Below are 72,089 nucleotides of genomic sequence, written 5' to 3'. Positions count from 1 at the left end.
GGACAGATGATGTCTGAATCCCAATGCCTTATAGATGAAAAAAAAAGGTGGGGGGGTTGGAGACGGGGCAGGCTCAGGAATGTTTGTCAGGGCTATACTAGAAAGCATCATAGGAGTAAATGAGAACATGCATGTACATACATATATATGAAAAGAATATACACTTATATAGTATCTACTATGTAGCAGTATACTAAATGCTTTTTACAAATATCTTATTTGATTCTTGCAACAACCCTTCTAGGTAGGTGCTATTGCTATTCCTATTTTAGTTGAGGAAACTGAGGCAAAGAGAAGTCAAGTGACTTGTCCAGGGTCATACAGCTAAATATGTGTGTGAGGCTGGATTTGAACTAAGGATTTCCTGACTTCAGGTCCAGCACTCTAACCACTGCACCACCAACTCTAGTGTGCATAACATACATACATACACACATACACATACATATATACCATTATATTTATATGCACACATACATATAATGTAAATGAAAGCCTCCATCATTTTGGAGGGGGGAACTCACTCTGGGGAACTTATGGGAAAACAAGGACAAGAGTCTCACAGGAAGGGCGAGCATGGTTGGGTTAAGATCTGCTTCATGTGAGGGAACGTCCACATTGATGAGATCACAGCTCTATTTGAACATTTGACTACATAGAGTGCTTTGTAACACCAAATAAATGCCAGCTATTATAGTTATTTCTGTAAAGCCTCTGGTCATAGCCAAAATGGCTATGTACCATTGCTTCTTAGAGGGTGTCGAGATGATGCCAAAACAACTAAGTGAAAAGTGTTAAAATTAAGTCCAGTTACTTGGCATTATAAAGACCAAAAAAAGAGTTTATGGGCTGATTCCTCTATTTTGTTATTTTAAAATTTTAATTCAACCAAACTAATTTGAGTATCCAAAAATACTACCTTACACTCATATAATGCTGCAAACGACACTTTTATACATGGTATTATTATGTATGGTATTATTCTAAACTCAAAACTGCCCTGTGTGGTAAGCAGAAAAGATAGTTTTCATCTCTATTTTCCATATGAGGAAACAGGTTCACTGAGGTGTGGTGTACCTAATCACACACTCTGGGCCCTGGCTTCACGGTTACAGCTGATCAAGCTGCAGTGGTGGTGGGCTGGTACAACCCAGAGACACTAAGGTGCTATCTCTGGCTGATTTCTCACAGGAGATGAGCCCTCACTTGGTGATACTTCCTGCTTCCCCTCCTCCACACAGTATTTTCTTGACCTTTCTCTGTGTGGGGTTCCCCCTGGCTTTGGTCTTGCTTTTGGATTCTGTCCATGACTTTCTGCCTGGTCTCTAGACTATTGGCCTTTATGAACCCTTGGATTTGAACTCAGCTTGCTTTTCTGTTTGCCCTTTTGGATCTCAGTTTATACTAAGCCCTTCACTCCACTTCATCCCCGCCCCTGACCCCCAAGCATGTTCCTCCCTCTAGGCCTTGTAGAAGGAAACCTAAAACCCAGGTCTTTTCACTCACAATTTAGTTCTCTTTCTACTACAACATGGTTCCTGCCAAACTTAACATAGATGTTATGTATTAATACAGACTTAAATGATGTATAGATAGATGTATAGATGTGTAGATACAGACAAATGAAAATTCTTCTCCATACCTTTACCCCCCCAAAATCATCCCACTACTCTATCCTGGGCCAATCAATTGGCTGGTGGATGTGTTTTTCCCATAGACCACCGACTTTTGTGTATTCTTTTCTGAAAGAATGTATGTAGACAGCTTATAGAGTGACCATTGTGTGTATAACCCTATATTGGAAGCAATACTAAGAAATCTACATAGACTTATTCTTTAGAATGCTACTTGCTTTTCAATGAGTTTCACAAAATTTCCCCATGAGTATTTATGTGTTCTAGGAAGGCAAATATAATGATACTCTTCATAGGATTTAGAACAAAAAGGGACTTTAGAGGTCGTCTGGTCTAACACATCCTTTTATTGATGAAGAAGCTGAGGGAAAGAAAGATTAAGTGATGTGATACCTACATACATGCATACATTTAAATATATACACATGTTAAGTATAAGCACACATATATACCTGTATGTGTGCATGTAGATGGAGATTTGAGTCCAAATCCTCCAATTCTGCATTCAAGGCCCTCTTCATTGAATCAGGTGCTAGGACAAATAGCATCCACATTTTCAACCTGGGACTTCTAGTACCAATGCTTCAACACAAAGAAATGATTACCTAATGAGGGAGGTTGAATTCTGATTCTGCCTCTTTCTACCTGTGTGACCTTGGGCAAGTCACTTAGTCTCTCTAGGCCTCAGTTTTGGCATTTATAAAATGAGGAGATTGGTCTAAATGATCTATACAATACGGTCCAGCTCTAAATTTAGAATCTCATGATAATTGCAGCAATGTGAGAGGTGATTAGGAGCTTTTGCTGGTCAAGGAACCATCTTCCTGGGGAACCCTTCAAACCATGTCACTTCTGTGTCTAAGGCCGACCTTTGCTATGCCAAATAACTATAAACAATTCAAAAAATTTTATTCTCTCACTCAATTCAATTTCATCAGCTCACTCTTCACTTCTCCCAAGGTCTTATAGTAATAAAATAAATATAATGTCTATTTCCTAGTAGGTAAAGATTAGTAGTATCCAGGCTTTCAGGGAGCCATTACACATTTCTAACTTACCTATAGTGGGAGTGGCGGTGATGCAGATTGGGGGCAGAACATCAAATGCTAAATGAAGGAGTACTACTACCAGCTTTGCTACCTTCCCTGATGGCAATCCTAGGGCAAACTACAGATAATCTTAGGGTTGAGGCAGGAAGAGCTATTTCAACCAACAATCAGCTTGCAGGTCTACCAGATGAAGCTTGTGCATAGGATCAGCCTTAAGCACAGCTGTGATATAATTTGACTTATGGTGTTCTCATTTTTTTTGTTTAATTTAATGGAATTGAATTGAATTGATCTGGGACTTAAAGAGCTACTGGAATATGATGATTAACTGATTGGATCCAAAAAGTCAGCATTAATGGGTTGACGCCAACTTGCAAGGTGTCTAGTAGAATGCTAAGGAATCTGTGTTTGGCTTTGTATTGTTTAACATTTCTATCAATGGCTTAGGTAAAGGCATAGAAGGCAGGCTTATCAAATCTGCACGTGACAAAGCTGAAAGCAATAGCTAGCACATTGAATTACAGAATCAGTATCCCAAAAGATCTTAATATTGGGTTGAATCTAATAAGATGAAATTTAATAGAAACTAGAAACTTTAAAAGAAATAATAGAAATATACTTTGGATTCCCAAACTCAGCTTCCCGTGTCCACGATCAAAGAGGTGTGACTAAACAGCAGCTCATCTGAAAAAAAAGATCTGTTGGTTTTAGTGGACTGCAAACTCAACAATATGTGTCTTTCTTGTTTGTTTTTTGTCTTCACGTCCCCAGTGCCTAAAACAGAAGCAGGAACACAATAAATGCTTATTATTTGATTAATTTGCGAGTCTTCAATACTTTATTACATTCCCTTCCTGAGTGGTGGGAGAAGATTGTAGAAGAAAGAACATTAAAGACTTGAGCTGAATAAGAAGGAGATATTTACATAAGGGAGCTAGGTGGCCCTCTGGGCCTGAAGTCAGAAAAACCTGAATTCAAATGTGACCTTAGACATTAGCTGTGTGACCCTGGGCAAGTACCTTAACCCTGTTTGGTTCCATTTCCTTATCTGTAAAATTAGCTGGAAAAGGAAATGGCAATTCACTCCAGCATCTTTGCCAAGAAAACCCCAAATGGAGTCATGAAGGGTCAGACATGAATGAACAACAACAAATTTACATTAAACCCATGGGTTTGGACTAAAAAGAAAGGTCAGGGAATGTATTTGGAGAGAAGAAATTTGGTAAAATACAGAAAATTGTAGGAATAATCCCCGGTCCAAAAAATTTGTCGAGATTCTATTTCTGGGCTCAGATGAGAGAAAATTGAAAGAGGAATAAGATCAAGGAGGATTAAAGTGGATTAAGGCTCAAGGACAAGAAAATAAAGAGTCAAGAAAGTGGAAAAAGACAGTAAGACATGGGCAAGGTTAAGTATGAAAAAAATAAACAAAACAAAGGGTAAAGTCAACCAGAAGAGTAGATTAGTAGGTGGAACAAGTTGATGAAATACCTAAGAGATTGGTGTAAGGGGGAAAGATCTGGCTGGGGACTTGTTGAAACTAAGGAAGGGGAATTAAGTTTGATTGTTGAAGATATAAAGAAGTGATTTTGTTGTTATCGTGAAGTCATTTTTCAGTCCTATCAGACTCTCTGTGACTCCATTTGGGATTTTCTTGGCAAAGATACTGGAGTGAATTGCCATTTCCTTCTCCAGCTCATTTTACAGATGAGGAAACTGAGGCAGAGTTAAGTGACTTGCCCAGGGTCACACAGCTAGGAAGTGTCAGAGGCCAGATTTGAACTCAAGACAGACTCAAGTTTTTCTGACTCCAGACCCAGCACTCTATAGCCCTTGTGCTACCTATCTACTTTAGCCTCTAGAGTACCCACTGGAACTTGATTTAAAAAAAAAAAAAAGAATTGGGGGTAAGCATGACAAAGCAGAGCTAGGAATAAATGTTACTTCTGAATGTGTATTGTTATATGCATATATATATATATATATATATATGTATACATATAGCTAGGAAGTGTCTGAGGCCAGATTTGAACTCAGAAGATGAGTCTTTCGGACTCCAGGCCTAGCACTCTACCCACTGCAGCACCTAGAATCCTTAGAAATTTAAACCAGGCCTTAGAGGTTATGGGGGTAAAAACCTAGAAGTACTCTAAAAAGCAAGGGAAAATATCAACCAGTATGGATACTAAGGGAAATTTTGTAGTGATTTGTACATTGTATGCAATCTCTATACCACAGCCCTATAATTAAATATGTGTTCTAATTAGTTTGAGAAACAGATACCAAGTTTGGCATCATACCACAAATATAGAAGACTTAAATTATGCAGATAACAGATCTCAGTTGGATCTCTCTTCCCTTCCTCCCTGCCAAAATAAAAGTATGTGTGGTCAAATTTGAACTCAAGTCCTCCTGACTCCAGGGCCAGCGTTCTATCCACTGCTGCCCCTTTCAGAAGATTTTTAAAAGAGATGTACAGAAGATGAAAGGAAGGCCAGGTAATTGAATGCAACACCTCCTTCTAGGTTACTTCTCAACTGCCACTCAGACTGGCAAGTCAGGTTTTCAGAGGGTAGCTGGCTACTTTTCTCTTTAGGGTCCTAGGGATAACACTGAGTAGTTAAGTTTTTTCTCATAGCTACCATCTAGGGTGCTCTATTCAATAAAGATGATTGACAGGAAGCCAGCCAGAATTAACTAGTATTTAATAAGGTGGTATATAGTAAGAAGAGTTATTTTTAAAAAGAGTTGATACTAAACAACCCTCACAGCTCTGTGATACATTTTCTCCTTGCAACCACATATTTGCTTCCTGGGGAGAGGGAGCTCAAGCTTAAAAAATATATGTGACAAAGGGGTAACTCCAGCCCTTGGTTGCTGAAACTCCTTTTCTCTCTTCTCAGAGCCCTCATGAAATTCTTCTTAGCTCTCTGCTGGGTTCCAAGGACCAGTGCCCTTGTAGAGTGCTCCCGAAACTTCTTTTCATGTGTCTCCATGTGTCTAATTTGCCCTTGAACCACCGCTGCTCCTTGGATTTTGCTACTGACCCTAATGGGAAGTCTATATCTTCTGAGATTTCAAAGTTCACAGAGTCATTGTGTGGTCAGTGGAGGTTAAAGGGAGGAGACAGATTCTTTCCTTTTCCTTCTCACCCTCTCCTCCAAGTGATTCCCTCTCAGGGGCTTGGTGGGAGCCAAGCCAGCAGGCTGCTACTGGAATGCTGCATTCTGAACCTGTTTGCTATTTGTTTCAAAGAGACACAAGGTGTAACTGTTTTTCTTCAACCAACCTCAAGACATTTCTTAAGTGGTATCATCTGTTTTCATTCAATTCATACCTAGTTTTCAAATTTAATTGTTTCAATAAAATTACCTAGGAAATGTTCACATCTAACGATTACCTTTGATTGACTAGCTTTATAACTTAATTCAAGAAGTGTTCTCATCTGATAGAAACATTAAGTCTAGAGCATCTTGTTATATTCATTGGTGTTCAGGGGTTTGTGACACCCCTCTTACAAGAGAATAAATGTTAGCATATGGCATAGTCCTGGAAAAAATAGTATCAATAGTCCTAAAACTCAGAATAACCAGAGACAGTTGAGGGAAATGAATCACAAAAAAATAGGGTGTATTAGCTGTATTTGTGAAAAAGGAGGCTCAGAGAAGGCATAGGACTTCCACTTAGTGTGAATCAGAACTGTTCAATTTGTATTTTGTTTATCAAGAAAAAATGATCTTTGCACTGGAAATGACAATACAAATGACTTTTGTTCATCCTTCACTTTTGAAGAGGACCAATGACATCATAGGAGTCATTTTGGAATTTGAGTGAGGCAAAGTTGCACAAAGCCATCAGCCTCATTCTCTCATCCAGAGTCATGAAGTCTAGTGGCAAGACAAAAGTCAGGATGACTGGCGAGGGCCTGGGATGAAGCGGATGACCTTGGCATCTTCAATATCTGACCAAGCTCTAAGTGTTCCAATGGCCGTTGGAACAAATTGTTCTCATTAGTCTATTCTACCAGGGGAAGTCTTCACAAATGGCTAATAGGGAGTTGATACCTGAGATAGATAAGGACAATCTAGATGATAAATTGATAAATTATAACCTGGCACAAATGAACTACATCCTGAGGTAGTGAAAGAACTGACACATATGGTGGCAGCACCACTCTCAGTAATATTTTAAAAATCATGGAAAATAATAAAGGTACTTACTACATGATTGAAGAAGGACAAATGCTATTTTTTGTTTATTGATTTGTTTTTTAAGAAAAAGCAGAAAACTATAGACCAGCATGCTTGACCTTGATTACTGTGAAAATAATAGGATGGATCATTAAAGGGATGGTTAGCAAACATTTAGAAAAGGTAGCAGTGATTAAAAAGAACAAGTCATGCCAGACTACCCTTATTTCTTTTTTTTTTAAACAGGGTTATTAAACTGGTAGATGAGAGGTATGCTATAGATACAGTATACCAAGGTTTTAGCCCAGATTTTATAAAGTATTTTATGCCATTTTCATGGAAAATATGGAGAGATGTAGATTTGACCAGTGCTTTCAAATTCAAGTGGAAATGAGGGCCGCTAATTTGTTCCTAAGGATCCCTTTTCAGGCCACATATCAACTTAGGTTTATAGTGAAATATTATCTATGCTTATCATATTATGATTTATTTTGTTAAACATTTCCCCATATATTTTATTCGGATTTGCTGCATGCAGCCAGAGGGCCATAGTGAAGAGGGTCACCCCTGGACTAGATAAATATTGGTTGAATGATACGACTCAAAAGAGTTGTTAATGGTTCAATGTCACCATGGCAGGAAGTTTCTAATGGAGTACCCCAGGGGTCTATTCTTGGCTATGTACTACTTTACATTTTTATCAATGACTTGAATAAAGACACAGATGGAACATTTATCAAATCTGCTGAAGAAACCCAACTGGAAAGTAGAGTTAATGCAATGGATGACAAATCAGGATCCAAAAAAGATCTTGATGAGGCTAGATCACTGGGATGAATTTAAAAAGATAAAATTCAATAGGAACAAATATAATCTTATACTCAGGTTCAAAAAATCAATTTCACAATGACAGAACGTGGAAGGCAGAGTTAGACAACAATTTATTTTCTGAAAAAGATCTGGGGGTTTTAGTAGACTGTAAACTCTAAATGAGCCAGCAGCACAATATGGTAGCCAAAAAAAGCTACTACCATCTTAAACCATTAAAAATGGAATACTTTTCAATAGTCTGTCCTACTGTATGTATTTGGGGTATTGTATTTAGGTCTTGACATTATAGTGTAAGAAGGATATTGATAAGTAACCAGCTGGTTCAGTGAATAGAGTTTTAGGCTTGCAGTCTGGAAGAACTGAGTTCAAATTCAAAGCTAGAGACAAGTTGTATACTTTGAGCATGTCAAGCTGTTTGCCTCAGTTTCTTCAACTGTGAAATGGGGGTAATAATAGCACCTACATCCCAGAGTTGTTGTGACAATCAAATGAGAGAATATCTGTAAAGCACTTGGCATAGCCCCTGTCATATAGTAGCCACTACATAAACACTAGCTATTATTATTATCTAAAGAGTGTCTAGAGGAGGACAATCAGTATGGTGAAGAGCCTTGAGTCCTTGTTATATTAGGATAGTTTGATGAACTGGGACATATTTAGCCTGGAGAAAAGAAGAATGAGGGAGGCTATAACTGGCTCCTTCAATCATTTGAAGGATTTTCATATTGAATAGGGATTAGATTTGTTCTATTTGTCCCCAGAGGACAGAACTAGGAGCAATGGGGAGGGTTTGCAAAGAGGCAAATTTAGAATTATAGTTAGTTTTTTGTATTTTTTTTTGCATGGGGAAGGCAGGACAATTGGGGTTAAGTGACTTGCCCGAGGTCACACAGCTAGTAAGTGTGTCCAGTGTCTGAGGTTGGATTTGAACTCAGGTCCTCCTGACTCTACTCACTGTGTCACCTATCTGCCCCTAGAATTATAGTTAGAAAAAGCCTCCTAACAATGAGAGCTATGCAAAGATGGGGTGGGCTACCTTGGGAGGAGGCAGATTCTCTCTCTTCAGAGTTCTTCAGTCAGAGGCTGCTGGCCATTTGTCAGGTATATTATAGTGGGTATTTCTTCGGTGTATGGACCAGTTTAGATGGGTGCTCAGGTCTTTTCCAACTAACAGACTCTATGATACCATGCAAAGTGCATTTTGGGAAGTAAATTAACATTGAGTTGAGTCCACAAGTGAAGTGTTTAGATTGTAAAAATTCAATCATCAAGAATGGAATTCTGTCCTGGAGATAGTATGTGACCCCTCAAAGAATATTCAAAAAAAATCAAAGGCTTGTAGTTTATTAGTTTATTTTTAATTTGAGAAAAAAATGTCTTACCGATTCCACAGATGAGTTTTATTGTGCAGTTTTTAAAAGGGTACTGAATTCTCTTGTCCTGAAAAAGATAATAAGTGAGATGACCTCACTTTATCAATATGCTGTTTACACAACTGTGAAGTTGTAGTGGTTTGTGCCTGGGTTGGGCCTCCCTGGATCTGTGCCTAGTGCCTGCTTCATTTCACCATTTTTTTTCTTCTTGTCATCTTGAAATGGTGCCACACTACTATGAAGGGCAACTTTTCATTGGTCAAATAATCCATAAACAAATCTGTTATACATGCCACTCATTTTGTGGGAGGGACTACCAAACATCTAGAGAATCTCCCCTTTTATGTTAGAGAACAAATTTACACAGACCAGGGAGTCTTAACAAATAATTATATAAAAAAGCTAAATTCCTGTGTGTGCCAAGAAAGCATCCTTGGATAAGATCAGGCCCACTGTGGATCACAGTGGGGGCTGGGGAGGAGAGAGAGACAGAGAGACAGAGAGACAGAGAGAGACAGAGAGACAGACAGAGACAGAGAGACAGACAGAGACAGAGACAGAGAGACAGAGAGCGCTTTAGTCTTTTAGGCTCTAGTTACATCGGACCAATATATTAACAATTTTGACCTTTCCCTAGATCTCCTAGGGAAAGGAAAGACAATGTGGGGAGGGATGACGTGTGATAGTATTGAGTACTCAAACAGGAAATCATAGCTGATGAATGTATGATTTTTAGAAGGTTAATCTTATACTTCTCATGTAAGGAATGAAATATATGAAAGACCTATTATTTCATCAGTATGGGGTCTTCCTGACGTAGACATCCCCCCCACCACTGCCACCACCCTAGTGATGGCCCAAATCAACTCCTGCCTAGACTATTACAACAGCTTTCTGATTGGTCTCCCTCCATCAAGTCTCTCCCCACAACAATCCATCTTCCACTCAGCTGTCAAAGAGATCTTTCCAAAGTACAAGTCCGACCATGTCACCCCACTATTCAATAAGCTCCAGTGGCTCCCCATCACTGCAGGATCAAACATAAAATTCTCTCTTTGGCTTTTAAAGTCCTTCATAGCCTGGCCCCTTCCTACCTTTACAATCTTCTTAAAATTTTCTCCCCTCTATGTACTCTGTGATCCAGTGACAACGGCTTCCTTGCTGTTCCTCTGACTGTCTCCATGCTTAGAATTCTCTCCCTTCTCAACTATTGGCTTTTCTGACTTCCTTCAAGTGCCAGCTAAAATCCCACCTTCTACGGAAAGGCTTTCCCGATCTCCCTTAATGCTAGTGTTTTCCTTCTGTGATTATCTCCAGTCTATCCTGTATATATTTCAGTATACATAGTTGTTTGCATGTTGTCTCCCACACTGGACTGTGAGCTCCTTGAGAGCAGGGACTGGTGGGTTTTTTGGTTTTGTTTTGTTTTTTTTACTTTCTTTGTATCCCTAGCACTTAGCACAGTTGCCTAGTACATAGTAGGTGCTAAATAAACTCTTGTTGACTTGACTTCTAACTATTATTCTATGCCATCTGTTTCATTTGAGGAAAATATGAAGAGAAAGTCTCTGCTTATTTCAATACCTAAAGAAACTACCCTGGGCCAGGTAGGTGGCTTTGGAGTCAGGAGGACCTGAGTTCAAAACTAGCCTTAGACACTTGATACTTACTAGCTGTGTGACCCTGGCCAAGTCACTTAACCCTCATTGCCTCCCCCTCCCCACAAAAAAGAAACTACCCTTTGACCCAGTGATTCCATTACTAAGCATATATCCCTGAGGAGGTCAAGAAGAAAAGAAAATATTCATAGCAGAACTTTTTGTGGTGTCAAAACAACTCGCAATGAAGTGGGTGCCCATTGATTGAGGGACACCATATATGAATGCATTTTAGAGATGAAAAACCTGAGACCCAAAATTGCTTCATAATTTACTTTCTCTTACTCACAGGAATAAGAAGTAGCAAGTTGGGAGTCATACCCAGGTCCTCTGACTCCAAACCCCAGGCTCATTCTACCACTATTGCACTATAAGAAATGATGAAAATTAATTCAGAGATACATGGGAAGATTCATATAAATTGATGCAGAGTGAAGTAAGCAGAACCAGAGAACAATATGTACAATGAGTATAAAAGATGCAAATGAAAACAATGCTAAAAAGGCAGCTGATTTCTGATTAATTTACAATGACTATCCCTGGCCCTAGAGAAAAAATGGTAAAATATACCACCCTCCTTTTGGTAAAGAGCTGGAGGACTATGGGAGCAAAATAATATATAAGCTGTCAGATGTAACCACTTTGTCATCCAGTTTTGCTTAACTATTTTTCTTTTTATAGCAGAGGGGTCAGTACAGGGTGGGGTGGGGGTGGTAATCAGGAAATAATTATAGTATAAAAACAAAAGGCAATAATACAACTTGTTAAAATATTCCAAGGATCCATGTTTCATTAATAGGGTTACACCTGCCAGGAGTGAAAATATCTACCCTAGGATGGTCTTTGCAAGCTATTGTGTCAGAAAAATGTGTCAGCCGGTGACCAAACTTATCATGAGGTTATATGCACTAGCTAGGCTAGTTCTGGCATGACAGATCTACAGTCTGCCATGTTGAATCCATTCTACTTTGATTAGATCTGCTGGAGCATACACTCCACTGGCTTGGATTTCAAGGAATCTACACTATAGCAGAGTAAGGCTTTAGTGGAGCAAGATTTTAATACTGCAGTAGTTGAAAAGACATGATATAATGAAGGCATTCCCTCAACTGGCAGCCCCCTCTGTCTTAACTGATGATCTTCATGGGTTTCTGTGGCCCCTCACATTAATCCCAAACTTTGGGATGACCTCTGTGAACTTAGCTCAACTGGTCCTCTGACCACAGGTCCAATGCTGGGCCTTTACTTGAAGCCTTTCCAGATTGTTAGGAGTATCTAAGCACATGCTCCCTCAGCAGAGCCTTTGGCCCCAAGATTACCTTCTGACAGTAATGAATATCTTTCAAGAAAGAATGACTCTTTTTCCCTTCTGTTTTCTTTAAGGCAGAATTAGAAGGTTGTATCAATGCTTCTGAAATACCAAAGTAATCTTAGAGTTCTAGTTTAAGGAAAATCCAAAAAGCCACTTCTACTTAAGGCAAATCCCTAGCTATTATTGTTGGTCTCAGTACCTGTTCCTCCCTCTAGACGTGACCTTCTTTACCACTCATAAAGTTTCTAGATTCCTAGAGTCATAGTTCCAGGCAAGGTGAAGAGATTTCTAGCCCAGCAATAAGACTTTTCAGTCTAATTGCTAACCAGATTGTGTGACTAAGTCACTTAACCACTCAGGCCCTCAGTTTCCTCATCTATAGGTGGTTGAACCAAATCATCTTTCTAAGGTCCCTTCCAGCTCTATGATTCTATTATTTGACTCTACTTCTAAGGTCTCTCCTAAATTCTGGCATGCTAAGTCATAGCTAGACTATCTTTCCCTTAAGAGAAAAAGTATGGTCCAATGGTCAGTCTTTCAGATATAAAACCAAGGGTTCCTTAGTATTACATCAAGTTCTGGCATCAACTTTTCTCCCAGTGGGTTCATAAGCCCTGCCTCAGTTTGCCCATCCCATTTTAAAAGATTTCATCTATGCAATGAAGCCTCAGATTTGTCAACTGCACATAAAATGAGTTTTCTAGCCCTCAAAAAGAAAGTCAGGAGGGCCAATGGGTCAGCTTTTCTTTTTTTTTTTTTTTTTTTGCAGGGGGAAGGGATGGGCAGTTGGGGTTAAGTGACTTGCCCAAGGTCACACAGCTAGTGAATGTGTCAGGTGTCTGAGGCTGGATTTGAACTCAGGTCCTCCTGACTCCAGGGCTGGTGCTCTACTCACTGTGCCACCTAGCCGCCCCAGGTCAACTTTTCTTAAGGGGTTTGAAGGTGAGGCAGACAGGATTATTCCTGTGGTTTTCCTAAGCTATTTACCTCATTCAACATGAGCCACATGACGCTGTGTTTGAAATGGTACAGGTAATTCCTTTGAAAGAACAGGAAGCAAATGGCTTTGATAGGCACAGGCTCTGCTTTATACTTGGCCTAATTTTCATTATTGAAATTTTAATAGAGTACATGTCCTGGTCATACCTGGAGACAAGTTCATAGTACCCTTTGCGGGATGTCTGTACTCCCATAACTCTGGCCACCACTGAGGCAAAGACAAACACAGATCTGCTGCCTAAACTAGTGGTGTCAAACACAAATATTTTTATTTATTTTGTTAAATATTTCCCAATTACATTATAATGTGGTTCAGGAACAGGCACTATGTCTGACACGTCTTGTCCACACAATGCCAACACTGGAGGAATCCAAGAGAAGGCTACTCTATTTTCAAATACAATGCAATTCAGTTCAACAAACAACAACAATTTATTAATCACTTACTGTGGACGAGGCATTTTGCCAAGCACTGCAGATACAGAGACACAAATGAAACAATCCCTGCCCTCATGGAGCTTATATTCTACCATGGGAGGGGAGGCAGGATATAATATCTACACAAATAAGTATAGAAAGAGAAAAATTGAGAACAGAAAAACCACTAACAACTGGAGATAGAGGAAAACTTCATAGAAGAGGTAGCAGTCTTCCCCTCCCAGCTTGATATTTTTCTTTTTTCTAATTAAAGGGGCAATCCTATGACTTACTTCTTAAAGAGGCCTATTCACTGAGTAGGTGTTACCTCACTCTAAGGCCTTAGCCTAAAAGGGCCAGGGTCTCCCATTGCATCCTGGGTCATTTCCAATCTCCTGATGAATATCTGGTCACTGGAACCAGATGGCTCTGGAGGAGAAAGTTGGGCTATTGACCTTGCACAGCTCTCCCTCACTCCAAACAAAGTCAACTATCATTTCCCTGATGCCATGGTCCTCTTCAAAAACGAAGGACGAACACAACAACAACTCAAGCACTGGAGTTGAACCTTGAAGAAAGATAAAGATTTAAATAGACAGGGATGGAAAAAAGGAAGGAATTATAGGCATAGAGAGTGGCTTGTGGTAAGGGTTGTTAAAGTGGGGTCCATGAACTTGGATGGGAAAAAATGTATCTTTATTTTCATCAACTGAAATTTACTATTCCCTTCAATCATTTAAATTAGTCTGAGAAGGGATGGAAAGAGGAAATGACATTTAAAAAGTTTTAGACCCATGATCTTTGGGAATGCAAAGAGGTAAGAGATGGAGTGGTGAGTTTAAGGAATGGTTAATAACCCATTTTAGCTGGAATGGTAATCTGTGCATATATAACACATTATTTTAGATTTTGGGAATGTAAAAATAAAGCATTATACATCATACCTGCATTCAAGAAGTTTGCAATCTACTGGGCCAGTGTATACAATATGTACACAGACAAGTATAGTAAAAGGTGGGGTGTTCTAAGGGACAAACAAGATGCCTGTCCTTTAACTAAACTAAAAACTGATTACAAATTGACTTGACTGGCATGGCTTATGGGTCTCCTAGCTCCCTTCCCTCTTCATTCTCTCCTTTGCTTTTACCCTAAACTTGGAGGCCCATCCCAAAGCTTCTTTTTTTTTTAAATCTTATCTTACCCCCTTGAATTCCCTTCAATGCAAATTAAAACAACTCTAAGGCACCACCTCACCCCTATCAGATTGGCTAATATGATGAAAAAGGACAATGATAATTGGTAGAGAGGATGTGGGAATATTGGGACACTAATGTACTGTTGGTACAGCTGTAAACTGATCCAACCATTCTGGAGAACAATTTGGAACTATGCCCAAAGGGGAACCAAATTATGCATACCTTTTGATCCAGTAATACCACTACTAGGTCTGTATCCCAAACAGATCATTAAAAAGGGAAAAGGACCTACATGTTGTGCTGGCAATCAAAATGGGCTCTTAGCACTCAGTTCAACCAAGTGCCCTTGAAGAGTTTGGCCTTTGTTTCCTTGATTAGATTGGGAGTCCTTGGTGTCCTCCTTGCCTCAGGGGAGGGCCTAGTTTACATGGGTTTGAGTGGCATGTTTGGGACATCAGAGGCTTAAGTCACCTCTTTGTGACTATTTCAGGTCACATTGGTGAGTCGCATGTGTGACTTACCCTTGACCCTGAAAAATATATAAAACCAGGGGTTGGCTTTCTCTTTTTCGGAGCTCTTACCCACAGCCATGGTGGCGCACGTGACTCTGGGCCAGCCCTTGTTATGAGCTCCTGGGCTGAACCTAGATGTTGGTAACTATGAATTGTATTTGGTCTGTCTGTCGATGTTTGTAATTTGTTTGTATTTTGTTCTGAAGTTCAGGGTGCTGGTTTTTTCCCCTGTACTAAGTGAATGATGTCTGTATGCTGGATTAAAGTAAACTTGTCAACCCTTTAATGTTGCTATCCTTAGTAAAGCAGATCAAAAGAACCTGGGCTTTTGCAGCATGCTGGTAGCGTGCTTGTTGTTGGGCTTATGTTGGTCTTTCACCCCCACAACAGCTGCTAGCTGGATTGTTGAAACACATGTACAAAAATATTTTATAGCAGTCCTTTTCAGAGTGGCAAAATATTGGAAACTGAGGAGATGCCCATCAATTGAGGAATGGCTGAACAAGTTGTAGTATTTGGATTTAATGGAATATGGTTGTGCAATGAGAAATGATGAGCAGGCAGATTTCAGAAAAACCTAGAAAGACTTGTATAAACTGATGCAAAGTCAAATGAGCAGAACCAGGAAAACATTGTACACGGTATCAGCCACATTGTGTGATAATCAACTGTGAATGACTTAGCTCTTCTCAGCAACACAATGATCCAAGACAAATACAAAGGACCCATGATGGAAAAGGCTATCCACATCCAGATAAAGAACTGATGGACTCTGGATGTGGATCAAAGCATACTTTTTTTCAATTAATTTTTTGTGGGTTTTTTTCCTTTTGATTTGTTTCTTCTTCCACAACCGTGACTAATATGGTAATATGTTTTACATAATTGCACATATATAACCTATATCAAATTACCTACCATTTTAAGAAGAGGGGAGGGAAGGGAGGAAGGCAGAAAAATCTGGAACTCAAAATCTTGTAAAAATGAATGCTAAAAATTGTCTTGATATACAGTTAGGGAAAAATAAAATACTATTAGAAAAACAACACAAAGGACAACAACCAGTACCCCCAGACTATTCTCTAAGACTGTAAGTTGTAGAAAAGGTACTGGCTAACCTGCTTTGGTAGAGGGCATTTCTTTATCTTAGATTTCCCTATACCAGGGAAATCACAGGTCCAATCCATAGGTCTAATTCCTTAAAAAAGCTCATTTGGGGGGGGGGGGGGAACATACAACCAGCCCTGACTAAACTAAGAGGAAATAAGATATGTTCACACCTGTCTGGAGAGAAGAGGTTGGCACGTACTGAAGGAAAGAGCTGGTGGTATAAGCAGTAAATGGGACAACTGGCTTCCAGATCTTGGCAGAGTCAACAGAACTAGAGACAGAGTGGAAGGATAGAAGTCGGGGTCAGCTAGGACCAGTCCTTCATTCCCATCTGGACTATTCCAGCACACAGGGCTGGAATGATGCCAAACTTTAGAGCATCGGATTTGAAAGTGGAAAATAACAAAAACATGATCTGATCCAGAGGTGTCAAACATGCAACAGGCTTGTAACATCCTCAAGTGGTCCCAAACCAGATTAAAATTTAATGGGGAAATATTTAACAAAATAAGTATAAATATAATAAAATATGGATAATATAAGTGAAGAATACAGTCCACTAGGATTCATTTCTGTTTGAGTGTGATACCGCTGTTCTAATCCAAACAGCCTCTGCAGCTAGGCTAGCATGCTAGACCTGGAGTCAGGAAGACCTGAGTTCAAATTTAGCCTCAGATACTTATTAACTGCGTAACCCTAGTCAAGTCATTTAGCTTTGTATCCCTTAGTCTCCCCACCTGTAAAGTGAGAATAACTATAGTACCCACTTCCCAGGGCTATTGTGAGGATTAAATGAGATAATATTTTTAAAGTGCTTAGTACAGTGTGTGGTACACTTAACAAATGTTTGCTTCTTTCCTTCCCTCTTTCTTTGCTTCCTTCCTTCCTTTCTATGGATGAGAGAAAAGAGGCTCAGAGAAGGAAAATGATTCTTTTAAGGTCACCACCTTAGAGGTAGAATTTGAACCCAGCACTCACTATTTGCACCACACCACTTCACCAGTGTGTACAAAATATCCACATTTCTTCTGTCTTCACAATTTTGTCCCAACCTGGTCTCAAGTAAGAATCGGCTCTTCATAGTTTTGTGATGGCATCAAGCAAAAATAATTTCTCTGAGATCCTACAGATCCATTTAATTTTGTGTGGGGGTGGTAGAGGGGTGTCATAGAGAGATAGCAATTCAGGACCCCACTGTTTGGCAGAACAGGTCAGAATGTAATGAAACTATGCGGCTTGGTAAATAACTACTCAGATGAAATAATAAAAAGGAGTGTCAATAAAACGTATCCACAGTTTGACTGCTGATAAGTCTTTTTGGTATGTAAATAGAAAGAGGATAATTTATGCTTTTGTGTGATAAGGATCAGTGAAGATAATGGGGCCTACTTGGGATTGAATCTGTAACCTTGAGACAGAAGAGGAGAATGGCAAATAGCCTGAAAAATGAAGACCAAAGTTTAGTTTCAGTTTGGAAAACATTAAGCCATCAATGAACCAATATTGATCAGAGCAGTGAACATTGTAGGCACAGTAGAATATAAGTTGCTTGAGGGCATGGACTGTGCTGCTTTTTGTATGTGTCCCCCTATTGCCCATCATAGTCCCAGCCACATAGTGATGCTTTAAAAAATGTTTGTTTGTTGATTAATTTTTAACAGTTAGCAAATTATATTAAATGTTTCAATGTATAATTAATATAAATTACTTATTAGCATCTTAATAAAATATAAATTTGAAATATTCCTGAATTTATTTAAATAACATTTAATTGATGTTAAATACTGTTTATTAATTCAACAAGTAGTTATTAAGCATAAGTGCAGTGTTTGCGGATGGATTGCCTGAGGTCAGTATTTTGTACTATGAACACAAAACTGTTGGAATATTGATCATGAATCCTAGCTCTAGAGACTAGAGCCAGAAGGGACCTTAGAGGCTTCCTAGGACAACCCCCTCATCTTAAATATGAGGAAGCTGAGGCCCAAGGAGGGTAGGTGACTTCCTCAAGGTCACACAGGTAGCGTAAGTTGTCAGATTTGAAGGAAGGTTCAGTCTCCTTGTTACTATCACTAGAAATACACATTAGATATTAGAATATGTTCAATGCTCTGTGCTAGCAGCTTGGAATATGATAAGGAAATAAGGCCTGACCCCCCCATCCCAGGTAGCTTACTATTCAATTCTCAGTGTACTTATGCATGTCATGAAGACATCTTTAAAAAAAGAGAGAGAGGAAAGAAGAAGAAAGTGAGAAAGAACAAACTATGGATAAATACAAACTAAAAATTAAAGGTATAAGGTGTTTTTTTCCCCTTGAAAGAATTTTTATAAAAAAGAAAAAAAACAATAAAAGACTTTGAAGTTTGTAGGATTTCTTGAAAGAAAAAAAAATTCTACACAACAGGCTCATACAAAGCTTTCAGGAGCTGGCTTATTAAAAGTTCCCTTTGTAGGCCAGCAGCATCTTAGGTTCCCCCTAATTTAAAAGGGGAATAATGAAATCCTTTTTTTTTTCCTTTTGGTTGTTTTTGATCATAAGATTCAATAACCAAGTTGGAGTGCAGCAGAGTAGCCCAGTGCTGGCCTCTGGGGAATTTTCAATCTTGACCAGAGAAAATGAGAAACACACATTTATTTCACAATGCTTCTAATTTTTCACTTGAAAACAGTGCCCATGGTGTACAGGAAATTGCTAGCGGGCAAAGCCTGTTTTTCTTCTTGATAACTTCATATTACTGTATATATTCCTTTAAGGAGGATTATTGCAGCCCTTTCTCTAAATAAAGATCTTGCATTTTCTCTGACTACAAAGTGTACCCATGTGAAAATACTGATAGGTAGCCACAGGCGTATGATATAATTCCAACCTAATCCGAGATTATGCTTGCCATGTTTAGATTTCCAAGCTCTTTAAAATGAATATAATGGATGATGATATTTTAAAATGGAACAATAGAGAATGTATAACATTTTGTAAGACTACCACAATCTCTTGATTAAGAACCAGATGGAATTAGAACCAAATCAGGGGTGTTCCTGTGCATGCTCCAGTGTGCACATGTAGGTAGGAAAGAGCAGAGGTTATTTTGAGGACAGTCTTTATTTTCTTTTGTTATAGCATTTTTTGTAAAGGTAGACCTTTGTAGAATGCTAGAGCTGGCAGGGACTTGAGACCATTGAGTCCAACTCCTTCAGTTTACAGATGTGGAAACTGAGGCCTAAAGAGGTGAAATGACTTTTCTAAGATCGCACAAGCAGGTAATGGCAGAGTAAAGCAGGAGCCCAAATTCCCTGACTCCCAGTTCAATATGCTTTTTTAATACCACCCTAACAAATGATTTATCCTACCCACGAATAAATCAAAAAGCATTTATTAAATACCTACTATATACCTTTTGTTGTTGTTCAGTTGTTTTAGTCACGTCCAACTCTTTGTGATGCCATTTGGGGTTTTCTTGGCAAATAAACTGCCGTGGTTTCCCATTTCCTTTTCTAGCTCATTTTACAGATGAGGAAACTGAAGCAAGCAGGGTAAAGTGACTTGTCCAGGGTCACACAGCTAGTAAGTATCTGAGGACAGGTTCAAACCCACAAAGGTGAATCTTTCTGACTCCAGGTCCAGCACTCTATCCACTGCGCCACCTACCTGCCCTAAGCACTGGGAATATAAATGAGAAAAAGTATCCATCTTCAAAAAGTTTACAATCTATTGGGGAAAGACATTGAAAAGGAAGCTGAGAAGGGGCTGGGGTGTGCCATGGGATACCCTGAAGCGTGATGTTAATGCAGCGGAAATTAATCAGAACTTGTGATGCCCAATGAAGAGTTACCTGGGAAGTTCTCAGCCCTCTATAAAGGAAGGCTTTGGGAAGAATTTATTGCTCCATCCTCCAATCAGAAGACAGAGGCAGCTGATAGCAGTGAGAAGGAACTGAGTATCAAAGCTGAGTCAATATGAATAATAATGAGATTTTAGCTGACGAACCGTAATGTTTGTGGAGTCAACATCAGAACCAAGCAGAGCTATTGATGAAAAATGAAGTTACCTGTAAAGATGTGAAAGGTAGATCTGGGATCAGAGGATCTGAGCTTGAATCCTGAGAGCTCTGTCAGTCATCAAACTGAATCAAAGCATCTCTTCATTAAGCATCTCTCATGTGCCAGATACTGTACTACGTACTAGGGAAACAAAAGGGAGTATAAAACATAATAAGCCAGGAAATGTAGAAATCAAAAGAGTTTGTACTTTATCCTGGAGTCACTTAGACACCCACTGGAGTTTTATGAGAAAAGGAGTGACTGGTCAAACCTGAGCATCAACAAGTTATTTAACCTCTCTGGGTCTCAATTTCCTTGTCTGTAAAATGAAAGAGTTGGATTAGATGACTTCTAAGTTTCCCTTCAGATCTAAATGTATGATCTTATGACTCCATGATATCTGAAACCTGGTTCAGAAAACAGCAGAGACCAGCTTGCCTGGGTTTTGCTTAATGGAAGATGCACTTTGCCCAGTTACCAATTGACTGAGGCAAGGTTGCGTGCCTGCTCCCGTGCTTTTAGTATGATATTTACAGTGATGTCACATGGCTTCAACCAGGACAAAAATGGCACCAAGGTCAGTTGCCACACTAACAGTAAACTATAACTTGAAAAGGCAACACAGTCAAGACTGGAGAGGAGAGAAAGTTGGTGCATGGTGTTTTGTTGGCAGATGATTGTGCACTCAATGCAGCCTCTGAGGCTGAGATGCAGCACAGTACGGATCAATTCTTTCTACCACTTGTGTTAAATTTTGGCTTGACAATTAACACCAAGAAAACAGGTTCACCGCACCATCCATATGTGGAACCATTGATTACAACAAATGGAGAAACTTTGAATATTGTGGATAAGTTCACTTACCTTGGCAATATACTTCTCAAAGACGTCCACATAGATGGTGAAGTTGACACATGTATTACTAGAACTAACTCAATGTTTGGGAGGCTCCAAAGGAAAGTGGATGGAAGAGGACTGTGCTGGGGAGTCAGGTGGAAGAAGACTGGAAAGGGAGGAGAGGCCCAGGTTGGGAATGGCTTTGAAAGCCAAGCAGAGCATTTTGTATTTGCTCCTGGAGGCCCTAGGGAGCCACTGGGCTTTACTGAGGAGAGGGTGACATGGTCAGACTAGGAGAGAAGAAGTATTAGGCGACCTACCAAACTGAAGGTCTACAGAGCTGTGCTGACCTCATTGTGGCACCACTGTGAAACCTACCAGGGCCGTGTCAGGAAAGCAAATTGCTTCCATTTGAATTGCCTTAGGAAGATTCTGAAGATCACCTGGCAAGATAAGGTACCAGACACTGAGGTCCTTTCTGGGGCTGAACTGCCAACCATTCAAACTCCACTGCAAAGAGTGCAACTCTGATGGACCGGCCAAGTCATTTGAATGCCAAACATATGTTTGCCTAAAGGACTAGTATTGCACAGATACATTTTTCTTTAAGTTCTCACAGTCTTCACAGAACCTTGTTTCCTTATCTCTAAAATGAGGCAGTTGGACTAAACAGCCTCCAAGATTCTTTCCAGCTGTAATATTCTATAATTATTTGTTTGTTTAGGAATCAACCAGGGGAACCCGGTAGAGTTGTTCCCATGTTGTTCAGGGGAAATATGCTAGATTTGGAGTCTAAGAACCTGGATTCTATTCCCAGCTCCAACATTTACTACCTATATGACCTTAGGCAAGTTGCTTAATCTCTTTAAGGCCTCAGACTCCTCATCTATGGGGCAGCTAGGAGATGCAGTGGATAGAGCACTGGGCTTGGAATCCAGAAGACTTCTTCCTGAGTTCAAATCTGGCCTTAGACACTATGAGTCACTGTGTGACCCTGGGCAAGTCACTTAAGTTTGTTTGCCTCAATTTCCTCATCTGTAAAATGAGTTGGAGAAGGAAATGGCAAACCACTCCAGTATCTTTGCCAAGAAAACCCCAAATGGCGTCATGAAGAGTTGGACCCGACTGAAAAGACTAAAAAACAACTCCTTATCTACAAAATGAAAGGGTTGGGTTATGATCCCTATTGTTCTTTCCATATCCATGAGCAGCTTTAATGGTTGTGATACGGTGGGAATGAGCTCTAGACTTGGAGTCAGTAGCTATTTGGATTTGAACCCCGTCTCTCTGGCACAGAGTCACAGAGTGACTCTAGACAAGAAATTTTACATCCCTAGGCCCAAATTTCATGTGTAAAATGGGGCTAATAATTCACCCAACATTTATGGTATGATGGAAAGAGCATTGGCTCTATAGAAAGAGGATCTGATATCAAATCCTGACACTTAACTACCTGTGTGATATTGGGCAAGTCACTCAACCTCTCTGAGCCCCACTTGTAGGTGGCCTCTGAAGTTCTTTTCCAGCTCTAGTTCTACGATCCCAAGTGCTTACTGAGTGCAAGGCACTGTACAAAGATAAAAAGTTCAACAGTACCTGCCCACAAAGAGCTTGCAATCTATAGGGAATGGGGCAGTCATGGGAAAATACAACATTTACGCAAATAAGTAAAGTAGCAGGTAATATAAGGAAGGCTAATAATACCTGCAGTATTTTGTGAGGATAAAATGGAGCCATTTATGTGAAGCACTCTGCAATACTTGATACTATATGTCTGTTATTGTGATTATTACTATAATCAATCATTATACTCTTTATCACATGAAATCTATGTCTTTGCAATTCACTTACCCATCTTTGACTCATTTTTCCCTTTTGTAAATCACCAATCCCTCTATCCCATCCTATTCCCATTGACACTGATCTTCCCCTTCAGATTATGCACAAAATTTTGCTTTATACCCCACCTTTTTGATTTGTTTATGTAGTATATAATATGATAGTTACAAATATTTATGTCTCTTTATTTAATCTTTATATCTCTCCCAAGTTCCTAGTGTGACAAATGGAAAACCCAAGAGAAACAGCTTCTGGGTAATTAATAATCAATTTATTGCTTAGGCTAGCCAGCAATCAATAAATTTATGGTCAGTGGTCAGTAACCAAAGACAAAATCATGGAGAGCCTTAAAGCCTTTTGTAAAAGGGAATGTCAGGGCAAGTTAAAATCAATCCTGATTGGTGGATATTTAATGAGGATATTTAATGAGGCTAGAAGTCTTCAGCTCCTCCTGCCGAGAACAGTTGCTTACAGCAATCTGGACGAGGGAATCCATCTCCATCCAAACCAATCTGGTTGGTTATCTCCTTCATTAGCTGGGTCACCCTAAACTTTAAAATGGAGGGGTACAAGGAAAGGGGCTCCTTTCCCAGGATAAGAACTTGCCCCACTGTATTCTGTTTACACTCTAAACAGAAATTACCTCCTAGCCAGGTGTGGCCCCACTCAAGATTGAAGAGCATGTTCCTTCAATCAGTTATGTCTTTCAGAAACTGACTTTTTACAGGGACTCAGCCTTAGATGAGGAAATAAAGGAGAAAAGTCTGGATTCCAAATTAATAATTGGTTATTAATGTAATAGTAAAATAATTTTTCTCACTAGCACAGTGCTCTGAACACAGTAGGCACTTAATGTTTGCTGAATTGCCTGAAAGACAGTATGTGGTATAGTGGATAGAAGGCCAACCTTAAAATCAGAAAGGGAAATATGTTTACATCCTGCCTCACTCACATACCGGCTCCATGCAAGTCCCTTAGCCCTTCAGAGCCCTCAGCAACTCTAAATTATAGTTGCCAATCTGCAATGATGGCTGAAATTGATGTTTAAAAGCAGTGGCTAGATTTGAAAGGTAGAGAAGTCAGGAGCAGCTCTCCCCAATTCATCTCCCCTCCCAAAAATCCCAGCCTGTCATGAGTATCTCTTCAGTTGCTTACTGAATTATGTCATTAGTGATGGATTCCTTTAGAACGTAAGCTTGGTAAGGGTCAGGACTGTTTCATTTTTGTCTTTGCATTCCCAGGATTTAGCAAAGTGCTTTGAATGGATGTTTGTTGAATTGAATTCAACGGTGCTTAGCACAGGGCCTGGCACGTAGTAGGAGTTTAAAAAATGCTCACTGGAATGTTTATCAACTGAATTGAATATGTCCCATATTTGAATCTAAATACCACTGGAAGAAACAGCAGAGAATCATAGAAGATTTTTGAGATAAAAGGGACTTCAGAATATAGATTAACAGACCATAGAATATAAACTCTTAGACCAGATGGGGACCTTAAACATAATATGGTCCAGCCTCCTCCTTCTATAAATAAGTAAACTGAATTCCAGAAAGATTGGATTATTTGCCCAAGGTCATACTGCTAGTTAGGGCCAGAACCAGGACTAGATCCTTATCTTGTGCTTTTACCATGCTGGTACTGGTAAGAATACCTTATCGGTCACCAATATGTTTGTATGAATAAGTGTATCAGATCCTTTCTCCAAAGCAGGCTTTGATAAGAACACTAGAGGGAGAGCCCTTTCATGGAATAAATTATCCAACCTGTTTTGGTGATCTCCAACCTTTTGCAATGATTCCAAAAGGCAGCCAGAGGGTGAGGTTGACATATGTACAAACATCTTATTACCCTTCCCCTTATCTTTTCCACACACTTCTCTAAGGCTCCATGTTTTGGGGTATCTTTTCTCCTTCATGGTTGCCCTAGATTTTCATTTTAGCCTGAGTTCACTTGGCTACAACAGTATGGGAAGCGGAGTGAAGAGGTTGAAAGCATAATTGGTCCAAGAACGCCTATTCTGAAGTGACTAAAGAAAAGTAGAGGGGGTGGAACATGGCATGAGTGCTGTAAGTGGGGAGGGGGCACATAGGGGAGACTGCATTGATTATAAACTTCAACAGCTTTGCAAGTTTGCCTAGGAGCCATGTGCTATTCCTGAAGAAAAGACTTAACAAAGGCCCACTAGGTGGGCCTAGGCCTCTATGGAGTCAGTCAAAATACTGCAGGAGAATCTTGCTCTTTTACCTGTCCCAAGTTTATATTTTCTAAGTAGGAGAAAAAAACGTTTAAGATCAGCATAAAGTGCTCAAACGAGGAACCTGCAACCAAACTAAGAGATCAGCAAACTTTCCAGTCTGGAAGGGGAGGTGCTATCATGGAATCCTCCTAGAGGTAGGAGGAACTTTAGAGGTCAGCTAGTCCTGAACCCTTCATTTTGCAGATAAAGAAATTAAGCCCACACAATAGGCAAAACAAAGTCAAATATATGAGGAATGGTAGAACAGGAATTTGAACCCAGGTCTCATGATTCCCAGGCAATCCAACAAATTCAACAGATGTTCATTAAGTAACTTACCCCAAAGGGAGTGCCTGGCCAGGTACCTTGCTACTCATCAAACTGTCAGCTAGGAAGCAGGAAGAGTTCATTAGGATTGTTGAGAGCAAGATGCCAGGCACCACATAAAATACAAATTTTAAGAATGAATTCCAACCTTCGAATGGAGCCTTACAGTCTACAAGATTAAGTCCATTTATTAATCAGCATTTATTATGTGCCAAGCGCAGTACTAATCTCAGAGTATATATGGACAAAAATTAAAACATCCCTTCCTGCAAGGATCTTACAAACTAATGATGTCTAGTAAGAAGACAAGAGGGTAACTGTAATACAAAATTATACTTGGGAAGTTCGTACAAAGAGCAAGTAAACCAGTACGTGAGGTCGGAAGGGGAAAAGGACCTTGCCAACGGGGTGCTCTGGGAAGGCTTCCTAGAGGTGGTGGCATTTGAGTTGGGCTTTAAGGGATGGGCAGGAATTCAGTGAGGAGAGGGTGGTGGCAAGCAGAATCGAGTGATCTTTTCATGCTGCCCTCACAGCAGGCTGTCAGCAAACACAGAGTGGGGGTGCAAAGCCAGCTCCAAGTGGGGAGGAGGAGGCTCAGAGGAAGCGAGTTTAGATTGTTATAAGTTTGGAGCACGCTGGAGCGGGAAAGGCTTGGTGCTAAATTCTCTCGGGGAAAAAATGGAAAGGGGGTGGAGCAGAGGAGTTGTAAGAAGCTCAGCAAAAGTAAGTTGCACCTGCAAGGGAAGTGTGGCAGGACCGAGCCCTCGCTCCTCCAGCCACCCACGCAGAAGCAACCTTAGGTCCGCCGCACAGCGATCGACTTCAGCCTTTCATCAAGGGACTGAGGAGCAGAGTAGCAGAGAGAAGGAAAGGGAAGGGGGAAAAAGGAAGAGGGAAAGAATGATGGGAAGAGGTGGAGGAGAAGGAGAGGGAGGGGGGGAAATTGGGGAAACGGGAAAAACAAGAAGGGAGGAGGGGGAGAGTGGAAGGAGGGGAGAAGGGGGAAGAGAGGGCGGAAAGAGGGGGAAAGAAGAGGGAGGGTGGGGAGGAGTAAAGAAGGGGAGGAGAAAAGAAGGGGGGAGGTGAAGGAGGAGGAGCCGGTAGAGGGAAGCCGGCGGACGCTGAGCTACCCCCTGCCCAGTACACGCGAGCACACACATACACATACACACACATACACACACACGAGCGCGCGCGCGTCCTCACTGCCACTACCCGCCCGGAGGCGCAGAGATGGGAGCAGCCCACTCACTTCCAGTGCCCACACCTGTCTGAGCGCGCCCGGGCGCACGGAGCTGGGTCGGGGCTCAGGGATGCGAGGCACGGGGTGAGTATGCTTCTGGCCTTAGGGAGAGTGGAGGTAAGCTGCGGGCTGGCAAGGGGGCAGGCGGGCAGATCTGAACAACTTCTGGACTCTACTCCACTCTGCTCGACCCCCGGGCTCCCCAGCCCAAACCCGCGCTCTGCCCTCCCTCGTTCCCTGTCCGAGTGAAGGGGGACCTGCAGCAGGGATTGCGCTCCGCTTGGGAAAGGCCATTGCCCCAGACCTGCTCCCGGGCCAGGCGGGGCGGGGCAGCTCAAGGGAGCTAGGGGGCCCACCAGCTGTGAACTGCTGCTGGAAATCGGACAAAGGAAGGGAGTGAGTGCCGCTTGACTGACTGACAGGCAGGCCGACAGACAGACTGACGGACACACACACACACACACTGACAGACAGACAGTCTGGCGATAAACTGGGAATGCTTCCCCATCACTGCCTCTGTGCTCCCACTGGTCAGACCATGCTCCGGGAAGATTTAAAATGGAATATACAATATACCATTCTCACCATTTAGCCAAAAAGGGGGAATTTTGTGTGCTTACTTTTTTTGCTTTTGCTTTTTTAGTACGGGTGAAGTGGAAACTTGTCCTGAACAGAGGCAGAGTGGTCCAGTGGAAAGAGCCCTGGAAGGGGTGGCAGGAAGGATATCTGAGATCTAGGCTTCTCTGCCCCTGACTTGTTGTGTGACCTTGGACAAGGCATAGCGCGCACACGCACACAGCCTCAGTTTGCTCTTCTGTCAAATGGAGGGAGGAGTTTTGGAGTAGATCTTCTCTGAGGTCCCTTCCAGCTAAGTCTAGGATTCAATTAAATATGCTGCAGGATTTGAGAAATAATCCCGAGGATGATCGTTCTGCTTGCAAGCCGAAAAAGACAGCTGCCATTAAGGAACTCTGTTGAGGTCAGGGTGTAAGTGGGTGAATGCTTTCAAAAATACACTTTTCACTCTTTGATTTTGCTCCCTCTCCTGAGTTTGTGTGTGTGTGTGTGTGTGTGTATGTGTGTGTGTGTGTGTGTGCCTGTGTGCAAGTTATTTTTACGAAGTGCTTTGGGTCTATGAGTGGAAATTAATGTTTAACTCTCAGGCACAATATCGTGAACACACCCTAGTAGAAGAAGAAAAGTTGAGGTTTTGCTTTCCTTCCATCAAGAACTCCTGTCAACATATTATCAACAGTTGCTGGAAGCGAAGATTTTTTTTCTTTCAGCTGTAACCATTTCTCATGGGCTGTTAACTTTTAAATAGAAAGCAAGAGAGCAAAGGGGAAGCAATGGAGAGAGACTTTAAAAGAGCTGGACATCCCCCTAAAGTGCACTGTTCAGAAATACAAATAGGCTCTGCTCTATTATCTCCTGAGAAAGCAGCTGATAAAAATCATGTTTGTTTTATTTCCCATTGGGTGACACCCATGAGACTTTAGAAACAGCCACTGCAGCTGGTGAAAAGTTTGCCTGCTCATAAAGGAGCAATGTTGATGTATGGGATTGTTGTACCCTGAGGTCCTAGAGCTCAAAAGTACCTCTGAGCTTTTAAGGTCTTAAGAAGGAGATATGCCAATGTCAGAGTAACCTTTTTAAGTTGTAGGAAATAGCTACGAGGAAAGAAAAGAACTTGTATTTCTTTTACCGGGTCAGACTCAGCAGCCACCCAAAATCGTACACTGTTCGCATAGCTCTTATCAATCACATATTTTTTTTAGGGTAGCACTTGTGTACATTTGTCTGTAACAGTACTGACCTTCCCTTCACCTAGTATGTTTGAAGTGTGACTTTAAAATAGAGTGTATTTGGCAGGGGAGCAGGGCAGGCCACCTTACCAAATCATCTAGCAGGGTGAACATATTTTTAAAAACTTTGGTTTCCTGACTATAGATAGTTTTTGTAGTTTTGAAATTGTGTTGCACCTTCCATAAAGCCAAGTAACAGTAATAACTTGGTGCAGTCTTTCATGGCTTATGAAAACTTTTTTTTCCTTCCCCAAACTCAGAAGCAACAGGACAACTATATATCTCATTTTGGGAACATTCCACTGCTTATCCGGTTCAATTCAGAATATGAATGCATTTTGTCCTTCCTAGAGTATGTGCCAAAATGCCCATTAGTGTGTGTCCGAGAGCAAGCTGCTACTGCCGGAACCCAGTCGGCCACTAGTAGGTGTCAGGTTTTCTAGCTCATTGATTTTTGTATGCCCCAAGGATGAAAGGCTTCAGACTGAGTTCATGCAAAACTCCCTTTGACTCCTGGGAGACATTTTCATGGGGTCTTACCTGTGAATAAGTTTTATAATCTCTAGTTTTTTCATACCAGCTGGGTCCTCAGACTCAAGCCATCCATCGGGCCTCCTCTTTGGCACAGAGGAAGTAAGATCTTGTTTAACCATTCACTATCATCATCCATTAAAATTCTGTATTTCCCTGTGCAAGACTTTCTGCTATTCTTAAACCATTACATGGTTGGGTCAGCTTTCCTTTAACAGGTTCTCTGACTCAGAAAAATGAGAGTAAGACTCTCCCTGCTCTTGCTCATTTCAGGTATTTGTTTTTGGAACTAGTCTGCTTTTTAACTAACTGGTCTATGCCCCTGGCCCCAGACCCCATGGAAAAACTTTCTTCATCTTTCCAAACTATAACCGCAACATTTGTCTTCACAAAATTTTACACTGTTTCTTTCAGTAACTACTGTTTTACAGTGGTTACAGCACATTATAAGGTGCACAATTAGAAAACTCTTACAAAGCAGTAAATTTTCCCTCCAGTACTTGTTTGCCAGTGGAAGGAGGCTAATTCATTTCCCCAAGTATTTGGCACAGAAGAAGTCTGTGTTGTGGCATCTAGGTTTGCTCTCAAATGTTGCCATCGGGCTTGGACTTCCATGAATCTGTATTGTAGAATTGGTTATTGTTACTGGTTATCTGTATTGTATAACTAGCTATTGTATAATTTGGAGAAGTTGTTATTCCCAAAGAAACATTCTTTCTTTACTGTTTCAAGCAAGTAAACTGACTGGACTTAAAAAAAAAAGTTGCCATCAGAATACAGAGAGAGTGAGATTGTAGAGACAGGAGAGAATGGTCTCAGCTGATATTCTCCAAACATTCTTACGGTTACTATCCCAATTAATCTGCACTGTACAGTGGCTCTCTGTAAGGCCTGTGAGACCAAGGCAAGTCTCTTAACCTCTGTGTGCCTTAGGCAATCCTCTAAGATGTATTTATGACGTCATAGAGAATTGCAATAAGTGGAGGGAGTTTCCCAATCTGCAGAAATCCTTGATCCTCCTTGAATGCAAGAATTGCGTGGTACAGTAGAATGATTGCTGGCTCTGAAATTCAAGGCTATAGGTCCAAAGCCTGAACCTGTGTGACCTTGGACATTTATTCTCTCTAGATTTCAGTTTCCTCATCTACATAATGAGAGAATTGGACCATGTCTCTAAATCTATGGTTCTGTGATGCTGCCACAGTTACACATGTTAAATGAGTCAGATTTATAAAACTAGGAAGGTAAAATTTTCTGTAGTACAGGATGTTGCATTAAGAAAATATTTGCTTAGTTAAATTTTCCATTTTGCTTCTCCTTTGTCATCATAAAGTGCTGTATGAAAGAACTTAGTGAGAAACATTGGAGTATGTATGTATGTATATCAAGTAACTACTTCTGGCAAAACCTTGGACTTGGAAATGAAACCACACAGACCGCAGTTTTCTTCGTGAAAACTTACAGAGATTGGTCATAAGATTTGGAAATTGCCATTCTGTCTATAAAGCCTGCTTTCCTTTGCTATAAGATGATTCATTCAAAAGCATCTCTTTAGTCTCTTATTTTCTTTAACCCATGAGTGGCAGCTTTGATGCTGGAATTGGAAATATGGTTATTACAATCCTGTTTAATGTTTATTTTATATTAGTGTATACTTTTTTTGTTGTTGTTTTTTTTTTGAGGGGAGAAGGCAGGGCAATTGGGGTCAAGTGACTTGCCCAAGGTCACACAGCTAGTAAGTGTGTCAAGTGTCTGAGGCCAGATTTGAACTCAGGTCATCCTGACTCCAGGGCTGGTGCTCCACTCACTGCGCCACCTAGCCGCCCCAATTAGTGTATACTTTTATAAGTGGAAAAGTAGGTATACCTAGGGTTAATTAAAATGGAAATAATGGTCATTTGTCCCTTGGTGACTTATTCTAGGAGCCATGGGATTAGAATCCTTTTTTTTTAGGATTCTGACACTACTGACTGTGTTGACCATTAACCTTAACCTCTGTGCTAGGCAACTAAGATTCAAAATTGCAGAGAAGGTAGAGAGTTTCCTCACCTGGTGATCTCACTTTTATCTGTGAGATCACAGCTCTAGTCCACATTCTGGTCCCTTTTAGCTTTCTAATCAATCAACAGACTTTAAAAGTACCTGCTCTGTGCCAAGCCCAGGGAAACAAATGCAAAAGTGAGACAATTGTTGCCTTCCAAAAGTTTAGAGTTCATTGAGAAGATCCAACAGATCCTCCTAGATCCAGAAAGTAAATAGAGTATCAATACAAAGCGGATAAAAAGTTATGGGATGTTGGAGGAGACAACTAACTACTGGGGATGATTTGAGCCTTGGTTTCCTTATCTCTAGGATATTGGCAATACTTACTTGATAGGGTGCTGTGAGAAGAGAGCTTCGCAAAGTGGAAGGCAGCTTTTATGTGTGAGCTATTACTATTATAACAATGACTGATGCATGAGTACCTGAGGGAAAACAGATATATAGAGCCGGGAGGGAGTTTAGGAGCCACCAAAAACAACTTTCTCATTTTCCTCATAGGAAGAAACTAAGGCCCCAAACCAAGCTTCTGGTCATTCAAAGGTCATGCAAGATAGTAAGTGGCAAAGCTCCTCTTACTCCAAATTCAGCCCTCTTTGTACTGCATATCTGTAGTGAATGTGTGTGTTAGTCACAATGAGTATCAGTGTGTTACAAGGGGCTTTGAGGACAGGGGTGCATCAATTCGGGGAAATCCTAGAGTAGATAGATAAATTATTTTCCCTAAAATACATTTTCCTAGGCATATCTAAGCATAACCTCTCTTCACATTCCTGAAAGCTGCCCTCTGCTGGATGAAATCCGAAGGTTTTCTGGACAAATTGAGGAAGCCAGATCACCCGCAGTGTAGGATCAGTTAACAATGTAAACTTTCCTTTTTCCTGCTGCCTCCACCCTCCCATAACCCTGCTGAGTTAGTGCTGAGTAAACCGTCCGAGGCTGCAAAGAGCAAAATAGACTATGTTTGTAAACAAAGTGACTTTGTAACCAACCAGGAGCATGGAGATCAAGGACAAAGCCGACCCTTGGCATGTTCTAGGGTACTTGTGAGTGGTTTGTTGGGAGATGAAATTAAAAATCCAGAAAGAAGTTGAATGGCTATTAATACCAATTTTAATAAATCCCCTAGAACACCCAGATAACTTGTAGAGGGGAAAGGCTACTAAGAAAATTAATAGCGTAAATATTGAACCAAGAAAATATCCAACTTATTGGCCTTTGACCAAGTTAAAAATCCATGTTTGGGTCTAATAACATTCTGCCTTAGCTTTGAAGTACTGATTGGGTCATTTAAGAAGCAATATGAATACAGGTGGACTTTGGAATTAGAAAGGCTTTAGTTCCAGTCCTGATTCCTACTGGTACTAGCTGTGTGACTATGGACAAATGGCTTCACCTCTCTGTTGCCCTAGGCAACTCTGCAAAACTACAAATTATGGGAGGATTAGTCAGTCTGTATTGTGGAGGGAGTTTCCATATTAAAAGCTAGGGGGGAGAGGCAAAGTAACCAGAGAGAGACAGAGACAGAGAGAGAAGCCCCTCAAATTTTTAAGCAGCAAAGATTGTCAGAGTATCTACCAGGGTGGGGATCCTGCAGCCTTGAGACCACATGCAGCCTCTAGGTCCTCAAGTGTGGCCCTTTGACTGAACCCAAATTTCATAAAACACCACACTTGAGGACCTAGAGGGCCGCGTGTAGCCTCAAGGCAGCAGGATCCTCCCCCCTGAGTTCAACCCCAGTATTTCACAAATGACGAAATTAAGTCCCAAAGGTAAATCAATTTAGTCATAATCTCACAGACAGCTAATGGCAAAAACAGTACTAGAAACCAGATCATTGGGTAGAAGGGCAGTCTGAAATGAGGGAGAGTCTGAATTAAAGTCTATTCCTAAAGAAATTCAGTTTAATCATATTCAAATTCATATGGTAACTAGAACCAGTAAAAAAAAAGATGTTATCATGGTGTTTCAATAAGAAATCTATCCAGCCTGCTAGAGTGGACATATAAGAATGAGGTATAATAAATTTGTAGATTTCTAGTTGCAAATTTCTAAATTTCTAGTTAATTTCCTCTGTGTGTGTGTGTGTGTGTGTGTGTATGTGTGTGTGTGTGTGTGTGTGTGTAAACTGAGGCTTTTAAATGTATATGACCTTGGCCTTCAAATTGGCCTTCAAAAAGATTTGATGTTCCCTTTGTTCAATATCTGTCTATTAATTTGTTTAGCAGCCCATTCATTAGTAATACAAAGGTGAACATAGCTGAACTTCTGGTTAATTTAATAATGACATGTTTCAAATTAATTTCTTCTGTATTCATGAGGCTTACCTTGAGAAGCACCTATAATATCTGAATTATAGTTAATTATAGTTAACCAAAAGGCAATGGAAAGTTTCCTTGTGGGTATAAGTATACTACAGCATGTTATCAGTGATGGCTTACACACAAGAGAAGGTATAAAAGACATCTTCAGGGACTTGGGCAACTTGAAGGGGAGGTAAATTGGTCAGGTAGCAAGAGTCAGGATGAAGCCTGTGTACATGACAGCACCCATAGTAGAAGGCCCCCAGAATATTACAGAGATCCTCTTTTGAAGAATTTCCACATAGACACAGATAAACTGCTAGTTTTCTCCCTCCCAGGCAATCTCATTTAACTGCTTTGTATCTATTTGTATTTATTCTGTATGTACATGTAACATGTATACAAGTTGCATCAGCAGAACAAGCTTATGGGCCTGCACATTCATCAGGTGCCAGTTACATATGTAGACATATGCACACATACATACTTGACTCTCTATTGGAATGTAAGGTCATGGAAAGTAAGAATTATTTCATCTTCATATTTGTATCCCTATTGACTAGCACATAGTGGGTGCTTCATCAATGTTTTTGATTGAATGAATGGTTGAATAACATAGGATGAGATGTGATCAATTAATAGGCATTTACTAAGACTTAGAGATATTGGAGAATCATTTTGGTCCAGTGACAAGAGTGTTAGATTCCGGGTTGGGGATCTGGATTTGAATCCTGCATCTGCCACTTTTAAACTATGTGACTTTCAGCAAATCACTTCAGTTTCCTCATCCATAAAATGAGAAATTGTCACAGTGCTTCATGGGTCATGACCTCATAGGGGGTCATGAAAAATTTAGAAGCAGTAAAAGATTTCTGAACTCACAATGACCAAAAATTAATTCAAAATCAAACACATAATGAATCCAAGGTGTTTCTAGCAGCACTTGCCCGTGTTGCATCAGGCAACTTCACTGGAGCCTTGGTTCTGAACACAAAGCATGTGCACTTTGCACTGCCCATGCCCTCCGGCCATGCAATGCCAACAAACACTGCTGATGGAAACTTGAAAAGGGGTCTCAAGTGGCGAAAATTTAAGAAGCCCTGGACTAGATGACATAAGGTCCCTTCCAGCTCTAAAGCTATGATTCTAGGATCCTTTGTGATAGAAACTGAAGCTACAAACACAAAGGTGTGAAATCTTTGCCCTGAAGGAGCATATATGCTATATATTCCCAGAAAATTATTAGACAAATATAAAACAAATTAAGGGTGAGCGTAATCTACATGAATTTTGATCTCACACACATAAAAAGATCATAGATCCACTGAAGTATAATTAATTACATTATAATTAATACAATTATAATTAATCAGTGTGAGATTATATCCATTAACACCTGATAATGGAGTGTTAGCTAACTAAATAACTTTAATTAAAGGTGGCACAGTAGAAAGAACCCTGGATTTCTTAGAAGCCCAGAGTTGGAGTCTTATCTCTTCCACTTACTAGTTGTATGATATTGTACATGTCACTTGACTTCTCTTTTTCCTCAGTATCTTCACCTATAAAATGAGGATAATAATGGTTGTACTACCTGTATGACAGAGCTATCAGGGAAAGTGCTTTGTAATCTGGAAAGCACTCTATATACATAAAAGGATTTTTTATTATAAACTAATTTTTGGCAGCTGGAGCACTTGGGTGGTGCAGTGGATACAGCACCAGGTCTGGCCTCAGATATTGGCTATGTGACCCTGGGCAAGTCACTTAACCCTATTTGCCTCAGTTTCCTCATCTGTAAAATGAGCTGGAGCAGGAGATGGTAAACCACAGCAGTATCTTGGCCAAGAAAACACCAAGTGGGGTCATGAAGAGTCAGATGTGACTGAAGAGCAACAAAAACTTTTAGCACGGGTTTTTTCAAGCATCTTCCCAGTTCAGCCTTCCTTAGCACTTTTATTGGTGAATTTTTTTGACCTTTTAAAAAATTCCATGATAAACTGGATATGATAGGGGAATTCCCATACAACATAGACCTAACTCATTCTTTTCAGCCTTTGGTGGATTTTAGATTTATTTGCCAGATTATACCTCTGCTTCACTTAAATCCACTTGAAAGTCAAGACATCACCCTCGTGATATCATTGGTCCTCTTCAAGAATGAAGGATGAACAACAACAATCCCTTCTTGAATACTGGGTCATGTGTAAGGCATCCACTATGTATTGCACTAGATACTGAGAATACAAAGACAAAAATGAAACCCTTCTACCCTTAAGGAGTTTAAAATTTATCCAGGGAAGACAACATGTGTGTGTATGTTTGTGTGTATACAAGTATATATGCATGTATGTATACGTATATAAAGTAGATACAAAGTAATGGAATAGGGGAGAAAAATACCAGCTGGGGGCATCAATAAAGCTTTCTCCAAAAAGCAGCAGTTACGATGACCTTTGGAGGAAACTTGGGATTCTAAAAGGCAGAAGTGAGGAAGTAGGAAATTTTAGGAAATTCCACATGTAATAAGGCTGGGAAGTTAATTTGGGTCAAGGGAACCATTGGAGTTTAGTGAATAGGAGAGTGATATAGACAGACTTGTACTTTAGGATAATCACTTGGGTAATTTTGCAGAGCACGTATTAGATTAAAGAGAGACAGAGGCAGGGAGAACAATTAGGATATTTCAATAGTCCTGAGGACAATTAATTTGGGATAGTGGCTATATGAGAAGGGGACATATATGAGAGATGGTATAATTTATTAGCTAACATTTATGTAGCTATTACTAAGTGCCAGGTACTATGCTAAGTTATTATCCCCCTTTGACAAATATGGAAACTAAGGCAAACAGAGAGGTTAAATGACTTGCCCAGGATCACACAGCTAGAAAGTACTCAAGGACAGATTTGAACTCAAGGTTTCTTGATTTTAGACCTGGAGTTCAATCCACTCTGCTGCCTAACTGCCCTAAGTATAAGTAGAAATGACAAAATTTGTCAAATGATTGAATATGTAGTGAGTGATTTAAGGAGTCAAGGATGACAGTGAGGTTGAAAAATGAAGGACTGAAGAATGGTGATATCCCAAAGTAATAAAGGTGGTTGATAAACAGGTAGGTTTAAAGGGGAAGAGGGTGAGTTCGGCCTTGGACCTGTTGAATTTGAGATTCCCATTGCATATCTAGTTTGAAATAATCAGGAGGCAGTTGAAGTTGTACCCCCAGGTCTCAGAAAAGACTTGTTTAGTAAATGTAGATCTGAGACTCATAAGTACAGACATACTCAGTCAACCAAGAAAGAAAACCTGGAGAGAAGATCAGAGCCCTGCACAGTCTTGGTGCATATCCAGAATTAAAGGGTGATTATGGGTGATGATCCAGCAAAGGATATTGAAAAGGAGCAGTCACAAAGGTAGACGAACCAAGAGAGCAATGTCACAAAAAACCTAGAGAGGAGAGAGTATCCCAGAGGAGAAGGTGGTCATCCATGTCAAATGCTTTAGAGACATTGAGGAGGAGGAGGATGAGAAAGAGCCATCAGCTTGCCATTCATGAGATCATTGGTTATTGTAGCTGGCCAAGAATGAAGTTCCATGGGAAATGCTTGCTCCCACAATGCCTTGCTGATGAAATCTGAACAAATGGACCATTTACAATTCTCTTTCACTATAGCCTACCCTTAATCATTGAGGCATTTATTCTATGATAATTCTCCTTCCCCCAGAGAAGCAGATAACACCATCAAAATTGTTCCAAAATCCTAAGGCAAGGGTCCTTAACCAATGAGCGGCAAAGCTTAACCTAGTAGAACTATAGACCTGTTAATGACATCACAGGCTACTCTGTTACCATCCCTCTCGGCTACATCCCCTGTTCATAACGTTTCAGGAGTCCCAGCGAAAAGGAACTTCCAGGGGAAATGTCTGAGGAATGCTTCCACGGCAAGAGTCCATCTGAAGGGGTTTTATTGTCTTTGTAGCCCCATCTTACCTCCCACCCATCCTGACAACTTTTAATTTAACTGCCCAAACTCCACACCCTGGAGCCTTCTTCTTATCCCAATCTAAAGACTTCAGGGAAATGAGAAACGCTTTCTTAATCATTCAATTCAACAAGCATCTATGTAACACCTACTATGTGTGAGCATTCTTGGGTATCAGAAATACTGTAAGTGGTATAGGATCTAATGGGAGGGGAGGAGAGAAAACAGATAGGATATGCACCTAAATAAGAACAAGATAGAAAGAAATTGAGGCAAAGAAGAAATCCAGACATCGGGTGCTGAGAAAGTTGGACATGGGAAAGAGAGAATACTTTCAGCATGGAGGAGGTGGTATCCTGGTGGGGCCTCGAAAAGGAAGCCTCCAGGGCTCTCTAACTCACATATCCAGATTTACCTCAAAGCTCAACTTAAAAGTATTCCTAGCCTGTTGCTGCTCCCTGCAATAGCCCCATTCAATCAACTAGCATTTAATGATAATAATAGCTTACATTTCTATGGCACCTACTATGTGCCAGACGCTGTGCTAAGTGCTTTATAAATATTGTATCCTCACAACAACCCTGGAAGGCAGGAACTATATTATTATCCCATTTTACAGATAAGGAAACTGAAACAGAGATGACTTGACCTACTAAGTGTCTGAGGATGGATTTAAACTCAGGTCTTCCTGATTCCAGGCCCAGAGTTCTAGCCACCTAGGTGCCCTTATGAAGCCTCTACTCTGTACCAAGTACAATACTAGGCACTGGAGATACAAAGGTGAAGTAGTTCCTGCCCCAAGGAGCTTACAATCTAGGCAGAGAAGCCGCATGTATGTGTGTGTATATGTGTGTGTGTGTATATATATGTGTATGTGTGTATACATATACATACACACAATATGTATACATGCTATATATTGTATACATTTGTATGCAATCTAAGTGTGAGGGGAGGGGAGTTGGTGTCGGGGATAAGCGAAAGCTTCATGTAGAAAATGCTACTTGGGCTGAATCTTGAAGGAAATAAAGTATTCCCAGAGGAAAAAGGAGGGAGAGAGAATATTCCAGTCATAGAGAAATGGCCAGTTTAAAGGCATGGAGATGGAATTTCATCAGATTCCCAGAAGGGTTTCAACAGATTGAGATGAGGAGGAGAGGCATTTCAGGTACAGGCTCCTTACAATACAGTTGGGAATCCATTCTCTAGGCTAAGACAATAGACATTTATTTCATGAAGGGAGGAGGATGGACAGGAAAGAGAAACAAGATCTTAGGGTTTAGAGCTGATTGGGATATAAGAAGTAACATAGCACAACTACCTCATTCTACAGATAAGAAAACTGAGGCCCAGAGATGTTGCTACTGGTCTAAATTCACATAGTAGTAGAGCCTCAGGTCCAGGCCCTCTGGTAACCAAGCCAATGATATTTCCACCACGTCCGAACCTCAATTTTTTCTTGTTCCTTGCAGCTACTCTCTCCTCCATGATATTTTCCCTGAATAGCATGCTTCCCACCCCGCGAGGTAGAAATAATCTTGTTCTCAGAGTTTTCCTAGTACAATCACTGGATTTTTCCTGCATACCATCACTCTTCCTTGCATCCCAGTTATTTGTGTGCTTTTCCTTCACCTCAGTGCATTAAATTACAAGGTCTCTGAAGACAGAATCACTATGTATTGATTTTTATACCCCTAGTACCTGGTCCAGCACTGGAACATGGTAGATACTTTACGTGTTTGTCGAACGAATGAATTGCATTGCCTTGAAAATGGAGGGAAGATCTCACCTCCAGTACACTTAGAATTAATTATGTGAGAGTTGAGACAAGAGTCACATTTCAGTAAGGGCCTAAGGGTTGCTTTCAGGGAGCGCTGCTGCAGCATGTCATTAGCAGTGTCTGAAACATAGAAAGGAAGACGCTTCCATTTCAGCTTGGGCAACCAGCCCTATGCATGTTTCTGAGGTCAAGTCCTCACATTGTATTATCTAAAGCCTGCTCTCTGCACCCTGATTCCAGAGTAGGGATTTTATGTTGTCTGGTTCTTTAAGCAATGAATGAACTTGGAACCACTTGCCCTACTAACCTCCCTTCTTGTCTGTCTCCACAGAGCTGTGCGCAGCATGGCCATCATGCCAACACTCCTCCTCTGCCTCCTTTGTGCCATCAAGGAGGTAATCCCTTACAGTGCTCACTGGAAGCCTACTTGGCCCGCTTACCGAGTCCCCATCATCTTGCCCCAATCCACCCACAATTTAGACAAGCCAGAGTTTGTCGCTGAAGCCAAATTGGAAGTATCATCTTCCTGTGGGCCCCAATGCCACAAGGGTTCACCTCTGCCAACATATGAAGAAGTCAAGCAATACTTGTCTTATGAAACACTGTATGCCAATGGCAGCCGCACAGAGACGGAGGTTGGCATTTATGTCCAGCGAAGTGAGACAGAATCCAGGGGTCGTTCTCGAATGAAGCGGCAGATTTATGGTTATGACAGCAGGTTCAGCATCTTTGGCAAGGATTTCTTGCTGAACTATCCATTCTCAACATCTGTGAAGCTATCAACTGGCTGCACTGGCACCCTGGTAGCTGAGAAACATGTCCTCACTGCTGCCCACTGCGTTCATGATGGCAAAACCTATGTGAAGGGGGCCCAGAAACTTCGAGTGGGCTTCCTGAAGCCCAAGGTGAAAGATAGCAGCCGGGCCACTAATGCCTCCAGCTCAGCCATTCCTGACAAGATGAAATTTCAATGGATTCGAGTAAAACGCACCCATGTCCCCAAGGGTTGGATCAAAGGGAATGCCAATGACATTGGGATGGATTATGACTATGCTCTTTTAGAGCTCAAAAAACCCCATAAGAGAAAATTCATGAAGATTGGGGTGAGCCCTCCTGCCAAGCACCTGCCTGGGGGCCGAATCCATTTCTCTGGCTATGACAATGACCGGCCAGGAAATCTGGTGTACCGCTTCTGTGATGTCAAAGATGAGACATATGACCTCCTCTACCAGCAGTGCGATGCCCAGCCTGGAGCTAGTGGGTCAGGAGTGTATGTGAGGATGTGGAAGAGACAGCAGCAAAAATGGGAGCGCAAAATTATTGGGATCTTTTCAGGACACCAGTGGGTGGACATGAATGGCTCGCCACAGGATTTCAATGTAGCCGTTCGCATCACCCCTCTTAAATACGCACAGATTTGCTATTGGATTAAAGGAAACTATGTGGATTGTAGGGAGGGGTGAGAAGAATGTTTCTCCCCAGCAGCACTTAATGGTCTTCATTGTACTTATTTTTAGGAAAGGCTAAACTTTGTCATTAGAAAGTGTGTGCGTGCGTGTATGTGTGTGTGTGTGTGTGTTTGCGTGTGCATGTGTGAGTATGTGTGTGTGTAGGAATGAGTGTAGCTGACTATGTGGTGTCTGTGTGGATAGCTATGTATATGTCTGCGTGTGTATGTATGTCTGCCTAGAGTGCGTATTGTAGTGTTTCTCCTAAATCCCTAAAGTTATAAGATGGCCGGCTTTACTGTTTGAAAGCTAATTTGTGTATCACATCATGTGAACAATTCAAAGACATATCTTTTGATAGAAATAAAGACATAGGGTTTTGTTTTGGTTTTTTTCAGTTCATGTGCTAAATTAATCTTAAAGTTTTCCAAGGATTTTGTGTTTGATTCATCTAGACTTTTGTTAGTTTGTATTAAATACGTAGCACAAAGAGACAGAAATTCATGCAAGTGTGTATCCCACCTACATCATGTCATTGGAAGCACATTAGGTCCAGTTCCCTAATGGTACCAGCTCATTCTTAGCCTCCCTAATGAGTGCAAGGACTAGAGGGGGATGTGGAGATGGTATGTTGAACTTGAGACATTCTTTTTGTTCTTAGAGGAATGAAAAGGCAAAAAAAATTGTTTATGTGCAGTATTTATACGTATATTCAAATATAATTTAATAGAAACTAGGATCATAAAATCATGTTTAGAGCTGGAAGGGGCCTCAAAGGCATGTGATTTATTTCCCTCACCCCTCATTTTACAAGTGAGGAAACGGAGGCCCAAGAAGATTAAGCAGTTTGCCCAAAGTCATAAAGTGAATGTTTGTCTTAGGCAAGATTTGAACCCTGGCCCTCTCTCAGACTTCTCCTTAATTTAGAACTGGTTCTTTCCCATATACCATGCCAGCACAACATATGGCATTGCTCATCTTCCAGTCACCCCAGAGCAGGCAAAAGCATGTTTGTACCACTTCATTCAGTTCTTGCCACTTAACTGGATTTTAACTAGAACAGCGCCTCCGTGCCAATGAGCCTAGCATATTTAGCCCAAGCTACCATTGGTTCCCAATAGTCACTAAGCACGTGAAGGAATTACTGACTTTTCCTGCACAATCCCCTTCCCCAACAAGATTATCATCCAGAATTTATCATCTCTTTTCATTAGGATCATTTGAAGTTAATTAAATACCAAGGAACAATGGGAGCGGTGCTAGACAGACATTGGAGCCAAAATAGTGCCTTGTTTGGGGATGGGCAAATTGACTCACTGAACTGAAATTATCCTTCTTAGATAAATTTCTGTGTTTCATAGGGACTGTGTTTGCTTAACCTATCCACACATTGTCCATTCATTTCCTGACCTTTATGGTGAAAACCCTTGGATGGTACATTAGGAAAGTACACACAGTAGGACTTTTAATCTAGTTCTAAAAGGGTCTCTTTTACCTGGGACATGGACTATATCGGACACATTTTTTTAAATGAGGAAATCCAAGGTGGATCAGGTTAATGCAATGACTAATGCTTTAAAATATAATTAATTAGTATGCGTAATTGAGAGACTGATTTCTTATTTTCTATTTACATTTTTTGGCTCTTAGCTGCCACAGCTACCACTCGAGCACTTCATGAATGTACGGCAGTGAAGAAAGAGAAATCTAAGGAGTTAAATACTGATAGTCTTCCTACTTGCCCCTCAGGGTGTCATTCCTATGTGTTTTATTGTTACTTTTTTGTGAGCACATCCAAATACAGCACTGCTGTTACAGACATTTTCTGTATTCCTTTCTCCTTCTTTTCCCTCCTGCTTTCTTTCCTTCTTTCCTGAAAGCCAAATCTGTTGTCAATAACTAAACCAACAGGTACACACCCTGTGCCTGCCAAAGGCCCTGAAAATTCCAGTGAAGTGATGCTTTCTCCAAGTATGTTGCCAGAGACATAGTTCATGAATCAAAGAATGGCAATGGCCTCCCTCCTGGCCTGCTGGGGCTCCCACACAATTCTCAAGTCTCTGTCTGTGTTACTGAGGCTGCCTTTGCACTGGCTCGGGAAGATCATTCCACATCCAGTCTGGCACTCATGTTATAAAGAGGGTCTCCTTTTATGAAATGCCACATATGTTGATTTCTCCTTCTTGCAAAGTGGAAACCTCTCAACCAACGCAATAAGTCAAAAACTATAATCAACTTTAAGAGTGTAGTGAATTTATTATGAAATGGGGGCATTCAGGAGGTAGGGTAATATAGAAGGAAAAACGTTGGACTTGGAGCCAGGGGACATGGGTTTTTTCCATTCACCATGAACTCCTCTCCTCTCTTATCATCACTCAGGTGCCTTCTGCCACATTCTCCTCCATCACCCCCGTTTCAGTAATGAAATGGCCTTACTCCTTATGAACGCTAACCCCTCTACTTGTTTAAGTGATCCCATTCCATCTCATCTCCTCCAACAGATTGCCCCCTCTACCATCCCCACTCTTTCATTGATTTTCAATCTCTTCCTCTCTACTGCCTCATTTCCTACTGCCTACAAACACTCCCGTGTCTCCCGTATCCTGAAAAAATCCTGACTTGATCCTTCCATCCTTGCTAACTATCATCCTATATCTCTCTTACCTTTGGTAGCTAAACTCCTTGAAAAGGCCATCTATAGTAGGTACCTCTAATTTCTCTCCTCTCACTCTCTTCTTGACCCCTTACAATCTAGCTTCCCACTATCATCCTACTGAAACTGCTCTCTGGAAAATTGGTAAAGACCCCTTAGTTGTCAAATGCAAAGGCCTTTTCTCAGTCCTTATTCTTCTTGACTTTTCTACACCCTGTGGCACTGTTGATCATGTTCTCCTCCTTGATACACTCTTCTCCCCAGGTTTTTGGGACCCAACTGTCTCTTGGTTTTCCTGCTACCTATCTGATCGCTACTTCTCTGTCTCCTTGGCTGGATCTTCCTCCAAATCACACCCCCTAACCATAGGTTCCCCTCAGGGTTTTGTGCTGGGTCATCTTCTCTTCTCCCTCCATACTACTTCACTTGGTGATCCCACCAGCTGCCATTTTAATTAGCATCTCTATGCTGATGATTCTCAAATCTATCTTTCCTGCCCCAGCTTCTCTGCTAACATCCAATACTGCATCTCCAGCTGTCTTTCAGACATCTTGAATTGGAGATCCAATAGACTTCTTAAACTTGATATGTCCAAAACAGAATTTATTATCTTTTCCCCAAACTCTGCCCCCTCCTACCTTCCCTATTACTGAAGAGGGCAACACTCAGCCCTCCTAATCCCTCAGGTTCACAACATACGAGTCATTCTGGATTATCCACTATCTTTCATGTCCCCCCCCACCCCATAACCAAGCTGTTGCCAAGATCTGCCAATTTCACCTTTACAACATCTCTCAAACATGTCCACTTCTGTCCTCTGACACTGCCACCATCCTGTTGCAGACCCTCATCTACTAAAGCGATTGTCCTAAAACACAGATCTAATCATATTGCGCGCACGCACACACACGCACACACACACACATACCCCCACTCAATAAACTCCAGTGGCTTCCAGGAGCAAATACAAAAATGTTCTGTTTGGCACTCAAAGTCCTAGTCCTGGAGTCAGGAAGACCTGAATTCAAATGCAGCCTCAGACATGTCCTAGATGTGAGACTGGGCAAATCGTTTAACCTCTGTTTTCTTCAGTTTCCGTCTCTGTAAAAGGAGGATGATAATAGCACTTACCTCCCAGGGCTGTTTTGAGGACCAAATGAGATAACATTTGTAAAGCACTTTGCAAACCTTAAATTGCTACATATATGCTAGCTCTTTATTTTATTTATAAATGACATGAACAAAGAGGTCTCAGAAGAAAAATTGCAAACTTAATAACCATATGAAAGATTACTCCAGACCAAAACAATCTTGAGGTTTTACCTTATGCCCAGAAAAGTGACATCAATACAATTTTGAAGATATTTAAATTAAAAATAATAATGCCTTATTATTGTGTGCTGGTAAATGTTTAACAACCTGCTCTGGGGAGGGGGGGAATATATGCCAGACATACTTTTAAGTCTAACATATATTCTTACCATCCTCTGCAGCACTTCCTTAAGTCTAGACAATCAACAAAGCAATAAATCAAACCCTGATTTGCAGCATTTGCTGATTTCCCAAGCCCAAATGCTCACATTAATAGTTTAACAATCAGCTATCTGGAATCTGGAGTTGGCTCACACCTGCCCTCATCCTTCCCCTGCTCCCCTCCTCCCCCTAGTTGAGAGGTGGCAATGAATCAGTCGAACAAACATTGACTGAGGCAGGGGAGACATTAGGAAATTCACTGCTGACTTTGACAACTATTAGCTGACTTGAAGCAAGTCACTTCGCTTCTGTTTCTCATCTATGAGTTTGTCATTTGTGCTTATTCTAAGGATTATTCTTTCTTACTAAGATCAATATACTTAGGAGAAAGTGGAATCCTAGGTAGAGGGCCTTGGGAGGATAGTGATGTATATGGGAAAGAAGAAAACCAAACTCACGCATGAAGCATTCTAAAGTCAGACCAAGGAACCTCATCCCAATAGAGGGAGGCGCTAAGTCACAGCATTAGTGGTTCCAGGCCTGACCCCTTCTCTCAGGAATGATTACAATGTGACTGTGAATTCAGAATGAACACAGAGCATGCATAGAATTCCTTATCTCTTCTGTCAATTTTTCAATCTCTTCCTGAGAGAATGGCAGGGAAGCACTTGTAAATGCCTGTAGTGAGCTCAACTTGCTTGAGGGTAGCACAGTTTATCACTGCTTTATTCTATATCATTGCTCTGCCCCTCACTCAGGTATAAAGCTGCTACTGAGCTGCTATTCAGTCAACACTCTGTCCACCAATGGGAATGCAAATGCATTTTTATGCAAATGCACCAGTCTTGAACCCCAACCCCAGGTCGCACTTATATTTATTTGCAAATTTTTTATTTTTTAATATAGGTAGGCACACCTCTCTCCTGTTCGAATGTAAGCATTCTTGAGGGCAAGAATTATTTCGTCTTTGTCCTCACATCCCAACACCTATCTCAATGCCTAGCACATGGAATTGTTTAATAAATGCTTGTTGATTGATTTGAACCAAAGGTTCGGGGTGTTTGTGGCCAGAGGCCCAGTGAGCTAATTCCTGACTGCCTGTTTGGGGTATAATTTGAGAGGTTTTTGAAGGGCAACCTCAGGTGAGTGGCAAGAAAGGCATTTCTGGGGGGTGGTCTACCACCCCACCCCAAAGTCTTTCTGTTGTTGACTGTCATAGGCCCTATAATCCCACTGTTTGAAATTCATTCATTCCTTTCAGTCTTAAAAAATGTTTTTAATCTTTGGGAGTTTGTAAAGGAATGCAAACATCCCTTAGGGTTGGGGTGGGATGGATAACCCCCACTGGCCAGTTTTCAGTAGGGATTAGTATGAAAGTAAACTTGGGTCAGAGTGGGACAAAAATAGACTTTTGGGAGTGGGGAGAAGGAGGAAGCAGGGAGAGGGACCCTAAAAGTTGCCATCCAAACAAAAATGGCCAGCTGCTTAATTTTATGTCAAATCAGTTCTGTAATACCATGTGACCCAGAGCTTTGATGAAGCCTGATTTACTAAGTAGTGAAAACACTCTGGGCTTGGAGTCAGAAGATCTGTGTTCCAATCCTGCCCTTTGCCAGCTTTATGATCCTGGACAAGTCTCTGAACCTCTCTGAACCTTCCTTATCTGAAAAACAGGAAAAATAATATTTGCATTGACTACCTCACAGAATTATTGTGAGGATCCAGTGAAGTCACATGTATAAAGTGCTATATAAATAACAACTATTAGTATTAGTATTATTAATAATTACTATCTCATTGGGCCTCAGTTTCCTTGTGTAAAATATAGGGACAATAATAAGTGCAGGTCTAATCATGTCACATACCCCCACCCCAGCTCAATAATGTTCAGAGGCTCCCTATTACCTCCAGGATCAAATATAAAATCCTATTTGGTATTTAAAGGCCATCCCAACTTGTAGTACAGCCCATAGACCCAGACAAATAAAAACCCTACCCATGGGACCTATCTTTGGAGAACTTCACTTATCCTAGACACAAAAAATTATTAAGATAAAAGTGAAACATGCAGAATAAAATGAAATTAATTATGAATAACCTATGCAACCAAATGAATTTGTATGAGATATGTTGTATGAGATATGGGAATATATCATTACAATAGAGTCCCCGTCTACAATAGTTTTTTATTCATAGTGTTTTATTCTTTGACACGTGCTCTTGTGAAAAAAAGGCAATGTTTTCAGGGTTCGTTGTTTATGGGTTTTTTTGTAATGTGAATTATCGGAGATTGATAGCAGACTGTTTAATATATGCTAACTTCCTGGTACTAGCAAATGGAGTTTAAAAAAAAAACACCCCCCTGAAAAATGAAGCTAAGGATATTTGTGCTGTGTTGAGGGAGGTGAGCCTTCAGGGCATAAACCATTTTCCTGGAACATCTGACAAATAATGTTGTAAATAGAAGCGAGTATGATAGTGAGGGGGATCGCTCTTTAACCATAAATAGTTGTGCACTCACAAGCTGTACCATGTTGTAAGGAGTGGCCCTCTTCATGGAGTACAATAATAGTCCAAATTTAGACAATCATTTTGCCTCTCTAGCACTCATTGTTTTAAATCACAATACTGCTTATGAAAAGGCAGACATTATAATTATCCTATATCTTCATTGATAAATCAGTATACCTCACATAGACCCATTAATTTTTAAATACATGCTAAATCATGCATTTTAAATGAGGCAGCTAGGTGGCAAGTGGATAGAGCACTGGACCAGGATTCAGGAAGATCTGAGTTCAAATATGACCCCAGACTCTTATAAGCTGTGGGATACAGGGCAAGTCACATAAACTCTCTTTGCCTCAGTTTCCTCCTCTGTAAAATAAAGTTAATAATAGCACCTACCTCCCAAGATTGTTGTGAGGATCAAATGGGATAATATTTGTAAAGCTCTTAACCCAGTGCCTGGCACATAGTAGGTACTATGTAAATGTTTATTCCCTCATATACCTATAAGATATATAGATATAGACATACACACAGAGATACACCTATCTGTATAGAACACATGTACATATGTTCACACATATGTATATACCTACATATATGAGTATATATATAACATATATATATTCTTTATATATTGCTTCGTCTGTTAGAAGGTGACCTCTTTGAGAGCAGGGGCTGTGTTTTTTGCCTTTCTTTGTATCCCCAGAACTTAGCATAGTGCCCTGTACACAGTAAGCACTTAATAAATGCTTATTGGCTGATTACTTCCATTATCTACCTCATCTGCTGTTGTGAGGGTCAAATGCAATCAATAATGTTTGTAAACACCTTAACCCAGAGCTCAAATCCTATCTGCATAAATCCCTCATCAAAGGTGAAGATTGATAACTCAATGCTCTGTGCCTTTATGAAGAGCAAAGAGAGGAAATATCCTGGTTTTCTGCCAGCTTTGAGAGAGAAGAAACAGGATTCCAGCTTTTCTTCAGGTGCCAGAAGGGAGAGACATATTTTGGGAAGAGGCCAACATGATCAAGGTGCCTACATATCTACATATCAGCTTCTTCCCGGAGACTTTCTTTTCCTTCATGGACCTGAAGAAAATCTAGAGCTCAATGTCTCCTCTCTTAAAGCTAGAAATCAGGATCACTTTTCTCTAGTTCTAGCCAGCTATTGAAGGAAGATGGGAATAAGCATTTAAATAGCACCAACTGTGTACCATGCACTGTGCTTAGGACTTGTTACAAATATTATCTAGGGATAGTCCTGCAAGGTAGGTGCCATTACTATGCTCATTTTACAGTGACAGAAACTAAGGCAGACATTAGTGGAATGACTTGCCTAGGATCGCACAGCTAAGTGTCTAAGGCTAGATTTGAACTCAAATCTTCCTGACTCCAGGCTGAGCACTCCACCAACTTCAAGTCTTGGTTACACCACTTTGCAATCATAAAATACTACGTAAGTGTGGAATTATCATGATGTTACTGTCTTTATCAACAGTAATAATACCAACAACCAAAAATGGGATTTAAAAGCACCACAACCTTGTACTTCTCTGAGAAGACAGTGCCGTGGAATGAAGATTCGCTTGGGAATTGGCTGGTACAGGTTGCTGGAGTGGTTCTCCTCACAAAGCCAGGGAAGCCTTCCTGAGGCCTGGCTTGTTGCCCTTCCCACCCCTCTGGAAAGGGGACTCCCCCTCCCTCTGCGCTTTCAGGTCAGGCCTGGAAATGGTTTTCAATAACTGTCAGGGCCAGCCCACAGACATTCTATTTATCCCACAAGATCTGAGCTGGCCTTTTCCTGCCTGCCACAAATACTCCGAGACCTCCCTACATACAGAGATTCCCATGAAAACCAGACAGGAACTTCTGAGAGGAGTGGCTGAGCTAATGCCATTCTTTTTTAGGCCCTAGGACATAATAATTTTTTTTGTTTTTGTTGAGATGTGATTTCATCAGTGTAGGGAACTCCAAACAATGAAACTCCTACCAGAGCTGAGCAGCAGCCACTCTTCCATTTAAAGTATTAGAAAGGTTCTAGGGGGGATAAAATATTAAATGACTTGTTCAACATCATATAGTCAGCATTTGTCAAAGGCAGGACTTGAATCCAGGTCATCTTTACTCTGAGCCCAGTTCTCCCTCCTCTGTATCATGCTACTCCTCATTAAGAATAATAATCTTGGGCAGCCTAGGTGGTACAGAGAGTAGAGCACCAGCCCTGGAGTCAGGAGTACCTGAGTTCAAATGCGGCCTCAGACACTTGACACACTTACTAGCTGTGTGACCCCCAATTGCCCTGCCTTTCCCCCTGCAAAAAAAAAGAATAATAATCTCAGACTAGCTAGCCAGTATAGTAGATAGAGTGCGGGCCCTAGAGTTAGAAGAAGTTGAGTTCAAGTCTGGCCTCAGATACTTACTACCTGTGTGACCTTGGGCAAGTCACTTAACCTCAATTGCCTCCCCAATAGTAATAATAATCTCTTATGTAAAGAGTATAGTGAAAAGAGTACTCCCCGTTTCTGGTGTTAAAGGACCTAGTTTCAAATGTGGCCCCTAGTGCTGACTGTCTGCATCGCCTTAGGCTCACCTCACCTTCTTGGGCCTTAGCTTCTTCACCTGTCAAATGACGGGAGTTGGACACCGTGATTGATCTCTGTGGTCCCTTCCAGCTCTAAAGGATGACCCTGACATCGTATGATCACTTACATTTACAAAGCTCTTTGCTGTTTCAAAGCACTTAAGGAATAAGTTCCTCAAAATTGCCCCCATTTGGTAGTTAGTCCAGGTTTTATTGTCCCCATTTTACACAGGAGAAAACTGAAGCTTAGAAAAGTCAAATAACTTGCCAGGAGTCACATAACAAGGAAGCAGCAGAGCTGGCCTGGAACCCAGGTCTTCTCACACCAAGTCAGTAGTCTTTGTTTCATTGTCCTGCCCTGCCATTTTCAGATTTCACAATCTCAGAGAGGCACAATGGGCCTCATGGGTCATCTAATCCAATCCCTTTGCAACATCCTTGGCAAGGAGACATCCAGTCCCTACTAGAAGATGGGAACTCACAATGATGATTTACAAAGCAGAAAGTACCAACAGGGGTTGTGAGCTCCACTGGAGTAGTGGAAAGGGCAGCTGAGTGGCGCCAGTGGATAGAGTACCCAACCTAGAGTCAGGAAGACTCATCTTCCTGAGTTCAAATCTGGCCTCAGACACTTACGGGCTGTGTGGCCCTGGGCAAGTCAATTTCCTTGTCTATAAATGAATTGGAGAAGGAATTGTCAAACCACTCCAGTATCTTTGCCAAGGAAACCCCAAAAGGGGTCACAAAGAGTCAGACACAACAAGTGGAAAAAAAAGGGAGCTCTCAAATCGCCTATCCTGGGCAATCTTTCCTATGAACTTAGCACACTCCAACTTGTCTCATGGTTTTTTGAATAGAGGTTGCACCCCCCTACTAGATTGTCAGCTCCTTGAAGGCAGAACTGTTTTGTTTTTCATCTCTAAAATGTCTAGTGCATTGCACATAGTAGGTACTTAAGATGCTAATGCTGGTAATGCTGATAGGGGTGAGGAATCTGAGACCTCAAAGCCACATGTAGCCCTCTTAGGTCCTCAAGTGTGGCCCTTTGAATCCACATGTCACAGAACAAATATCCTTAATAAAAGGATTTGTTCTGTAAAACTTAGACTCATTCAAAAGGCAGCACCCAAGGACCTAGAAGACCACATGTGGCCTTGAGGTGGCAGGTTCCCTACCCCTGGCTGACGCTGTAGAATGTGACTGTTCCCAAGACAGAGACTTATTTAGTTTTTGCGTTCCCAGTACCCAACACAGGGTCTTGCCTTTGTTTAGTAGGTAATTAATAAGTGCAGAGGAAACAATAGCCACAAGGGAGTGGAAATATGGTACAGAGGATTTGGGTCAAGTTCTTTGCATGTGAACCATCTTAATCAGGGATTCTTAATCTTTTTTATGTCATGGACCTCTTAGGCAGTCTGGTGAAGACTATAGATTAATTCTCAGGATGATATTTTTAAAGGCATAAAATAAAATATATAGGATTGCAAAGGAAACCAATTATATTGAAACAGAAATGTAGTTTTTCTCATCTGAGTTCATTGATCCCAGATTGAGAAGCCTGGTTCTACAGGAGTTTGGGAGCTAACATAAATATATCAACTATATATTCAGAAGAAAAGAGAAAAACGTCTGTTCACTGGTCATTCGCCTTTGCCTGCTCTGAACCCATAGAAAACCCAAGTGTATCTGTACCTCTCCCCTTGATTAGAGCAATGTTACTTTGCTCTCTTGTGGTGGAAAGTCAGAGCAGAAAGAACTCTAGACAGGGTTACGGTGCTTGACTTTTAGGCCCATCTCTGGTGCGAACACTCAGACTTATTATGTATGTGACTTTCAGCAGTTTTGTTAATGCTCAGAGTATCTGTTCCCTCTTCTGTAAAATGGGGATAATATTAAATGTTTTGTGGTACTAATGGTATTAATAATGTTTTTGTGGTACTCTAAAAAGCCCAAGAAAGTAAAAAAAAAAAAATCCATGAATAAACGAAGTTGAAATCCTGTCTCTGTTATTTACTATGTAACCCTGGCAAATCACTTAACCTCTCTGGGCCTCGTTATCCTCATCTATAAAGTAGAAGGGTTGGACTCGGTGTTCTCAAAGATCCCTTACATCTCTAAATCTGTATTTTTCTTCCCAAGCTCTTCCACCTCCCTCAGCTAGGAAAGAATTAAAACACCATTTTAATTTAATAACGTTTCCTATTTGAATGGGCACTTAATGTTTTGCAAAGTTTCTTATCTGTTATCTCATTTGCTCATCATGTGTCTGTGAGATAAGCAGGCCAGGGTTATGTCCCCAATTTACACATAGGCCCCAATCATTGTCCAGGATCACATGGCAAGTCAAGCAGAAGAGTCAGGATGAAAACCCGGATCTCTTCATTCCTAGTCCAGGTCACTTTCCGTAATTATCTTGCTATGCCTTTAGTTTTGGCTGCCGGATTAATGTTTCTAAGGTACAGCTCCAGTCATATTTCCACAGCAAGGATCAGGGCAGTTCAGCTGTGGGGATGGGAAGAAAGCAGCTGTTGCCAATAACCATGGAGGGTGCCCCAGTCCTTTCATGGTGAGCTGCTTGTAGCTGGCATTCTATGCACAAATGGTTATCATTGAGAAGGAGAAACTTCCTGGCAGAAGAGCTTGCCCGGGGATTAGGGGTGTGAGGTGTGGTGTCTCTCGTTCCCATTCGCCATTTTGTAACTTTTCTCTGTGTTCCCCCATTGTGTGAATCCTTGGAGATGTTTTGAATGCCCATCTAAGCTGTGAGTTGCTTGAAGTCTGAGTCAGAGATGACACTAAGTTATTTTGTGGTAATGACTCTATGGCACAGGGTCATCAATAGTCTTTGATAACAACTCTTTTAACACTAAAGACAACACCCTCCACTCTGTTAAACAGAAGTTCCCAGCTCTCTGTGGTTCCAAAAAAGTAGAAAATCTTCTATCCCCCAGCTTTACCTTTCTCTGGGTGGCTATATCAATGCATTAGTGTGAGGAGATTTTTGAGGCGGAAAGTCTGACCCCGATATTTTGCAGATGGGAAACTGAGGTTGAGAGAAATTAAATACCTTCCTGGCATCCCACAGCTAGTAAATATCTGAGGCAGGATTCAAACTCAGGTCTTCCTTATTCCAAGCTCCATACCCTTTCCAATATGCCATCTAACTGCCTAAAGGGTAGAAGTTAGTATGGGCTTGCCTGGTCAAGCTAATTTTGAGCTCCCTTCCTACTGGCAAAGCCCTGCCTTCTTTCTTGGCCTTGTGAAATTCCACTGAGCCTTAGTTATGTGACCTTGGCATTACGGAAATCCCTCTCAAAGTAGGAAATAGAATACGTTCAACTGTATATGGTGTTTCACTCTTAGCGTAAGAACAACAAAAGCAGTAAATGGTATCTAATCAAATAATACCATGTATGCACATAACTCCAGCTTTTTCCAGACCCAGGAAGCCCACAGGCTCCTCTGAACTCAGGAATTCAAAGATGGACACAGTTTGGTTTGTCTCATTTACTGTGGTCACTCCTCCAGCCAAAGGGCAAAGAAGGATGGAAAATGTGAACAGGTGGCCAACTCATATATTCAGAAGAGCCAATCACTAGACTAGATGTGCTCAGGAACTTTGGACACAGTTCTCAGCTCCTCTTCAAAATATGGGGCAAGGACTCAGGATCTGGAATAGACAGAAATTCCAATAGCCAATGTTTTTTTCTGTTTCATGTCCTATGATAGGCTTGAAGAGACCTAAAACTGCTTGTTACAATGGCTGATTCATCTCTCAGCAGATCAGTAAATTGATCAGATGAAGTAGATTTTTAAGTCAGGACCCAGCAAGGAGAGCCTGTTACTACTTCACCCTACTGTCTCTCTGATCTCGAGTTCTTCAGTGCTTAGAGATAGGGCAAATTCAATACACAGGATGGGTTCAGGAGGAGAGGATAATGAGTTTTATTTTGGTCATGTTGAATCGTGGGTGCTTACAGTCTGAAATGCCCAGTAAATATCTGGTGATGTAAGACTAGAGAAGTCAAGAGAGAGACTAGGGCTAGCTCTATACATCTGGGAGTCATCAGCATAGAAATGATTATTAAACGAATGGGAACTTATGAGCTTTCCAAGGGAGAAAAGAGAAGATGAAACCTTGGAATACATCCAAAGTTAGAGAGAGGGATAGGGAAGATGAACCAGCAGAAGAGACTAAGAAGGAACAGACAAGGAAAACCGAGAGAGTAGAGCCACAAAATCCTAGAAAGGAAAGGGTATCTTGGAGGAGCAGATGGCAATGTCAAATGCTGCAGAGAAGTTGAAAAGGATAAGGATTGAGAAAAGGCCAAAAGATTTTTCTTTTTTAAATTATATATATTTTTAGTTTTCAGCATTCACTTCCATAAGATTTTGAATTATAAATTTTCTCTCCCTCCGTCCCCTCAACCCTCTCCAAGATGGTATGCAATCTGATGTAAGCTAAACACGTACAATCATATTAAACATATTTCCACATTAGTCATGTTGTAAAGAAGAATTAGAACAAAAGGGGAAAACCATGAGAAAGGAGAGAGAGAGAGAGAGAGAGAGAGAGAGAGAGAGAGAGAGAGAGAGAGAGAGAGATCGAGAGAGAAAGAGAGAAAGAGAGAGAGAATAGTATGCTTTCTCTGGATGTGGATGGCATTTTCCATCGTGAGTCTTTTGGAGGTGTCTTAGATCCTTGCATTACTGAGAAGAGCTAAGTCTATCAAAGTTGGTCTTCGAACAATGTTACTGTTACTATGTTCAATGTTCTCCTGATTCTGCCCACTTCACTCAACATCAGTTCATGTAAGTGTTTCCAGGTTTTCCCGAAGTCCGCCTGCTCATCATTTCTTATGGAACGATAGTATTCAATTACATTCATATACCACAACTCATTCAGCCTTTCCCCAATTGATCGGCATCCCCTCAATTTCCAATTCTTGGCCACCACAAAATGAACTGCTATAAATATTTTTGTACATATGTGTCCTTTTCCCATTTTTATGATTTCTTTGGAATACAGACCTAGTAATGGTATTGCTGGGTCAAAGGGTACGCACAGGTTTTGTTTTTTTTTTTTGAGGCTCAGACTTGTTATTTTATGACAATCATTACAGACTTCTTGAATAACAGTGTGGCATAGTGGATAGAGCACTGGATTTGGAGCCCAAAGGCCTGGGTTTGAATTCTGGCTCTGATAACTTTGCAGCAATTGCAAACTGGCTGGACTTTACTTTCCTTATCTGTAAAATGAGAAAAAAAAGTCGTGGAACTGCTCATTTCCCAGGATTGTTGCAAATCTTGCTTGTAAATGCCTTATAAACCTTAATATAAGCTTGACTATTATTATTAGAATTTTAGACTCCTAGACTCCTGGAAATTTTTTTATGATTCAGAGGTTTTATTTTTGCAAGTTCTATGTACTTAAAAAGTATTCTCTCTCTTCCAAGCCAATTACTTTGAAATTATCTGGAAGGAAACCCTGAAACAAGAACTTGAAACACCTCTTTACCAAAGAAGACAAAATTAAGAAGATAACCAGAAGGAATTTAGCAGATGTCTTCAAAGAAAATACAAAGAAAGCACTACTAAAATCAAAAGAAAAAATATAGTTAAGCTGTAATGATACACATCTGCCTTGGTCTCTTCACTGAGTGTAAACTGGGAAATAGTAGACCAAAACCTTGTACTCTCATCTTTTTTTAAGTCCATAGCCTTGGTACTGAGGTGAGTGGGCACTTCATGTGTAAAAGAAAATGGATGCTGCTTGGATACACCTGGACAAGGAAAATCTTGATTTACTCCATGAAATGAACTTGAAAAATGCTCATAGCTGCTTTTATTGGGGAGCTTTTTTACTCCTGATCACTCTATCCCCCGCAGCTTTTCCCACTAACCTTCTCTGTTGTCTTTGGTGTTTGTGGGTTGAGAAGTCTGGTAACTGCCACAGCTCACTGATTCAGGGTGCTAGGGCCTGTTCCACCTGGCTCCTGGTCTGGTTGGTCCTGCTGCCGCCCACGCTGGGCTCTGCTCCCCTCCGCTCCATGCTCGATAGACCTCATCCAGTGACCATCCAGGCTGTCCTGGGCTGTATCCCTGCTTCCCTCTGCTATTTTGTAGGTTCTGCAGTTCTAGAATTTGTTCAGAGTCATTCTTATAGGTTTTTGGTAGGACCTGGCGGGGAGCTCATGCAAGTCCCTGCTTTCCAGCTGCCATCTTGGCTCCACCCTGACTCCTGGTACACACAGTTTTACAGCCCTTTGGGCATAGTTCCAAATTGCTCTCCAGAATGGTTGGATCAGTTTACTACTCCACCAACAATGCATTAGCATAAGATTCTTCAATTTAAAAATTAATGATAACTATGGAGAATGTACCATGCTCCAGACCTGGAATGCCTCCTTTTATCTTTATCTGTCATAATCCTATCCCACTTCCTGGTTCTACCACTTAATATATATGTAATCATGAGCAAATTGTTCAGTCTTAATGTGTTTGTTTCCTCAAACATAGAATGAAGGCATTGGGCTAGATGACCCCTAAGGTCCTATCCAGTTCTAAGTCTATCTTAAAACTTGTTGTGGTGTTTTGTTCTTCATTCTCCAAGAGGACCATGACATCAGGGATGTGATGCCATGACTTGCCAGTGAATTGGATGTTAAGTGAGAGAGGGCTGTGCAGTCACCAGCCTCACTTTCTCCTCTAGAGCTATTTGGGATCACTGGAGATGACTCAGTCTTAAGGACTTATCTTAAGACTTAGGGAGGATAGGATAACTGTCTTGAAGAAGGGGCAGCTAGGTGGCACAGCATATAGAGCACTAGGCTTGGACTCAGGAAGACTCATCTTTCTGAGTTCAAATCTGGCCTCAGACACTTACTAGCTGTGTGACCCTGGGCAAGTCATTTAACCCTGTTTGCCTCAGTTTTCTCATCTATAAAATGAGTTGCAGAAGGAAATGGCAAACCACTCCAGTATCTCTGCCAAGAAAACCCCAAATAGGGTCAGGGACAGTCAGAGGCAAATGAAAATCGACTTAACAACAATGAACAAACAACATGGGAAGAAGGATTAGATTTGCTCTGCTTGGACCCAAAGGATAGAAGTAGGAGCAATGAATGGAAGGTGAGGAGAGAGAAATTTAGTCTTGGTGTAATGAAGAACTTCTTACCAAGCCATCTAAAAGTAGAATGGGCTACCTCACGAGTTAATAGATTTCCTCTCACCAGAGGCCTTTGAACAAAGACCACTTTTCAGTATGACACAGAGAGAGATTCTTATTTGTTTTTTGGATGAGATAGCCTAGAGGCAGCTGGCAGTCCAATGGTTACATCTCTGGAGTCAGGAAGACTGGAGTTCAAATGTAGCCTCAGACATTTAATAGCTGTGTGACCCTGGGCTAGTCACTTAACTTCGTCTCTCCTTCAGTTTCCTCAACTGTAAAACATGGAAAATAACAGCACCAACCCCTCAGAGCTGTTGTGAGGATCAAATGAGATAATATTTGTAAAGCACTTAGCACAGAGCCCGGCACACTGTAGATGCTATATACATACTTATTCTCTCCCCTCCCTCAGCAATTAGTAGAGTTATAGAAGGTCAGTTTGAGGCTTGATAGAAGGAAAACCTTCATATTATCTAGATATATCCAAAAATGAAATAGGATGCTCAGACTAGGCACAGGGTTCTCCCATGGGAGGTTTTCTAGTGGAGGATGGATGAATTTCCACCCTGGGACATTACAGAAGGGAGACTTTTGATAGACAGTAGACTCAATGGCCTACAAGATTCTTTCCAGCTCTGAGGTTCTATGATCTGCTCCAAGTCATAGGATCATAGATGGAGACCTAGGATGGATCTCAAAGGCCACATGGTACAGCAATCTCATTTTATTGAGAACACCAAAGCCCAAAGAAGTTCAGTGATTTGTGCAAGGTCACACAGGTAGGTAACATCAGGAGTGGGATTCAAACCCAGATCTTCTCAGTCCCAAGTCGGTATTTTTTCCACCTGATTCCCCTTAACTGGATGTGATCTTTCCCTCTTCAGAAGCCCCATAGTTTGTACTTCTCTTATGGCATTTTTCAGATTCTGCCTTTTACTACAGTCCAGTGATATAAAATTTGGAATGGGAGACCTATATAAGGATGCCTAGAGGGAACATACTGACTTGGTTTTAAAATGTAATATTACCTAGTGTTATTACATTTTGTTTTGTTAAATACTTTCCAATTACATTTTAATCTGGTTTGAGCCTCACCTGGGAGTGCTGTGATCCTTATGTAGCCCATGGAGGGCCACATCTTTGACACCTCTGTTATAGTTGTCTGGGGATTTGGTTTATTTTCCTTACTTTATTGTAAGCTCCTTGAGGGTAAGAACCACTTCGCATCCCCATCTACACCCTCAGTAGCTACAATAGTGCCTGATAAACTTTTTAAAAGGAATGAATAAATGTTCTTTCTTACTCCTGAGACAGCCCTGCCTCAGAGAAGGGAAAGGACTGAAGGGACAGATCTTTTCAAGAGAAAGAACCTATATCCTCTGGCTCTTAAAACCATCCAACAAGAGTTGCTGTTTCTATTTTCGCCTTTGCAGTAAGATGACAGATCTCAGGAGAAAACCCATATCAACTGGCTCTTAAAACCATCCAACAGGAGTTGCTGTTTCTATTTTCACCTTTGCAGTAAGATGACAGATCTCAGGAGAAAACCCATATCAACTGGCTCTTAAAACCATTCAACAGGAGTTGCTGTTTCTATTTTCGCTTTTACAGTAAGATGACAGAGCTCAAGAGAAAACCCATATCAACTGGCTCTTAAAACCATCCAACAGGAGTTGGTACTGTTGTTTTTGCCTTTCCAGTAAGATGTTTTCTTGGAGAAACAAGACTCTAAGGAGCAGAAAGGTCTCAATGACTCGTCCCTATGGTATTTGCATGTCTGTATCTGGGAGAGTAAAAATACCAAGTGACTTCTCTCACATGATTTACAACCTCCCCCTTGTCATCCTATTAAAAGGCCCAGAGTCTTTCTGCCATAAAGAGCAAGAACAACTTTGAAAGGCACCAAGTTCCAATTTAATGAAATAAAAATAAAATTTCTAAATGGGGGAGAAGGAGAAATTCTCATTAAAACATAAATAGAGTAAGACTACACTGGCCACACTTGTGAAAGAATATGAATGGTGGCATTAAACTATCATCAAGGATTTTTTTCTTGGCTTGTTTGTTTCTACTAGGTAAAAGTTACTGTGATACAGTAGAAGCCCACTAGATTCAAGTAGGAAGATGGGTTCGAGTCTTGACTTGGCCCCTGACTAGCTTGTATGACCTTGGGCTTCTGTTGGCCCCTCTATAAAATGATAGGGTTGAGCTAAGTGACCTTTAGGGTCTCTTCCACATTTGTTATTCTATGATCTTATGTGTTGTGTGTAGATACAGAGAAATGTACTGTCATATGGCTCATTCCAACAAGGACTTGAATAGACTCTGGGTCACTGGGGCCTGGGCTAGATGACCTCTGAGGTCCTTCCAGCTCTAAAATTCTATGAGATGACATTCTTATCCCTAAACCCCAAATAGAAGAAGGACAGAGAAAAAGCCTGAGATAACTGTGTTACCTATAACTCAGGGGTTTATCCTAATGCCACACCCTGATTCACACAATATAAGCTGTTTAACCTTTGTTCTTGAAGAGGACAGAGACATCAGGGAGGTGATTCCATGACATGCAAGTGAATTGGATTACAGTGAAGGAAGGCTGTGCAAAGTCATCAGCCTCACTTTTTCCTCTGGAGCCATCTGGGTCCCGTGGCCAGATATAAATCAGGACAACTGGAGATGGCCCAGGATGCAGTGGGGGACCTTGGCCTTTTCAAGCTAAGGTCTTGAGTCAAACTGAGACTTAGGACACTGAAGAACTTCTAAATCCAAGGTTTCAAAACAAGGAGGCCATCCAGTTATCAGCACTCTCAAATTTTATTGCCTAAAAATACCAGCAAATAACTTATAATTACAATAGTTCACATGTATTATGCCTCAAGTTTGCAAAGTATATTTACATATGTTAACTCATTTGCTCCTCAGATGACCCTATAATACAGGTGCTGTTATTATCATCTTCTTTTTACAAAAACAAGAAAGCTAAAATTCAGACACTTCAAGTGACTTGTCTATAGTCATTCCGCTAGTATCTGAGGTGATATTTGAGCCCTGGTCTATCCAAATCCAAGTCCAGTGATTTCTCCACTAAGCCATACTGGCTGAAACATCCTGGTATGTCCCGGCCCTTCCTATCTTTCCAGTCTTCTTGCAGTAGACTCCCTTCCATACAATCCATGACCCAGCCACTCTGAATTTACATGACCCTCATGCCTGGAATGTTGTCTCTCCTCACTTTGGACTCCTGATTTCTCTAGCTTCCTACCAAGATTCAGCTCAAATCCTGCCTTTTATAGAAAGCTTTTTCAGTTCCCTTCTCTTTGAGGTTGCTTCCATTGGCATTGTATATATCTTCTATGTATACATTTGCATGCTGTCTCCCTCATTAAAATGTGAGCTTCTTAAGAGCCAGGAAAGCCTTTCTATGTATCCCAAACACTTCACATTTCCTTATACATGGTGAGCATTTAATAAATGTTTGTTGACTTGACTCTACAGTTAAATACACCTGCATATAATATGTATTTAATAAGGGTTTATTGCACATTGGATGAAGAGGTTTAGGTAATTAATAATGGTCTGATGGAATGATCGGTGACATACAATCACAGAATTTCAAATTTAGAAGAGATTGCTGAAACCATGTGTATAGGCTGTCCAACATCTAGACTAGATGCTTTGTAAGAGAGGTGACTATTAATTCTGTTTCTACACAAACACTTCCCCATGCCCACTTTGCAGTCAATATATGTTAGTTGGCTGGCTGGGTGAATGGATTTATAGGTGAATGAATGAATGGAGAGACTTCACCTTAAAAGATTCTCCTCCTCTGCACTAATTTCAGGTCCACCCTTGTACTTTGCCTCTGCTCAACTCAATAGCTACCCATTTCATAGAAATATGGAATCCTCTCTGCAACATAGTTGTCATTTCCTTAATTGTCTCATCATTTAATGGCTCATCTTGCCTTTCCCAGCTCCATGGAGGAGCTGTCTGTCTTTTTATAATTGTCCAATTATCATCCCATCTCCTTTATTGGGCTGTATCACCCAGGCTCTGTCTCCAGTTCCTGATTGAAAACGCAATTTTTAGCAAGCCAAGAAACTGGGCCTTGGTTCACAGCCTCTTAGGATGAGCAACCCTCCAGATGCTTACCTTTCAAAATGATCAGTTTCATACTCCAATGCAGCCTACCAATTCCAGATGCATATGGTAGGTGAGAGACAGGCCGGAAGAAAAAGGTGTGTGGGAAGTAGCTCGAGATGAGTCAATAATATGATGTGGCAGCCAAAAAGAAAAAAAAAGAAAAATATAATGTGACTTTAGGCTGCACTAAGAGAGGCATAGTTTCCAGGAATTAGATGATGATGGTTAGGTCTGTATTCTGCACAGTCATACCATGTCTGGAATGTTGTGTTGCATTTTGAGAATCCTTTCTTGACATGGATAAGCTGGAAGGTGTTCACACAGGCAAATCAAGATGATGAAGACCCTCAAGTCTATTACATATGAAGAATTGATTAAAGGAAGTGAGCATGTTTAGCCTACAAAAGACTCAATGGGGGGGGGGGGGGGGAAGTGCAAGGTAACTATCTTCCAGTGTTTAAAGGGCTATAGTGGGGGAGAGATTTGACTTTTTCTGTTTAGTCCCAGGGAGAAGAGCCAGAAGCAATGAGTGGGAGCTGTGAAAAGGCAAATTTAAGTTTGATTTTAGGAAAAACTTTGTAGCAATTAAAGTTATTTTCAAAAATGGAATCAGCTGACTAAAGGGATAGTGTGATCCCCCTCATTTGGGGAGGGGTCTTCAAACACAGACTGGATGACCACTTGTTGGCTATGTTGTAGTAGGAATTACTTTTTTTTGTTGTTTTTGGTGGGGTTTTTTGTTTGTTTGTTTTTGAGAAGCAGTAAGAGTTAAACAACTTGCCCCGGGGCACAAGGCTAGTAAATGTCTGAGGCCAAATTTGAACTCAAGGCCTCTTGACTCCAGGACCAGTGCCCATTCACTGCACCACCTAGCTGCCCCAGGAATTAGTTTTAAGGTATGGGTCGAATTAGATGGCTAGTGAAGTCCCTTTGCAATCTGAAACTGCGATTCTATGATTCTAAATTTTGTAGAAAACATAGTTTTATTTTTCTCCCCCAGCAAGAAACATGTCTTTGTTGATTTAATTTATAATCTGAAGAACTCTTGGTGCCCATATTTGAAACTGAGCACTCAACCATTCATCAATTCAACAACCAGCACTTTTATCTTAAGTATCAGTGGATGTCAGGCATTGTATTAGACACTAAGGATACAAAATACAAAAATGGAAGGGAAGGGAAGGGAAGGGAGGGGAGGGGAGGGGAGGGGAGGGGAGGGAAGGGGAGGGGAGGGAAGGGGAGGGGAGGGGAGGGGAGGGGAGGGGAGGGGAGGGGAGGGGAGGGAATGTAAGCTCCTTGAGGGCAAGAACTGTCTTTCTGTTTCTATTTGTGTTTCCAGTGCAGAGGCAGTGCCTGTTACATGTTAAGCACTTAAATGCTTATTGACTGACTTGGAGTCAGGAAGACTTATATTGAAATCCAGCCTCAGATGCTGTCTGATTCTTAGCAAGTCATTTAACCTCTCTGTGGCTCATATTCTTCATGAGAGGACTGGACTCAATGACCCCTAAGGTCCCCCTCAGCTCTAAATCCTAAGATGCTTTAATGACTTGCAACCCCTCTACAACTAAGTGTCATAGAATCTCAGAGCCAGGAAGGACCTTAGAGGTCAGTGGGACCAACAAATTCTTGAAGAGTAATTCTCTCTATAATTTACCCAACAACTGATCATCTAGTCTTTGATTTAGACCTTCAGTGGTGGTGAACATACCATCTCCCAAGACAAACCACCCTTTCTACTTTTTGGATAACCCTTCTTATTAGGGCTTAAATTTGCCTCTTTGCCACTTTTACTCATTACTCCTCATTTTGCTCTCAGGGGTCAAGAAGAATAAATCTAGTCCCTCATTCATGGAATGTTCTTCATATACTTTAAGACTACCATCATATTCCCCCTCAGTCTTATCTGGCCTAGGCTATATATGCTCAGAAAAGGAAGAGTTGTTCAACTCAAATTGTGTTTTCTCCATCAAGAAGAAGAATAATCTTGGAACTAAAAAGGACTGGGGAGGGGGAGATAGAAGGAAGAAGTAGGAAGCTAGTAAGAGAATATCCAGAACCAGTTAATGAAATTATATCTCTAAACCCAAATGAACTACATCTTCAGGTACCAAAAACTAAGAACTACAGTGGTTGAAAAATTCATCACCCTGTGGTTAATGTGAGCCATTGATGGACCTCTCTGAAATTAGTCAGCCTGGTCCTCAAACGACAGAAGGATGTTTCATCACCATGACTTGATGTAAGCCTTCTTAACTCAGCGGGACCTGAAATATCATTTTATTTTCTAAATAAATTAAGAATTTTAATTCCTAAAAATCAAACCCATCAAAAAAAATAGAGCAAGCTTCTTTGATTGGTTAAAGAGTTTGCTGTTACTAATAGTACTCAAGTAGAGGCCAGATGATAACTTGTTATCAATGTAATAGAAAGAATTAATTCTTCAGATAGAAATTGGCTCAGATAATCTAAGCAGGCTGGGGAGCTTTCCATCTCTGTGATTTAATGATTTTATCATCTAGTTTTATTATTATATATAGAAATGTCATTTGGTTCTCATGGTCATTTGTATCTGCTACCGAACTATGCTTTAAAATGATACATGATACAGATGCTGGTTTTAATCATCTCCAATATGTTTCCCTTCATTCCATGTTTTGAAATATCTGTCTCCTATTCTATAAATGATTTGAGTTTCGGGAAAAGTTGTTGCCTTTTTTTTTCCTGCCTTCTAAATGTGTGCTACTGTTTCACTAGACGTTTTCTATTTCAGGCCTCGAGGCTACTCAAATGAGACTGTTTGCAACTTTGAAACTCTACTATGGCTTAATATAGCTTGTTCTCCTTCATCAGCATATGAAATACTTGTCTTTTTGAAGAGTTCCCAAAATGGCTTGTGGAATCAGAATGCGTCAAGGTCTAAGCTGATTGGTTGACTATTTTAAAACTAGTTAGAGCTCTGTGATTGAGAAGAAAGTAAGAAAGTCCGTTAATGCTGATGAGACTTCTCTAAATTACAGTCTGAAAGAATACTCAACACAGCCTCCTAAGGGTTCCGATATGCCCTGATATGCCACATGCGAGAGGGTATGTCTGTCTTGTGAATAGGATCATTCTCCCACAAGGCGTAGATTCAACAAACAACCCACATTTGCCTCTGGTACTCTGTTGACTGTGTTATTGCCATGGAGAACAATGAGGGAGGTAGGGACAGAAGGTCTCTAGTGAGAGAGACTTCAACAGAAACCCATGTTTGGGACCCATCTCAAGTATAAAAACCAACACGTATCCACAGAACGATGGAGTGTTACAAATTGCAATAATTCTCAGTCTAGCAAATCCTCGGTGACACGGTGGATAGCGGGTCTGGAGTCAGAAAGATTTGAGTTCAAACTCAGCCACAGATACTTACTAGCTGTGTGACCCTGGGAAAGTCACTTAACCTCTGTCTGCCTCAATTTCTTCAGCTGTAAAATGGGGATAATAATAGTACCTACCTCCCGGGGTTATTGTGAGAATCAAATGAGACAATAATTGTAGTGCTTAACACAGTGCCTGGCATAGAGTAAGCACTATTTACATCTTAGCTATCATTATTATTGTATTTTTGTCTGCCTCAGTTTCCTCATCTGTAAAGTGGGGATAACAGCACCTGCTTCTCAGGGTTGTCATGAGGATAAAATGAGGGAATATTTGTGAAGTGCTTTGCAAACCTTAGAAAACTGTAAATGCTATCTATTTTTATTAATTCAAGGCATAGAATTATGAAGGAACTTCAGGGGCCATTTAATCCAGCCCCCAACATTTTACAGACGAGAAAACTGAGTCCCAAAGATGTTAAGAAACTTGCCCAAAGTTAGTGCCTGTCTAGTAAGTAATCTTCCCTTGGGTTCCAGAGCCCCAATTTCTTTCCACTGAACTACAAGTACTCAGCTAGTCTAGGGTGAACTCCAAACCTCCCCTTGGTACACAGGCCTTATCAGTACTCTACCCCTGGCATCCCTCTGAATAGAGGGTGGAGTGGAAAAATATCTCCAATAAACCTCACTTCTCCCTAGCTCCCTCTCAGGCTAATTCCAATCCCTGGTGTCGACTTTGTTTCTGTTTCCGACACAGCCTCCTGCCTCTGGCCATTTCAGCTCCCATGACTCATCTGTGCAGTTTTGTTTTGTCTGTTTGCTATCATCCTGGCTTGTTCCAATTGAAATTCTGACCTCTCCCTACAAAGGAACTTCTTGGATACAAACCCCACCTCACTTTGGCCTTGGTACTCACACCTACTCAGTGGTACCCTTTGCTCCTGGACCTCTCTGAATAGAGAGGGTGGAGTGGAGAATTCCTCCCCAGTCTCCATTTCAGGAGGGAGGGAGCCTGGCCTGGTCATCTACTCATTTTCCTCTAAGAATTCCCTCCTCTGTATTTCTCCAAAATGCCTTTCAGCCTTTTAATTTCCTTCTATGTATTATCTTCTCTCACTAGATCGCAAGCTCTTTGAAGGTGTCAGGATATTAGGGGACACTCTGTTTTCCAGAGCTAAGGCCCAGGAAGCAGGCCATGCCCTGAACTTGGCATAACAACAATCCTTTGCACTTAGCCTCTGGAAGATCTCACTCTATGGCAAAATCACATAATTACTGTGTTGCTTTGACCAGCACCAGGTGTTCTCTGAGCTCAGACAAGCTCTGGATAAATCTGGACAAGTACCAATATTCTGGCCATGAAGCCCTGCTATGAATGAAACTTGTTTCGTTGTTGCTGTTACCCTTCCTTGCCATTGGTCTAAGTACTGAGATCTCCCCATACTGCCTCGGGTCCCCCACCCCCCACCCCTACTAGGGATGGGGCCCCAGCACATGTGTCTAGATACCCTCCTTGCTTGCAAACCATTTCTCTCACTTTGAAATTAAACTTCTGTTGATTCCTTACTCTCCTGTCTCTGGCCTGCTCTGTTTGGCTCCGACTATCCCCAGGTTAGAGGCCAGTTCAGTCCGGCTGACAAAGGCAGGATCTTTCTTTTTTTGTATTTGTGTCCCCAGGGCCTAGCACAGTGCCTAGCATGTAGTAGGTGCTGAAGACGTGTTTATTGACTAGTTGGTTGACCCCAACCCTCCATCTCTACCCCCACCTCACAAACTGGGTCCCTTCAATAAGCACCATGGACTCTACTCAGTCACTATGTTGATTGAACTACCTTATGGCCAAGGTTTAAAGGTTATCACAGAATTCAAAATATAAGAAAAAATATTTGGAAGCATAAGTAGAGAGAAGAGGAGCAGATAGTCAAGTCTGCTGGTCCCAGCCTGAAAACTATTCCTATAAAGTACCTATATCATATCACACCTAAATATCATGTTTGTTTTATATGTCATATGGGAAAGAGAAGGGAATAAGCCTTTATTAAGCACCTATTATGTGCCAGGCCCTGTTCTAAGTGCATTGTAAATATCATCTCATTTGATCTTCACAGAAGGTAGGTCCTCTTACCATCCCCATCTTACAGCTAAGGAAACTGAGGCAGAGAGAAATTAAGTGATTTACCCAGAGTCACATAGCTAGCAAATGTCTGGGGCTGGATTTGAAATTTGTTCACTTGTTTCAGTAATGTCTGACTTTTCACAACCCTATTGGGGGTTTTCTTGGCAGACATACTAGATTGGCTTGCTATTTCCTTCTTGAGTTCACTTTCTAGATGAGGAAACTGAGGCAAACAGGGTGAAGTGATTTGCCCAGGGTCACACAGCTAGTAATTGTCTGAGGCCAGATTTGAACTCACAAAGATGAGTCATCCTGACTCCAGGTGCAGCACTCTATCCACGGTGCCACCCAGCTGCTCTACCCCCTCACACCACAGATGAGTAAAATGGTGCTTACAGAGGGTAAATGGCTCTAGAGCTGGAAGACTTCAGACATCATCTATTCTGGCCCTTTCATTTTATAGATGCAGAAATGGAGACCCAAGGAGACCAAGCAATTTGCCTGAGATCACATAAACGATGATGAGATGATGATGACGATGACAAGCATTTCCTGAACACTCACTATGTGCCAAGCACTGTGCTAAACATTTTACAAATATTAGCTCATTTTATCCTCACAATGGCCATGGGAAACTGGTGCTTTTATTTCTCCCTTCTCCCTTCCCCTCCTCAAAAGAGTTTTGCTTTTGACCACCACCTCCCTCACTTTTCCCTCCCTATTAATGCCTCTCCCTTATCTTACCTTTTTCCCTTACTACTTCTTCCCTCCCTCCTAACAACTTCCCCTCCTTGGTGCTATTATTATCCCCATTTTACAGATAAAGAAACTGAGGCAGACAGAGGTTTAGTGACTTACCCAGGATCACACAGCTAGTATGTGTCTGGGGTTGGATTAGAATTTGGGTCTCCTGACCCAAAGTCTAGCACTTGGTCCACATTGTCTCCATGAAATACCACCAGATTTTCTTTAGAATGCTCTCAACATTATATATCCTGTTACTTTAGCTTTGTCATCTCTAATTTCTCAGTTTTTCATCCATGATATGAGAATTATTGGGTTGGGTGATCTCTTAACTCCCTTCCAGCTCTGATATTGTGTGATTCTCTGAAGTGTCTCTACTTACAGTTTACATTCAGTGGTTAATATTTTTGAGTTTCCCCAGCCCCTGGGAGATGGGACCTAAATATTCATGATGAAACTTCCTATTTGCTCTCTGTCCTAAAAACTCTGGGACAGCCAGCTTGTGTTTAAAAAAAAATCTTCACGGTTGCCATGGCATTTCTAATCAATGAAATGCCTTTCTTCTGACATTTTGGAAATACACACTCTGCTATGGGATCAAGAAATAAATGACAAAGGGGAAGTACTCTTGGTGTCTGAGTCTGAAAAATTCCTTGGAACCTTTTTCAGGCTTACTTCAGTACGCTCCTCCTGCATCCCAAGGTCACTCACTCTGACCTGGGAAATATATCTTTAACAAAAATCTCTTTAATCATAGAAGAGCTGAGAAAGTTCTGGGTTGAGTCCGGGTCACAGATTCAAATCTTAACATTGTTATTCCTTAGCTGACCTTTGATAAGTTACTTTAGTTCTCCAGGCCACAGTTTCCTCATGTGTAAAATGAGGGGTCTAGGACTGATTAGCTCTAAGATCCTTTCCAGTCTGAAATATTAAGATACTGAAATGATCTCCCCACCCCCTTACCAACAGCTGCATTCAGTTTCTCTTACATTCCAACCACGCCCCCTGGTGGCTAATTTCACATGGTCTGTAGCGCAGCCCTGGGAAGCAGGTTTCTGAAGAACAAACCCAAAGAAATCTTGCTCCTTAATATTTTGGTTCTCTTCCTGCTACCCCACAGCAGTCAGAGTGATAGACTGTCCTGCCTCATAAACAATCTAATCCATTCTCCATCTCAGTCTGAATCCAAACGCTCAAAAGGGATCACCCAGCCTCGCTTTGATGACCTTCAGTACCCTCCTCCCTAAGACAGCTCATTCCACGTGGGAACAAACCTCATTGCTGGTGAAGTTTTCCTTACATGGAGATGGAATCTACCTCCTCGTAACTTCCACCCACTGGTCCTAGCTTTGCCATCTGGGGCCAAGTCTTCTTCCATGTGACCGACTTCCCCAGCCCCTGGGAGATGGGACCTAAATATTCATGATGAAACTTCCTATTTGCTCTCTGTCCTAAAAACTCTTCTTGATTAATTAATACTTTGCTGCTTGTATTCAAATGTTGCATGCAGTTTTCGTGTATTATTTTCTGTAATATAGTATAAATGAATTTGAATTAATCCCATTCTTACAGCAGGCTCAATATGAGTCCACAGTCAAGAGAGCTAATGTGATCATAGGCTACATTAAGAAAGCTGTATGGTCCAGAAGGAGGGAGGTTTCATATCTGGGAAACTATGTTCATTTAAATGTGCTACATCTTAAAAGGGTCATTGATAAATTAGAGCCCTTCTTCCATGTGACCGACTTTCCGGCACTTGAAGAATACGAATAATGATGAAACATTTGTATAATGCTTTGAAGTTCATAACGTACTTTATACACATGTGTCTTTACCTCTACTGATTAGTTCCTATTTACCCTATCTGTACCTTATTTGTACCCAGTTATTTGCATGTTTTTTTCCATTTAACTGTAAGCTCCTTGAGCGCAGGGACTTTTTGCCTTTCTTTGTATCTGCAGTGTTTAGCAGAGTGCCTAAGACTTGTTGACTGACACATTATTTCACTGGAGACTCATAACAATTCTTTGAAGTATTTTCTACATGAATCCTCACTTTATGGGCAAGGAAACTGTTATTCAGAGGCGTTAAGCAACTTGCCCATGGACACACAGGTAGAAAGTGTCAGAAAGTGGGATTTGAACATGGGTCTTCTTGATGCCAAGTCAAGCATCCTTTCTACTTTGCCAAAAATCATGTCCCCACCCCCAAATGTTCTCTTCTTCAGAGTAAACAACCCTAGTTCTTTCAACTGACTCTAATGTGGCACGCTATCTGTTGTTGTTCAGTTGCTTCCGTCATATCTGAGTTTTTGTGACCCTATTTGGGGTTTTCTTGGCAAACATACTATAGTTATTTGCCATTCCCTTCTCCAGTTCATTTTACAGATGAGAAAACTGAGGCAGACAGGGTTAAATTACTTGCCCAGGATCACACAGTGATCAGATGCTAGTGAGTTTGGTTTTCTTCCTGCGACCCCACACTAGTCAGAGTGATAGACTGTCTTGCCTCATAAACAATCTAATATCCATCTCAGTCTGAATCCAAACACTCAGAAGGGATCACTCAGACTTGATTGGATGACCTTTAGTGACCCCCTGAAACTGAGGCAGACAGGATTAAGATACCTGCCCAGGATCACACAGTGATCAGACATTAGTGAGTGTCTGAGGCTGGATTTGAACTCACAAAGAGAAGTCTTCCTGACTCCAGACTCAGTGCTCCATCTACTGTGCCCCCTAGCTGCCTGTGCATGGTATCTAGTCATACTAATGGCCCCTCTTTGAATGAGCTCTAATTTATCAATGACCCTTTTAAGATGTAGCACATTTAAATGAACACAGTTTCCCAGATATGAAACCTCCCTCCTTCTGGACCATACAGCTTTCTTAATGTAGCCTATGATCACATTAGCTCTCTTGACTGTGGACTCATATTGAGCCTGCTGTAAGAATGGGATTAATTCAAATTCATTTATACTATATTACAGAAAATAATACACGAAAACTGCATGCAACATTTGAATACAAGCAGCAAAGTATTAATTAATCAAATTCACAGACCAGAGAAAAAACTTCTAACTCTAAGACATGTAATAACCCAATTTCAGAATTTCAGTATGTGACACCAAGTAGCCAGGATAAAGGCCATTAGCTACAAATGAATGCCAATTTAGAAATTTTATGATTACTCTGCTACCATGAGAAATAAAAGATTGGAATAAGATATTCCAAAAAGCAAAGGCATTCAAATCGCAATCCATAATAGCTGCCTTTAAACCTGAGCCTAACCATCAATGAAAAATGTGGACCTTCAATAGAAGAAAAGCATTTGAGATGTTCCCACAGAAGACAACCACCACCCTGGAACTAAATAGAATATTTGACTTGCAAAAACTCCTTATGAGTGTTTCCCCATGGCAAAGAGGGTTCCTGCCTGTCAAATGTGACACTCTCTGTAACAGATCAGGTTTAGCTTTGGAGGAGCCAGGACCCAAAGAAAAGAGAAGGCAACAGTCAGGCTTCTTCTCACACTCTCTGACTTATTATGTCCCATACTAAGGGGAAAATACCTCAAACTAAACTTCATTTGGTTCATGTCTAGGGTCTTCCCAAAAGGAATTAATATGGTTCTTTCTAGAAAGGCAATTTAATGTACAAAGTAGTAGCTATCGGGTATAGGACAGTTTTTTTTATTTTCTCCACAAAAGAGATGCTTAAAAAAAGACTCAAAGGCACATGTGAATATTTACTTAAGCCATAAATTATGACTCATCAACACTATTATACTCCCTCAGAAGTTATCGTCTCTTATTGTCACATCTAATGGATTTTTCTCAATTTTTATCCTTCTTGGCCTCTCTTCAGTCTCTGACATTTCTGGTCACCCTGTTCTCCTAGATACCCTCTCCTCTTGATTTCCAAGGCACTTCTCTCTCCTGGTTCTTCTCCTTTGTGTTCGAATGCTCCTTTTGAGGAATCTACTGAATCTTCCTTCTCTTCTCCCTCTATACTATATCTCTTGGTGATCTCATCAACTCCCATGACTTCAATTGGTATCTTTATTGGCAGATGATTCTCAGATGTATTTATCAAACCCTAACCTTTCTCCTGACTTCTCGTCTCAAACCTCTGAATACCTATTGGACATCTTAAACTGGATGTCCCATAGATGTCTCAAATTCAAAGTTTCCGAAGTGGAACTCATCATTTTTCTTCTCAAGCTCTCCTCTCTTCCCAGCTTCTTTATGATTCTCAAGGGCACCACCAACCTCATCATCATCCAGGTTTGCAACCTCAGTGTCATTCTCTGTTCCACAATTACATGACCCTACACATCCAATCTACAACCAAATCTCATTTCAGTCTTCGCAACGTCACTTGTATATGTACCCTTCCCTCTACTCACACAGTTGATACTTCTTCACCCCCAAATTCCAGTCCATCCTTCACTTAGCAGTCAAAATGATCTTCCTAAAGTGCATATCTGACTATATCATCTCCCTACTCAGTAAACTCCAATGCTTCCTTATTAACTCCAGAATCAGATATCAGATCCTCTGCTTGGCTTTTAAAGCCCTTCACAATCTGATTTCTTCCTCCCTTTCCAGTCTTCTTACACTTTGTTCCCCTCCATGTCC

The 72,089-nt window shown here is 41.0% G+C and overlaps 1 protein-coding gene across 1 annotated transcript; it reads left to right on the top strand.

The window, feature by feature from the left end:
* Positions 1 to 26,705: 26,705 nt before the first annotated feature.
* PRSS23 (serine protease 23) lies at positions 26,706 to 41,094 on the top strand. The gene is made up of 2 exons (XM_036743002.1): positions 26,706 to 26,891; positions 39,581 to 41,094. Exons 1-2 carry the CDS (start codon positions 26,878 to 26,880, stop codon positions 40,710 to 40,712), a joined length of 1,146 nt encoding a protein of 381 aa, XP_036598897.1. The 5' UTR covers positions 26,706 to 26,877; the 3' UTR covers positions 40,713 to 41,094.
* Positions 41,095 to 72,089: the final 30,995 nt, after the last annotated feature.

The sequence above is a fragment of the Trichosurus vulpecula genome, chromosome 2 (genome assembly GCF_011100635.1).
Source record: "Trichosurus vulpecula isolate mTriVul1 chromosome 2, mTriVul1.pri, whole genome shotgun sequence".
NCBI classification, from domain to species: Eukaryota; Metazoa; Chordata; class Mammalia; order Diprotodontia; family Phalangeridae; genus Trichosurus; species Trichosurus vulpecula.
This window is presented reverse-complemented; position numbering and strand designations above follow the sequence as displayed.